At 38.5% G+C, this 71,823-nt stretch overlaps 4 protein-coding genes across 6 annotated transcripts in view; all 4 read left to right on the top strand.

The window, feature by feature from the left end:
- Positions 1-810: 810 nt before the first annotated feature.
- Positions 811-27,983, top strand: LOC143419833 (adhesion G-protein coupled receptor G2-like). The gene is made up of 13 exons (XM_076887424.1): positions 811-1,030; positions 12,531-12,600; positions 12,814-12,955; positions 13,468-13,587; positions 19,754-19,879; positions 20,022-20,067; positions 20,235-20,329; positions 22,315-22,430; positions 22,765-23,033; positions 23,181-23,271; positions 23,546-23,675; positions 26,266-26,422; positions 27,180-27,983. The coding sequence occupies exons 1-13, from the start codon at positions 811-813 to the stop codon at positions 27,260-27,262; spliced, it is 1,665 nt and encodes a 554-aa protein (XP_076743539.1). The 3' UTR covers positions 27,263-27,983.
- Positions 27,984-30,366: 2,383 nt separating this feature from the next.
- Positions 30,367-43,092, top strand: LOC143420385 (uncharacterized). 2 transcript variants are annotated; one of them, XM_076888501.1, is made up of 4 exons: positions 30,367-30,488; positions 40,177-41,796; positions 42,055-42,223; positions 42,335-43,092. In XM_076888501.1, the coding sequence occupies exons 2-4, from the start codon at positions 41,181-41,183 to the stop codon at positions 42,456-42,458; spliced, it is 909 nt and encodes a 302-aa protein (XP_076744616.1). In that variant the 5' UTR covers positions 30,367-30,488; positions 40,177-41,180; the 3' UTR covers positions 42,459-43,092. The 2 variants fall into 2 exon arrangements, with proteins under 2 accessions (XP_076744616.1, XP_076744651.1); XM_076888536.1 differs by lacking the exon at positions 30,367-30,488 and having other exon boundaries at positions 39,874-41,796.
- An 11,777-nt stretch (positions 43,093-54,869) lies between these two features.
- On the top strand, positions 54,870-62,628 carry LOC143419904 (adhesion G-protein coupled receptor G2-like). The gene is made up of 10 exons (XM_076887721.1): positions 54,870-55,101; positions 56,528-56,635; positions 56,780-56,825; positions 56,997-57,091; positions 58,580-58,722; positions 58,992-59,260; positions 59,335-59,431; positions 59,961-60,090; positions 60,973-61,129; positions 62,039-62,628. The coding sequence occupies exons 1-10, from the start codon at positions 54,970-54,972 to the stop codon at positions 62,131-62,133; spliced, it is 1,272 nt and encodes a 423-aa protein (XP_076743836.1). The 5' UTR covers positions 54,870-54,969; the 3' UTR covers positions 62,134-62,628.
- Positions 62,629-66,512: 3,884 nt separating this feature from the next.
- LOC101464927 (adhesion G-protein coupled receptor G1) overlaps positions 66,513-71,823 on the top strand; it is a 19,286-nt gene continuing 13,975 nt past the window's right edge. Inside the window, exons 1-6 of one of the 2 annotated variants that reach the window (XM_004539827.5) lie at positions 66,513-66,587; positions 67,706-67,824; positions 69,702-69,777; positions 69,937-70,078; positions 70,783-70,902; positions 71,591-71,716. In XM_004539827.5, coding sequence (XP_004539884.3) covers positions 66,580-66,587; positions 67,706-67,824; positions 69,702-69,777; positions 69,937-70,078; positions 70,783-70,902; positions 71,591-71,716 — 591 coding nt within the window. In that variant the 5' untranslated portion in view covers positions 66,513-66,579. The remainder of the gene's footprint in view (positions 66,588-67,705; positions 67,825-69,701; positions 69,778-69,936; positions 70,079-70,782; positions 70,903-71,590; positions 71,717-71,823) is intronic. The other variant, XM_076888661.1, reaches the window with a different exon arrangement.

Raw genomic sequence — 71,823 nt, forward strand, 5'->3', positions numbered from 1 at the left:
TAACTTGTGCCCATATTAAATGTTCCATTTTAATCTACATCTGGTCTTTACATCGCTCGTGTTGCTCACTTGAAAATTTTTTAGTCTGTTTTCATTTAAAGTTTCTGCTGCCAAAGATCAGCTGATGATCTGTAAAAAATATTAAACATGGAAAAACTGGAATATTTGACCAGTGCAGTGTTTCCTCAATCACCTGTCTGTCTCCTGCTTATTATGGTCTATTAAACTGGACTTTGCCATGCACTTCCTTTTTTGTTTTTAATTTAAACCACCGTTAATGGAAATGCTGCAAAATAAAATGAAAGTGTATTTTCTCCACAGGTGCCTGTTTCTGGCTCTGACACAAATGGCACTGAGTCCTTCTTCTCTACAGACCAGAAGATTTTAACATACATTTCTCTGATTGGCTGCAGTCGCTCTCTTTTTGCCCTCATCATCACTGTTTTGCTCTTCATCACAAATTGGTAATTATTATTATTTTTTGCTTGATGACATTCTTTAAACTTTAACCCTCCTTTCCTCCACATTTTTAGTAGCATCCTCCTGTCCTGGTCCCATGATTTCTCCAGCATCTGCTTCTGATGTTTTATCAGTTAATTATCCTTTTTTCCTTATCCCATCGTCTCTTTTCATCTTGCAAGAAATTTCAGATTTTCTTCTATATTTATATTATACATTCTTTCTTCTCTGACTGGATTTTGACCAAACAGGATATGACCAAATAATCTATGTGAAAGTTGTGACTTACCATGAATCACATCTCCTGTATTTGCCAGAAAAGTCAGAGAACGTGTCTCTATGAAGGTCCACATGGCTCTTGCTCTTCACTACTCCCTGCTGGCCACTTTCAGCTGGATGGCTTTGGAGGGATTCCACCTCTACCTTTACTTTGTCCAAATCTTTTACATCAATGTCAGCAGATACCTGCTCAAACTCAGCGTGGTGGAATGGGGTGGAGTCGAGTACTCCAAACAGGAAGTTCTCTTTATCAGATTATCGTCTTTATCAGGCAGACCAATGAAAATGCAATGTAAGGAATGAATTTGCCAGCATGTAAAAACTCGTGAAATATTTTACATTCAGTTTTTGGCAGTATCTCCAGCTTCCATGAAACTGCAATCTAAGAAACAAATTTGGATGTAAAATCTTAACTAATTTTTATTTATTAACTTTTTTGTATGTGCATCAGAATTTCTGTTTACTTGCATTGTTAGAAGAAAAAAGAATACAATTTGTTTTGGTTGATACACTGACTCACCTACATATTTGTAACAGAATGCCTTAATTGCTTTTCAATGTGTAACATTTTTATCATCATCTATTTCCTTTCTTTGTAGGTGCTATATTACCCAAGGCATAGTGAAAATGGTGACTACAGTGGGACCGTTCGTCATTGTGTTTCTCTTTAACATGATTAAGTTTGCGGTGACAATCAGATGTGTTTTCACTGTTGGCCAAAGCAGAGAGGTAATTTTTTTCATCTTTTTAAAACGATCTTGAAGATAAGTCCGATATTATCAAGATGGTGTAGGAGTGAAGGCAGCCTTTAACCCATAATTTCCTTAGGGATTAATAACGTTCAATCAATCAATCAATCAATCAATCAATCAAGATTATTCACCTTTTTTAAATTTCTATCCTCTTTTTACTTGATAAAAATACTCTACAATGGGTTGTCTAATTTGGCTTTTTTAAATAAAGTTTTATGTACTTTTAATATTTTACCATCACGACTTAAAATTTCGTTTCCATTACACACACACTGTATGAGTAAACAGCCGTCTGTTAAGAGAACGAAATTTCAAACAAACTGAAAGTTTTCTTTTCAAGGACTCTGCAGGTCATCTATAGCCTGCTGTATTATGTTTCTTTCTATATTTGTTAAATCATTTTTGGACAGACTGAATGCAATAGAGCCATGCACAGCATGTGTCCCCTTCTGGGAGTAGGCATTCTGCTTAACCTTCCCTGGGGCCTGGTCTCCTTCTCATTTGGACAGCTGTCCACTGCTGGCCTGTACCTCTTCTGCATCCTGAACTCACTGCAAGGTCTGTACAGTCTGCCACTATGTGTGTTTCTGTTGAAGGGACTTATGAGGATTAGCCTTTCAACAAAGTTAAGGTAAACTTCTGATCATATGCAACATGGGCAAACCATAATTTGCCCAAAAAGTCACTAGTTAACGTGCGCATGTTACACCCCTGAAAACAGGGGGAAAAGAATTACAAGAGTGATTTTGACATGCTTCTCTCATGCAGTTGTTTATTGCAATCAAAATGAACATAAATATTTCACATTCTGTACTGCTTAATGTCACATGGTGGAAGGAAAAGCTAAATAATAAACCAAAATAATAAAGTGCTTTCTATACATATACCTGAACAGGTTTCCTGACAAAATGGTTGTAGCTCCTGCCGTTAGCTTAATGGCCATTATACTGTATAAAACTGAGGCACAAAACTGCCGTGTCTATGTGCACAAAACAACTGTAATATAATGCTTCTAAAGCTTACAAAACAGTGAAGGGTTACCTATTACCTTCTACATGCATTTCTAAATCCTTTGCTAATTCATAAAAACTGCATAAAACCTAAAAAATTTGCTTTGTTTGTTGTTCAGATGTAATAATATTCCTGTTAACACAACTAGTTTAGAGCAGACTGATGCTAAAGTTAAAACAGTCATTATGTTGCCCCCATAAAGAATGTTTGTTTAAAAGAAATACCTCCCACGGACCACGCAGAATCACCTCTGTATTTTAAACATGGGGGGGCTATCCCAGCTACCATAGAGCGAGAGGTCAGGTACACCCTGGACAGGTCACCATCCTGACACAGGGCTTGAAGTAACAAACAAACAGTCAGTAAATCTATGGTTGGTCTATACATCTACATCTGATTTGACACAGTGGCTTGAATTCAAGTTTATATGATAACAGGCTCATACGAGGCTCATATATCTCACATATCTGTCTGTGTCTTGTTATTATTCATCATTTACAATGTAAAAAATAAAATAAAACAAAATATTTTTTCATACTTATCTTAAGAAAATCACAATACACACAAAACTGGAAATTTCATAGTTTATGTTCAGTTTGGTTTTTTGGCTGTTTTAGGAGGGGTGTGGGTCGCAGCAGTGAAATACAACACTTGGCCTCTTATGACAAATTGGTTCAAATTAAATCAAATTAAAATTATCATCTAAAAAGAAAACTTAGTGTTGAATGTTTCTAAAGAATGTAAATACAGTGTCCAGTACTAAGTGCAATTTGAAGTGCAAGTTTCACTAATTTAATGTAAGCCTGTATTTGCTCGACACTGCTGCATCTGTGGAAGAAGAGATGAATATATTTTTAGTTTTCTGTCAGCTGATGCTTCCTCTTTTTTATTCTAAAAGTAATTTACATGAAATGTCAGCAAGATCCAAACAATCTTTTCAGAGTTACTCATTTGTTTTTTCTCTGCTGGCACATCAGCTCTGCTCCTGATTCTGCTCAGATAAAACGGACTCTGCACCATGCAAAGGTAGGCTATGCTTTGGCTGTCTTTATGTTACAGATCTAATTCAGGTTTTCGTCCTTTTCTTGCAGAAAAAATTGGTAATATGAAGACATATAAATGTAAATACTGTAGCTCAGGAGGTAGAGGAGGCCATCTGCTAAGTTTGGTTGGTGGTTCAATCCCTGGCTGCTACGTCTGCATACTAAGTGTCCTTGGGCAAGATACTAATGCCATGTTGCTTTCTGAGGAATCCATCAGAGTTTGATTGTTCAATAGACAACACGCAGGCATATAAAAAGGGCTTGCATGAATGAGGCATGTTGTGTGTTTTCAGTGCTTTGTGAGAGTAGAAAAGTGTTATATAAGAACCAGTCCATTTATTGTGTTAATGTTTAACATCAGGTATTCCATTAATTAATATTCTAATCTTTAGTAGTGGTAGTGTAAGAGATGTAGCACAAGTGGACACAGTCTATAAAATTTGGCTTTTTTTAGGCCTTACTTTGAAGGTTAGCTTCCTGAGATGTCTTGTTGTAGTTGTATTTCCTGCTGTATCTATTCTTTGGAACTAATATTTCTTCATGTGTTTCCACTAAGACTAGAACTCTCGACCCTATTACTATTTAGAAATGTTTTTTGAATGATTATTAACAGCAATGAGGTCGATATTATAGAGAGGCAGGTCTGCTGATTCCCATAATGCTCTTTCTAGGAACATTATGCAAATAATATGTAAATAACATATAACATCCTGTTGTGTGTCACCCATGGTTGACTCACAGCAGGTTGTTTGTGCATGTGCTTGGATGTGACCATGGAAGAATGTCCCCAGTTAATGTGGGAATTATTATAAATTTACTCCAATAATAAAACAAATAAATTAATTTAGTATAAACAGTGGGCATATAGGATTCTTTGTCTGTTGTCACTGTATGAGGTCAGATTCTAAAAGCTGAAAAGCTGAAATAAAGTCTAGACTTTAATTTTTTTTAATGGAGAGATGCAAAGATCACATAAAATTTGTTAGGTTACCAGTTTTGGTTCAGTCATGATGAATCATGGACGATGAAGCATATGGAGATAATATCAGCAGTGCTCTGATCAGCTGCTTCAGCATTCAACAACATATTAAGGCTTCATATTATTTCTTTCAAATGATGTAAAATGTGCAGACTTGTGTAAGCAATTTTGTGACCCAAAACTCATTCAGAATAATTCAAACTTCTTTTTAACCCAGCTATTTGACACAAACTCTCAGTTAGAAAATATATAAACTAGAGATGGCACGATACCACTTTTTTATGTCCGATACCGATATCATAAATTTGGATATCTGCCGATACCAATATGAATCCGATATAGTGTGTTTTGTAATCAATAAAAATGTTTTTTTATAAATATCTTGCTGCATTTTATATAAGTTCATACTCCAGTTTTAAAAAACAAAACACTAAAGCTACTTTGTTATACCTGTATGCAAAAAATACCCTACACCCAAAATATTTTATAGTTCAGCAACACTGATCAATCTAATAAACTTAAACCTGCACCATCCTCCCTATTCTGGTATTTTAAAGAGTACTTAGCATAAATATTAAGCAACCTAACTAATAGGGTTGCCAACTCCCAGCAGAAATATTAGGGAACCACCCCCCACCCTCACGATGCTTAACGTAATCAACTTTAATTTAATGCACGTGTAAAACTAATGCCCAGAAATCAATTATTTTTCTACAATAATTAAATAGACTCTCTATTCAACAGAATTGCAGACTGTACAGATGGTGCCTTCCCAAAGGAAAAAGTAGTATAGCTTACTGGGTTATATGTTAGACTTCATAGTTACCAGATACAATAATGGATTTCTATACATTTAGTCAGATGACCACTTTAGTTGTAAGATTCAGATAACTATTAAAAGTTAGTCATTTTAAATGAAATAACAAAGTAAAGTATTTTTTGTGCCCCCCCTTTCTCTGCTAATGCCCTGCGTGGCCCCCTGGCCACACTTTGCTAGACCCGCCCCTGCACAGTTACCAGCTGTCAGCTACTTAAAAAAGGATCCTGGTGTTATTTGTCTCTCAGAAACAGTTCACAACTTCCCTTCAACTCATTCATGTCACCTGAAAGTTAAACCTGTTTCTCCATCACCTGTTCAGCTCTGATGATTCAGTAAGGACATCTCCTGGTTTCATCTTCATGTTTCCCTCTCACCACATATCCAAACCGATATCATGACCAGCAGCTTTTACAGCTGTGGCTCCAACAAACATCAACTGCTACTAGAAAGTAATATTAAATCAATTCTAACAACAGCTGATCAAGCTTAAACGTGCTGCTGTTGTTTATCCGCTGGTCTCCTCTTTCTAGTATTGATGTGTCGGTCGCGAACGAAACTGCTCTTAGAGCCGACTCTTTCAAATCAAATCAAATCAAAATTTATTTATATAGCACATATTAAAACAACAGTGTTGACCATAGTGCTTCACAGTCAATAAAAACATGAGACAGTTAAAACAAACAATAAAAGGACAACAAACAATAGGTAACAACGCAACAAGCTAAAACAGCCAACTAGACAGAATCAAAAGCCAAAGTAAAAAAATAAGTTTTAAGACGTAATTTAAAAGACTGGATAGACTCAGCAGTGTGAATATGAACAGGGAGGTTATTCCAGAGTCTGGGTGCCACGGATGCAAAGGCCCGGTCGCCTCTCGACTTCATTCGAGTCCTAGGTTGTGCTAGGAGCCTGTGGTTGGACGATCTAAGTGCTCTGTTGGGATTGTATGAATGGAGTAAATCAGAAAGATAACTGGGCGCTAAATTATTCAAAATATTAAAAGTGAACAAAAGAATTTTAAAATCTATATGATATTTAACAGGGAGCCAATGTAATTTGGCTAAAACTCTCTTTGAAGTGAACAATGCGAGCCGTGGGGGGGGAGGGGCGGTAGTTACACTCGCAGTAGCATAGGAACAGAGCAGGAGGGAGAGAGAGAGAGAGAGAGAAAGAGAGCCAGGGACAACAACGTCACATTAGAAAGGTATAGTAATCATCCACAACTATTTTCAGTTGCGGTGTTGTGTGGCGGCTGTGTGCAGACAGGAATAGGACCCAAGGTGTAGACTCCAGAGACAAACGTAAACTGAAATAGCTTTAATGCTGAACTCAAACGTAACATAACATAACTGGAAGAAATCAAAATAAACTTAAACCAGAGGACTGACAGAACACACACAGCTAAATAAACGGTAGATCACGACACAGACACAGAGAAACACAGGGCTTAAATACACAGAGGGAGCAATCAGGGAATGGGTAACAGGAGGGAAACACAGCTGGGGCAAATCAGGCCTAACGAGACAAGGGGAAGCGAAACATGGACAGACATCAGACATGGACTTTCAAAGTAAAACAGGAAACCCATAACACAGACTGAACAAAAGACACAGACTCACATGCAGGCACTACAACAGAGGGAACAGAGACGTGGGACCAGGGCAGACACAGACACTGACTGGACACGGGGATATAGCAACTAAGGATACACAGAGACGTGAACTAGACAAGGAGATACAGCTGACAGGGGAGACAGAGCAACTAGAGAAGACAGAGACATAAACCATAAGACAGAACCAAGAAACCAAAGACTGGAAATAATAAATAATATAATAATCTCAAAAACCCTGGGTCAACGACCCAGGCATCCTAACATGTGGTTGTTAAAGGATTTAGAAAGTTTATTCATGCAGGCCCATATGACAGAGAATGTGCATTTTTCATATTTCTATTTAATTGTGTTGTGGTTTGCAGTGTTTAGTGTTGTTTCACTTTAAATTTGTTTAAAAGGAAAAAGCAAAAAAATGTAAATAGTTAAAAGTTGAATGTAAATAGTTGGTTTTTGTATTATATGATTTATTTTATGTGGAGTGAATAAATAAAAATATATTTACGGTGGCCCCTAGAGAGAAAGCACGTACAAACTCCAAAACATGTACGAACTCCAAAACACGTACAAACGGTTTGCTTATATTTGTGCCACAAAACCAACCAATCACAGGCTTGGATGCAAAAAATTTTGATTGGCTGTTTTGGTCTCCAGTCAGCTCGAAATGACGAAATTCAATATCCCAGAATGCATTTCGTCCAAAACTCAAACGAGGCAGTGTTGGAGAAACGCAGAGTGGCGGAGTTTGAAATATTACTCTTTTTGGATCACAAAATAAACTTTTAAGATATTTTCAGGCAAGAATGGTGCTGTGTAAACTTCAAATATCGGCTCGATTAATCAAGACATCACATATTTGCAAAAGTGCTCTAACGTTCTTGGAGATGCCTGTTACCCACCAGCTGACCGGGTGGTCAAGGCGCGGCACTCGGCACATCGTTTTCAAATCCCCGTGGTCTTTCACTACTTGGGTTAAACATATAATATATAAGTCACTCAGATCAGCAGTCCCCAACCTTTTTGAGCAACGGAACGGTTTAATGTCAGACAATATTTTCACAGAACGGCGTTAACGTTCTGCGGATTAATACAACAAAATAGAATGATACGGCCGAAACAAAAACTAATTCAATAATTTTTTAATATTTTATGGTTTAGTTTCAGTATCCTGGTACTATAGCTTTTATATACTCCAACAGTGCGCCACATGTGAAATCAGACTTCTGCAATGTGTGTTAGTGGAGGCCCTCAGTTTACACACTGTGTCTTGTAGACTATAGTGACACTCAGCCTGAGTGTCATGGGTTTAAGCCTGTGACACACTCTGAATAAATGTTTGTGTGTTTTTTTAGCTACAAAACAGACTTTTGTGGTTTATTTCAACTACAATAGAGACATGTGTAGTCCTGACTACCAGTGTGAGAGGGAGACAGGTGTAACAGTGAAGATGAGGTAGTGAAGGTAATACCTTCAACCTTTCAAAGCAATGGACAATTCACTAGAGAGGTGAAAAAGAGACTGTACCTGTGGTGGAGTAGGAAGAGCTGAGGGTCGTGGTGATATGTTCCAGAAAGATGGTAGTTTAAGGGAAGATTTACAAGACGATAGTATGGTATGCAGATTGTTGGTATGACAAAGGAAGATGCTACAGATTGGGTGAGCTAGAGGAAGATGATCCACTGTGGTGACCCTCAAAGGGAGCAGCTGACAGAAAAAGAGTTATTTATCGATTATTTTTGTTGGTGTTGCCACATCAGTATTGATGAGGATAAAGAGTTTTTTCCTCAAAGAAAGTCTATTAGTATCTGCATCCTTCATAGACTTAAAAGCTCTAAGAACCCACAGATTTCAGACAAATTTCACTCTTGAATCCAAAAGTCTTATGTTCCACTATATCTTAATAAAAGTTATAAAAATTCAAAGTTGCTTTGATGAAGGGTGAACTTCTTCCATGACATAGCTTATGATTGGTTGTAAAGCACAGATACTTTCAAATGAATTCTCTACTTCACAGGATGAAGTGGTGGCTTCTCTGGTGGCTGGTGTTTTTTCTGTCACAACAAACTTCTACGGATTCTCCTCCAAAAGAACCCTGCAACACACCGCAATATGAAAAACCGGGAGGTCAAGGTTCCTGCAAGGATTGGTGTCATAATAATGAAGGTAGGATGTTTTGATCAATATCAATATCATTTGTATTTCTGCGGCACATTTAAAAGCAACAAAATTGACCAAAGTGCTTCACAATAGTGAAGAACAATAGAAAAACATATACAGAAAAAGACAATATATTTAACATAAGAAAAAACAAACAAATATATAAAATATAAAACAAGTTTGATGGTACTCAAACTTAAATTGAATTAAAAGCCAACATAAAAAAGTGAGTTTTAAGACGGGATTTGAAAGGCTGTATAGACTCTGAATATGAATATTGACTGGAAACTTAATCCAAGTGCTGCACCTACGAAGGCCCGATCTCCTCTATGATTCAGTCGAGACCTCGGCTGTACTAAGAGCATCTGGATAGATGATCTCAGTGCTCTTTTGGGGTTATATATGTTGAGGAGTTTGCTTAAATAACTGGGTGCCATGACATTTAAAAGTTTAAAAGAATCTTAAAATCAATACGAATACAGAGAAGGAGTCAGTGTCAAGTTGCTCACTGGAGCAATGTGTTCATACAATCTAACAACTGTTAAAAGACATCCAGCAGCATTTTGGAATAACTGCAAGCAATGGACAGGTGAGTGTTGAAGACCCAAATAGAGAGAACTGCAGTAATCCAGTCCAGAGGTGATAAAGGCATGAATAGGTTTTTCTAGGCCCTTAGGAGAAAGATAAGGCTTCGCTTGGCAATTTCACGTAACTTGTAAAAACTGTTTTCCACAACTGTGGACACTTGCTTCTCTAATTTAAAAGAGCCATCTAAAAACACTCTGAGATTTCTTACAGTGTGAGAATGATGGACCAAGAGGACCAAGGGTATCAGTTAACTTATCCAAAGGGACATAACTTCCAAAAACAATAACTTCTGTCTTATTGTTTTACTGTGTTTTCGATCACTGAAAATGGAGATTTTTAAAAACTCCTCCCATGGTAGAGATTTTCGAAAACTCAGTTTTTGTGTTTAGGGGGTGCCTCCTGTGGAGGCTGGATTTGAAGGCCGATTATGTCACAGCGATGCAACGAAGCCTGTCCCAATTCAAAGGCTTCTCCAAATGCGACAACAAATGCGTCCTTCATTTCCCCAAATTTGAAGGATGCGTTGGGTGTATCCTTCGTGGCCCAAATTATTCCAGAATTCATAGCGCAGCCCAGCCAATTCCACTTTCTACAATGGCAGCGGCTACTTAGTTGTAATATTACTGGTATTACCCTTTTCAATAATTTATTATTTAAACTATTATTTATAATATTTGGACAATAATATAAAAATACTTTTCAAATGCGGCAATAGCGGAGGAGCGCAACTAAAAAGTTTGAAATATTACTCTTTCTGGGTCACAAAATAAACTTTGAACATCAGGCGAGAATGTAGCTGTGTAAACTTCAAATATCTGCTCTGTTTATCAAGACATCATATATTTGCAAAAGTACTCTGACGTTTTCGGAGACATCTGTTACCCACCAGCTTGATAGCTGATCGGGAGGTCAAGGCTCACTAGAGTAGGTGAGAACCCCAGACTCCCGGCACATTGTTTTCAGACTACTCGCTACTCAGGTTAAACATGATATATAAGTCACTTAGATAACTTAAAAATGTTATTGTTTGGCTTTTTTCAGTGTTTTATTTGTTCCTGAGTAAATTGGTTTGGCTGAGATTAAAGTTATAGTTTTCACACAGTTGAATAAACGTCAAACAAAGATGTATGAGTTTATTAAATTCCGCTGAGACAGCGGTGACGCAAATCTGAAGGGTACACTGTCCAATTTCACAGATTCCGGCCTTGTTGGTCTTTGGAGGACCTGGCCCACGTGAAGACCACAAAGGCCAGGTCCTCTTAAGGATGCAGCCCCTGATTTGTGGTTTATTTCTGGTTTATGACTGCTTTAGTCACACAACATCAAAGGTGTGTGCCTTTTTTGACGTTATGCTGTGCGCCAGGTTATTGTTTACATGAGATTAATTTCTACAATGGCGGATATAGACAAATTGCTGTTGCTGTTAATCTAGTTTTTACATGCTTACATATACAAACACAGTAACTGTCCCTCCATTTAAAAAGACAGAGGCGTTAGAGCAAACTTCTCCATTCAACACAGACGCTCTCACAACCTAAATCTCAACGCAGATGTCGGATTTGAATAAATTACATTTTTTTAATTAAATTTATCTCTGCTGTATGCATTTTTTTAATTCCTAAGTTGTGAGTCTACGCAGCAGCCAAAATACTGTCTTTGATTATTAACACTTGAAATGATCAAGGTACTTGAAAATTAACACAAAATTTGAAAGCTGCCTTTCCAGAAAAACACCAGAAATTTTAGAAGTACTTGAGGTTTGTCTGTGAAGGTTCTCAGTCATCCAGGTCATTGTAGTCTGAGGAGCTTGGAAAGAAAAGCATCTGGAGCTTCTTCAATTCTAAGGTCAAATGGTGGAGAGTCCATGTGCCTCTGGGGGGACACTCCCATAGGGCTTTAATCTGGAACTCTCCACCATTTGACCTTAGAATTGAAGAAGCTTCTCGGATGTCATTTGAAACGTCTTCAAGCAACTTAAAGAAGTCCAGATGCTTTTCTTTCCAAGCTCCTTAGACTACTTGAGGTTTACTCTCTCGTTGTGCGTGTCGACAGTTAAAAGAAGATCATTAAAAATTCTTAAAAGTGCAATTTCAGTACTGTGATGAGAACCAGACTGGAACCCTCCCCAAATGCCATGATCATCTAAAAAGGTCTGAAGTTGCTAAAAAACTACCTTTTCCAAAATTCTGGACATAAAAGAGAGTTTAGAAACTGGCCTGTAGTTAAAAAAGAACATTTGGATTATGATTTTTCTTCTTAATAATGGGTTGCACAACAGCATGTTGAAAGCAGCTGGCACACAACCTAATGACAAGGAATTTAAGAAGAGTAAAACATTAGGCCCAATAATGTGAAGAGCTTCCTCGAAAAGGCGAGAAGGAAGAATATCCTGAGGGGTATTAGAAGGTCTTAAATGATCAATTACTTCCGTTAAGACAGAAAAAGTCACAGGCTCAAACTGATGAAAATGAGCTGAGTGCTTAGAGAGAAGATCTAGGTCAAACACTGCCTGTGAATGTGGAGACCGTAAAGCGGATATTCTTTTAATAAAGTGCAGAGGAAGTCTCCATGGGAACAGTGGCACAGGGGTTAATCACAGAATTAAACATTTTAAAAAGAACTCGGGGCTTGTGACTGACCTGTGACTAAGATGCTTGTTTCTATGCTTTAGGTTTGAAGTGTCTCTCCCACGCATCTTTGTTCTTGGGTAATACAGTAAATAAAAATGTACCAGAGTTTACAGGTGAAAATGTGAGAACTCCTGTAGGACTTTTAGATATTAAATTAATATATTGAATGTAGTAAAAATGTGAAAATTGATGTTATTTTACAGATGATTCCTGCTGCTGTATGAACTATGTAGACAACATTGTGGAAACTGGAAGCATGGATGACACTATCAAGTAAACACTCTCATTCCAAATCACAGCACACTTTTTTATTTCAATTGTTTGGAGTTTTATGTACGTAGGAGTACAACACAGAGTTAAGATTTTAAGGTATATAGTATGTGTATACCTTAAGTATATACCTTAAGTATACCTTATGCATGTAGTATAAGAATTAATGAGAGACAGCAAAATGAGTCACGCTAATATTTTGTCCTTTTCCACAAGCGCAATTGAGGAACTACAAGATTTCATAGCGAAACAAAAAATAAACGGGAGCCATTTAGCAATGACTTCTGACCATGTTGTTGCTCTCCAGTATGAACCCAATGACATGTTCAACGGCTTCGATATTCATGCGAGTGATAAGGTATTTAAAAAAATCTGATTTCATATTAATTTAAAAATGATTGTGACAGTAACTAACTTGCTTTAAAAGGATGTGCATACATACATTCATTTTCTGGTTATGATTTTTTTTTATATGAAAATATTTATTATCACTGTAAAGAAAAAAAGATGGAATGTTTGACATTGGGAAATCAATAGGATACAAACAGTGTACATGTATATTGCTTACATTTTTCATAAGCAACAAAACAGGTTGTATATTATTATTTTTGCTATGTAGCACCTCAACATTTACTTTATAGATTAAAATTTGGTGCTGCTTCAAAGAGTATGAATCTTAATGATGTGTTATGTAGTTCCATATTAGATGCTTAAATATATTTAATTATTTTCCTAATATTCATTGTCAGAACATTATTTTAGTTTTTTTGCAACAAAGAAATCATACCCATCAGTCTTAGTTGAGAGTTTCATTGTGTTATTACAGGCATTCACATGAATGAATGTTTCTCTTCTTGTTTGATAATATAGGAAATATCATATGATCATCTTCCAAGCAGAACAGTGAGCGTTCAGCTGCCGAAAGAACTGAATCCTGGACTGAACAACACGATTGTGTTCCTCAAGCTCAAGTGGCCTGAAAAGAAACAGGTCAGGGAGATGATTTTGTGTTATAAAATTTACATTTTGTGTATGTGCATAGATTTCACAATGCTAACTCAACTTCTTTGTTTGCAGACCATATGAACTAGACATATGCACCAGAAATGCTGACTTTGAGTGCACATTATCCTCAACATTACATTTTTATTTTTTATTTTACAATTTTCATGGGTCATGCTATACAACTATCTTAAATGCTGAACCACTAATAAAATAATTAAAGTAAAATTGCACTGCAGTAACTTATTGTCCACAAGTTTTCCATTACCACACAACATGAATCACAATAACTTACAGTTGAAATGTATCAGCTGAGGAGGCGCAGTGACTTTAATGTGTGGGCTTAGATCAATGACTGGTGTCATGGTCTTGGGTCATGTGACCCAGTGTTTCTGAGTTTCATGTTATTTTGTTATTTCATCTGTATTCGAGTTTCTTTTCAGTTATCTAGTTATTCAGTCATACGTAGTTTGCAGTTTAGTTCATGGTTTATCAGGTTCCCCATGTGTCATGTTTACATCTCCATGTTTCCTGTTCTATTTTGAAAGACTCCAGTGTTCTTTGTTCATTGTATTTAGTTTCACTTCCGCTGTCCTGTCATTGGGTTCATGTGTTTCAGCTGTGCTCCCATGTGTGGCCACTTCCCTTGATCATCCCTTGTGTGTATTTAGTCTTTGTTTTTCTTTCAGTCAGGGTTGAGTCATCTATTTAATGTTATGTCAGGTTTCAGGACTCCGTGCTGGTCATGTTGCTTTCGTGTATATGTTTCATAGTTGTTTCATGTTCCAGCACAGAGTCCTGTTTATAGCTGACTCAGTCATATTCATTATTGTCACCTTGTCTTAGCCTTCCCTGTGTCAGTTTTTAGTTTTTCCATTTCAGCTTTTAGTTTTGTTTTGCCTGCTTTCTGTTGTTTGCCACGTTAATCAGCCAAAATCAAGGCTCACTTTTCATTTCAAGTTCAGTACTGTCTCCTCGTCTGTGTCTGCACCTGGATCCTCACACTCCCACGCCAGGCCCGCCTCCCGCAGACCGTGATAGTACAACTCGACCATGTCAGTTCCAGTAGACATTCCAAAGGAGGTCGGCGAGGAGCTGGGGAGGCTCCGCCACATCGTGGATTCCATCTGCGGGTCCAGGGATGCTATGGCAGTGAGCATTGGATTGGTGGCTGCGGACGCCACCTCTCTAAAAGAGCCGCGCCTCAGCCAGATGACGCAACTTGTGGAAACTTTTGATTCTCTGGCCCCGCTAAAAGAGGGGCTCCGCGCCCACGTGCTAGCTCAAGCTGTCAGGGTCGCTGCCTTGACTCAGCGCTCAGCATCACTGCCTCACGGCCCCAAGGGGATTTGGGTCGACTTGCTGAGGCTACACTCCAACCCGGAGTCCTCTGAATCCACGTCTCCGCCAGGGGCCAGCCACTGGCCCTCACTGTCTCGGTCTGACCACCTGTCGCCTGCCTCGTTTCTGGCAAGGATGTGTTCAGATGCTGAGGACTCAGCCATCACTTCACCATCAGCTGCCGTGTCATCAGCTCCCCTTGAGCCCACTGCTAGGAGAAGGCGGCGTCTGCGCCGCAAACGCTGCCCGCCACGGTTAGAGTCACTGGCAGAGGTGAGTCAGAGTGGTGCTTGTTTTGCTCCCTCTGGGCAGGGAGGATTAAAGACAATCAATTTAGAAGGAACAGACTCATGCACTATGGACTGCAAAGCATTTTTGCCAGGTGCCTCTGAGCGAAGAATTGAAACTGCCGAAGCTGTGAAATCCAGCTCTAAGGAGTTTAAGACTGCTTTCATCTCTGTGCTCCCCGGACGGGAGATTGAGCGCTTGGCTCCCAAACTAACCGGGGACCCACAGGTTTTCTTCTGCTTTCCCTTTGAACGAAGAGACTGTTATTCCTTCTGTGGCCTGTAACTATCTTGATTTAGCTTGTGTTCCTAAAAATGATCAATACAATCCTGGTGAGTGCAAGAGAGGCAGTTTAGATTTACGTTTTTCTACACCTGTGTTAAATGTATTAAAGACCGAGGATAATGACTCTGAACACACCTGTGTGGTTGAAGTCAAAACTCTACATTCAGTGATCAATAATTTGGACTCAGGAGGAAACACCCCTCAGTCACATAACTGCCAGATTAATGTTTCCATGTCGGGAACTCACTTTGAGTGTAAAGGAAGCGAATATGTGTTCGGACCATGTGAATCTAATGACTGTTTTCCTCAGGGATACTTATTCTAAAGTTGTGGTACAAAAGACTGTTTTTCGTTAGCTCTTCCTGAACCTAGGATTTCTTCCTCACAGATTATTTTTCCAGAGGCTGAGTGTTTTAGCTCAATCATTTTTAAGAACTGTGTCACCACTCGTAAGTAAAATTTATTTATAGCACAATTCACAGATAAAAATCGCAAAGTGTTTCACAATAAAACCAAAAATACAAATAAAATAATATAAAACAGTGAAAAAATTAATGTCTGGCTGCCTGTCTGGCCTCGACAGACACTCAACCCCTGGAGGCTTGGGGGCCAGTACAGTTTGTTCACCCTTTAGCGCAGTCCTTAGCACAGTTGCCAGCTCAGCCAGCAGTTTAGATCCTGTCACTAGTTCAGCCACATATTTTCTCACCAGCTCAGGCATCAATTCAGTCTCCAGTTCTGTTATCCTCACAGTTCCCTGTTCAACCACCACCTTTATCGCCTGAGAGCTCTACTGAATTCTCTCAGCCCACCTCAGCTGCTTCCCCTGGGAGCTCTGCTGGGCTGTCTCGTGCGTGCTTTCCCCACAGTCTGCAGCAACTTTCACCGAGGGCTCAGGCAAGCCCATCCAGCCCACAATAGACTATGTGTTGCTGGAGCCTGAAAGGCAACCCGAGCTGGCTGTCCGTTTCACAGAGATCCAGCTGACTTCGCCTCAGCCAGAGGTTTCCACACCGTCTGGCCTTGCATCTGCTCCAGCCAGAGAACCCAGCCAGCATCAGGTCAAGTCAGCTGGGGGGCCTGAGGGGCCTGTCCAGCCTCATGTTTCGCCAGCTGGAGGTTCCAAGGGGCCTGTCCAGCCATCTGCCAATGCTGGAGGGTCTGTGGGGCTCGTTCAGCCCTCAGTGCCACCATCAACACCACCTGATCCGTCGCCATCTGGCCCACGTCCAGCACCGCACGGTTGGCGGCTGCGTACAAGCAACGCATGGTCGGTGGCAACTTTTCAGGCCATCTGTGGTGTCATAGACAGCCTCCTGAGCCTCCGTCGCCGCTGCTTTCTGCGCAGCCAGCCTCAGGAGCAGTTTTGCTTTGGACTCTTGTGTTGTCAGCCGTCGGGTCGACCTTTGGAATGGAAGCTTCATGGACTCTTGTCTTGCTGACCTCTGGGTCAACCTCCAGAACCATCTTGTTTTGAACTTTGTACCTTGGACCTTCAAAGTTATGCTTTCTTGACCTCTTTCTTTTTTTCTTTTTCTTTTTTTTTTGTCTCTAAAATTTTGTAAATCATGCAGATAGAGGACCCTCATGACATAATAAGTTTGTTTTCAACAACATACCTTATGACTCAATGAGCTAATGTTTAAGTAAACTGTGGTGAAAACATGGAATATGTCAATGTTTTCACCACAGGAACATTAATTTAATGTTTAATTTAGTGATATAATAGTGCAGTCATTTATTTATTTAAAAAATGCTGATAATGTGAGTAACAGTGCATTAGTTTGTAAACTTTTCTAATGCTGAGCTTTTAAATTTAAAGACCCCTTTGGGAGCTGCTCCAATTTTAGTGATAAGAAGAAACATACAACAGGGCCAGTGGCTGTAGCTCAGGAGGTAGAGCAGGGCCCTGTGCTTCGTACGTCGCTTACTACATCCAAGATCAAATGAAACATCCAAGACCAAACCATCGCGCTAACCGTGAGCGCGCTAATCCGGTTCCCCGAACACACCTGCTGTTGACGATTAGTACAGCTGGATGAAGTAATGTGCGATCACTGGGTGCCGTAAAAGGGGATACGCATCGATAGCAGAAACAGTGATCGGCAACCCTCTGATTGGTCGGCGAAAATGTCGAAGGAGTGCGCTCGGCTCGGTATTTTTCGGCAGCAGAGCAAGAACTCCTGAGTGAGGGATTTCAGGAGTTTCAGAGTTAAATCAGAACGCAAGGGAACACTGCAAAGGCTGCAAAAGCAAGGAGAGAGGGCTGGCAGAAAGTTGCTGACAAATTAAACTCGTAAGTAATTTAATAATAATAATAATAATGATATATTGGATTTATATAGCGCTTTTCAAGGCACCCAAAGCGCTTTACAATGCCACTATTCAGTCACTCTCACATTCACACACTGGTGGAGGCAGCTACGGTTGTAGCCACAGCTGCCCTGGGGCAGACTGACAGAAGCCAGGCTGCCATATCGCGCCATCGGCCCCTCTGGCCAACACCAGTAGGCGGTAGGGTAGATTTATTATATTACACTATATTATCCAATATTATATTACATTATATTATATTGTTATATTATATCCTCTTTCACATTAGAGCCACAACAGGACCCACTAGAACATGGGAACAAGTAAAAGTGAAATATAAGAATATTCTATAGAATGGTAATATCTATCACTTATATTGCTTTTAGTCTCTTGGAATGAGACCCTGAAATAATCTGTTTGTTTGTTCATAACAGCAACCAAGAAAAGGGCAGAGCAAAAAAAAAGACAGGTGGTGGTCCTGCACCCCCTCGTCAACAAGCTGGTTAAGTGAATAATACCCTCACGGGAATATCGATATCTCTCTATGAGCACACTGTCGCGCTGAGCTAAAGGATCCTGTCTATCCCGCAATATACGCTGAATTCTGAGGACTCTCCTTATCAATCTTGCACCTTCCGCAATGGGTGGCTCGCGTAAACGGACAGGACATGGCTGCGACAGGCTTCCCAAATCCACCTTGGCTTTTATAGCCGTGGTCTCTCATCTTGATTACACGAAGTAATTTACAATTACTACTCTGAAATATGAATTACATCTGTAATAATCACATACATGTAATAGAATGTTAATAGTACATTTCCCTTTTTTAGGAAATGACCTGTATGTATCTGTGTGACATCAATAAAAGGATCAAGTGCTGCATTATCTTTAGTTACATTGATGTTATTTATTTATGGTGAAACAGTGGTGGAATATCGCTGTTGCTTTCGTATAAATGAAGCGGACATACCTGCGTGGCCGCGATCTAATCCTGTTTACATAAAGTAAACCTGCTCCCGAGCAGGTTTACGCTTACGGCTCTGTTGCTATGACAGCAAGTCCCGGATGAGCTTCGGGGAACCGAACGATCCAGGATCACGCGAAATCGTCAACAATCTAATCCAGCTAACTTAGCGAGGTACGAAGAACAGGCCCCAGGTCACCTCCTAACCCATATGGAAAAGAAATAGTAAAAACATATATGATTTACTCATGAAAGTGGCCACTTTCTCATTACTTTCATATATTTTTTAGTAAGTATACAAAACATACAAGTTTCATTATATAATTTTTCAAGGGATCTTATATCTGTTTTCACTCTTGTATGCTTTTCATACAAGTTTCATACAAGACAGATTTAAAAACTTTATAAGATTTATATATATCTTTTCCATGTGGGAAGGTTGGCGGTTTGATCCCTGTCTGCTCCAGTCTGTGAGCCAAATATCGTTGGGCACATAGTAACCACAAGTTGCTCTCTGATGTATCCATCAGAGTATTAATGAGTGTAAATGAAACTGATTATTAATGAAAGTGTGAATATAAAGCACGTTGAGTATTCAGAGTAAAAAATTGCTAAATAAGAATGAATCCATTTACCATTATTTTTTACATTTTGTTTTTAAATATGGAGATATTAAGAGTTCAGCTTTCACACAGGCTGTAATATTTTACAAAACAGGATGTGGCACATTCAACCAACTGTGCAGAAATAGATGCTCTTTAGCTCTTTGCAATAATGCATAAAATGTGATTACAGTAAATACAATTTAATATGCAGGTTTATGTAAGAAGGTTTATGCCTAAGGGAAAAATCAACAACACCTTTAAATATGATGCAAATAATAGTAGATGTATTTCAGAATAGACAAAGCTTAGATTAATCTTTCTTGTGAAAACCAACTGATGAATTTGTGTTTTATTGTAGAGGATTTTAGGATCCCAATATGAAGTGTATGATCGATTACTGGTTGGCCTGAGTGTGGAGGGCAAGAACATATCAGGACTACAGCAGCGTGTCAATATCACCATCAAACTTACCAGGGAAATAAATGTAACTGCTTCTGAATTTTATCATTTACTCTATTTTGGCCTGTTAACATTATATTATTAAATACATTTTATATTCAACAAATTCACATAAATTAGGTACGTGTAATAAAAACATGTTAACATGTAATATTTCTGTGACATAGGAAACCCAAAACGCCTTGTGCCACTTCTTTAACTTGTCAAGAAAAAGTGAGTAACCAAGCTTCACATTATCATTAGTGTCTAACATGAATATTTATTTTATAAACCGGAGTCATTGTTGTTTGTGGTTTTTCTCAAAATCACAAAGATGCGCTGATATGACCTGGATGTAATAGCATCTTATGCATAACTGATCTCTTTGTTTGACTTATCAGATTTCAGTCAGGATGGCTGCATTACCCTATGGACACGTGGTGAAAATCATCTCACCTGTTCCTGTGACCATCTCACATACTTTGCTGTGCTCCTGGTAGGAGTCAACATATTCATTATAAAAAGTCTAATTCAAGAATTATGTGTCTTTAGACTAAATAATACTTCATCAACAAAATATTGACAAACACCTCAGTAATAAAATGGGAAATCTCTCTTCATTTATCTTAACAACCATTTTCTGATCTTCTTCATAGTTGGCAGGTGTGTTACTAATAATCCAACACGTTCATGTTTCTCATGCTTCGGTAAAAAGTTGTTCTGTGTTACTTTTTCCCCAGTAGTGACACTGTGTGTGTGGAGAGGCAAACATAACAACACAGATGTGTTTCTCTGTCTTTGTGAAGACATCAGTGATGGGAATAACGGCATTACAAGTAACGGCGTTACTAACAGCCTAATATATACGCGTGGTTTTTTTCATCAATAGTTTTGTTACATTTACTGTCTAAGGACAGAGCTAGCAAGCACTCTCTGCTTATTACCAAAAAAACAAAAAACCTGCCCTTTCGTGTTGGTGGAAAATGCACCATGTCGACCAATCAAAAATGATATAGGTAGAAAACAGGAGTGATATACCTGCTGCTGTCAGACCTGCAGGTATCAGGCTGTGATGTTCTCCTTTGTAGTGGAAAGAAATATTTGGAGTGGCACAAATAATTTGTGTGACATCTTATTGAATGCAGAACACCTGATTGTTATGTTAATAGTTTGAAATGGTTATAAAAAAAATCAAGGTAAAAGGTAAATGCCTGCAAATAACTTTGTTGTTTGCAAAACTTGTGCATAAGATTTTAAAATTGAAAATACAATTCATTGAAATACAATTCATTAAACATGTTTGTGGTTGTTACAGTAAAATATATAACTTTTTCTATTCTGATTTTGTTTTTTGTCTGATTGTAGATTAGTTGTGTTAATACAGTATGTCAAAATGAAAACACAACTTTAAATTCAGACACGTTAGGTTGTGCTGAAAAGGATGATACCAAATAAGGCAAAGTAAATAGTTTTTCAAGGCAAACTGTAACTCAGTTACTAACTCAGTTTATTTTTTGAAGAAGTAACTAGTAACTATAATTAATTAGTTTTTCAAAGTAACTTGCCCAACACTGGAAGACTTTCACTGAATTTAATCTGTTCCTAAGTCCTTTAATTCAAAGTTTAACCATCATAAGAAATCATGTCCTAAATTAAACTAACTTTGATTATTTTAATGATTTATAGAGCATTTACTGAAAAACTTGGAAATTCAACATTTCAACCCTGGAGTGTTTTTAACGATATTACAGTACTTTTCTTCCTTTACTTCTGTTACCCATCCTAATCTCTTTTTTCCTTTTCATTTGTATGTTGTAGATCAAGGTCACAGAACTATATGGTTTGGGACCCATAGGAAAAAACATAAATTGAAAGTTAGATTAACTTTAGGAACATGAATAGTGTATTTGCTAAAAGCTTGTTTGGAATCAGTTTGTTGGTGCAAATATGTTATTCAATGCCCTTAAACCTGTGCTACTTTTGCCATTTTTCATAGGATGAACTGAAGAAATGGGGAAAAAAAACCTGTGCTTCTGCAACAAACTGCTAGTAACAATGATACAAACTAGTTTAAAATAAAATTATAAGAAGAATCCTTAGAAGCTAAATATAAAGAAATGAGGGGTGACTTTCATGATACTAACATTACTGCATTCTTAAAATGATACTCTGTCAAAATAGAAAGATGCCCTTGATCTGTATCATTCCTGATACTACCACTAGATGCCAAAACAAAAATGTCCACATAGTCATCTTTTTCTGCTACAAATACTCACAACTCATGACTGTAACCTTTATTCCTCTGTTAGTGCCATCTGTACTCATCCAATGTTCATTGTTTAATTGATTTGTCCCCATCTTATCTGTGTAATTTTTCTCTAATCTACATCAGCTCTTTATACTTTGTGTGTCTTTTTGTTTTGAATTTTAGCTCACAATGGAGATGCTGCAAAACAATGTGAAAGTGCATTTTCTCCACAGGTCACTGCTTCCCCATCACCTAAAGACCAGGAGATTCTAACATACATCACTCTGATTGGCTGCAGTCTGTCTCTTTTTACCCTGGTCATCACTGTTTTTCTCTTCATCACAAATAGGTAATTTTCTGTTTTCTGATTGATGACATCCTTCAAAACTTAATCCTCCCCATTTCTAATAGCATCCTCCTCTCCTGCTGCCATCAACTCTTTAGCATTTTCTCTCATCAGGTTCGCCTCACTTATTGTCAATTAATTATCCTTTTTGTCTTTTTTTTTTGCATTATTTTAATCTTTTTTCCTCTAATCCCATCGTTTCTCATCTGTATTGTCTTTATTCCCTTTCCTTCTTTCTTCCTTACTGGATTTTCCATTTTTTTCCAAACAAAATATGACCAAATAATCTGCTTGAAAGTTGTCACTTACCATGAATCACAACTCCTGTATTTGCCAGAAAAGTCAGAGAAGATGTTTCTATGAGGGTCCACATCAACCTCGTGATTGCACTTATCCTCCTCAACCTGCACTTCCTGCTCAATCAAGCAGCGGCAGCAGTGTCCTCCTCTGGGCTCTGTTTATACATGGCTCTTGCCCTTCACTACTCCCTGCTGGCCACTTTCATCTGGATGGCGTTGGAGGGATTCCACCTCTACCTTCTCTTAGTCAAAGTCTTCAACATCTACATCAAGAGATACCTGCTCAAACTCAGTGTGGTGGGATGGGGTGAGTGGAATAATTTAGGCATGAAAGTGTTTATCATCATCATCATCTGAATAATTCAATTCAATTTTATTCATATGGCGCTAAATCACAACAACAGTCACCTCAAGGTGCTTTATATTGTATAACTGTTCAGTTCTTGTGTTTCAGGTGTTGCTGCAGTCATTGTGTCAGTGGTGGTGATCATTGACAGAGGCTTTTATGGCCAAGTCCCTCTGGACAGCTCCAACAAAACTGCAATGTAATTCATATTTATTCATAAAATAAATATGCATCATACTTTCTGTATCTTGGCATGTTCACACTGTAGTCCTTTGTCATAAATGTAACATAAACATTAGGCAGCAAACCCAGTTTCACCAAAATTAAAATACTGAGAAGTTTCTGGTATATTTAACCACATGTATCTAAATCATCTGCAATAACACCTCTATGAAGTACAAAATGTACTTTTTAATTTCACAGAGTAAGAGACTAAAACACGGATCACCTACACTCCCTTTTTTTTTTTTTAGATGCTATATAACCAATAACTATGTAAAGATGGGAACTACAGTGGGACTGTTCAGCTTGGTGTTCCTCTTTAACATGTTTATGTTTGGAGCGACAATCAGACGTGTCTTGATTCTACGCAAAAGCACAGAGGTACAGGCAGTTTTATGTTGCTATTGAAATTGATGTTTTCTATGTCAATATGTTCTGTGAAATCTCAAGACGCAACAAGAAATTAGTCTATTTAACAACAAAAATGAAGACCATCCCTCGTCACCACCATTAATTTTTATTTAATATGCATAGCTTCCTTTTAAAGGTTAGACTGTAGGATGGGCTGTCTGTTAGCGTTTAAGTCAAAGTAAATTCTATGAAAATATTGATCTGATCATTTAAGTAGGAAAGGAAATTATTAAATGTTCTTAATCAGTTTCAACTGCTTTGATACAGACGTCGACAAAATTGTTGGTACCCTTCGGACAATGAAAGAAAAACTCACAATGGTCACAGAAATAACTTTAATTTGCCAAAAGTAATTATCAATAAAAAAAAAAAAAATCTATAAATCTTAACCAATGAAAGCCAAACATTGCTTTTCAACCCTGCTTCAACTGAGTTATTTAACATATAAATGCATGAAACAGGCCTGGATAAAAATGATGGTACTCCTAGGAAAGAATAAAAATGATGTGACCAAAGGGACATGTTAATCCAAGGTGTGTCCACTAATCACCATCGCAGGTGTCTACAATCTTGTAATCAGTCAGTGTGCCTATGACTCCAGGTTGTCACTGTGTTGTTTGGTGACATGGTGTGTACCACACTCAACATGGACCAGAGGAAGTAAAAGAAAGAGTTGTCTCAGGAGATTAGAAAGTAAATCATAGACAAGCATGTTAAAGGTAAAGACTATAAGACCATCTCCAAGCAGCTAGATGTTCCTGTGACTACAGTTGCCCATGTCATTCAGAAATTCAAGATCCATGCGACTGTAGCCAACCTCCCTTGACGTGGCCGCAGGAGGAAATTTTATGACAAGTCCAAGAGACGGATAACCTGAATGGTAAAAGAGCCCAGAAAGACTTCTAAAGAGAACCAAGCTGAACTTCATGCTCAAAGAACATCAGTGTCAGATCGCACTGTCGTTTGAGCCAAAGTGGGCTACATGGGAGACAACCAAGGAGGACACAATTGTTGAAAACAAATCATAAAAAAGTCAGGCTGGAATATGCCAAACTACATGTTGACAAGCCACAAAGGTTGGCTTCTGGAGAGAAATGTGCTGGCCAGTGTCAGAAAGCTTGGTCTCAGTCGCAGGTCATGGGTCTTACAACGGGACAACACACACAGCTAGAAACACCCAAGGATGGCTAAGAGGGAAACTTTGGACTATTTTAAAGTGGCCTTCTATGAGCCCTGACCTCATTCCTATTGATCATCTTTGGAAGGAGCTGAAACATGCAATCTGGAAAAGGTGCCCTTCAAACTGGAAACAACTGGAGCAGTTTGCTCATGAGGAGTGGGACAAAATACCTGTTGAGAGGTGCAGAAGTCTCATTGACAGTTACAGGAATCATTTGATTGCAGTGATTGCCTCAAAAGGTTGTGGAACAAAATATAAAGTTGTGGGTACCATCATTTTTGTCCAGGCCTGTTTCATCCATTTATTTTTGAAATAACTCAGTTGAAGCATGGTTGTAAAGCAATAACTGACATTCATTGGTTAAGATTTATAGATTTTTTAAAAATTGATTATTACTTTTGGCAGATTAGTTATTTCTGTGACTATTGTGAGTTTTTCTTTCATTGACCGAAGGGTACCAACAATTTTGTCGACGTCTGTATTAATGAAATTAACAACAGGAACCCTGACTGCCATTAGGTGTACACACACACTACAGGAATGAGAGATCTCTATCTGTCGCTGAGGGACTGTCTGCTGCTTGTCAAATACATTTTATTATTAAAATGTTGACCCAATGTTGACCCTGTGCTAACTTGCATATGACAAATAAAACTGAAATCCTTGGCCCCATTGTCAACCCTAAACTGGAGCATTGGGCCCTTGGATCCTCCTGGCACATGACAATTTTGGCCTCATGTGATGAGAGTGTGCAAACAGTTACTGTCGGATGAAGGAACTGATAATATTCACTGCCCCCACACACATCTGACCTAAATTCAACAGAACACCTCTGGGACATTGTGTTTTTGGTCCATCCGATGCTGCCAATTTGCAGCTCAACTGTCCAAGTGTTCAATGATTCCCTGGTGATCTGGGAGGATTTCCCCAAAGACATCCATCATCTCATTAGGAGCATGTGCATGTTGCCAGACATACGTATAAGCACATGGGAGCCTACAAACTACTAAGAACCACTTTGAGGGGCTGAAATGAAGTTTCAGCAAAACTAATAAGCCTGTTGCATCATTTTTCCATTTATTGTTTGGGCTTACTGTGAATTTAGACCTGTGTAGGTTGATAATATTATTTTTATTCAAATAGCATGGCATCCTTTCGCGTCTAACACATTAACCAGTCCATTTCAGCATTGATTTTTTTCCCAATGAGATGTTCTTTTGCCATTGTTGCTGTTATGTTGTTCCTCTAATTATTTTGAGCAATGCATTATATTTGTAGTCATTTATTTACAAAGGAAAAGCAACACATACCTTGATAAGTAAAAATGTTTCTTCAAACACATTTATCTATCTGTGTGTAATTGTATATTTGGCCAATCAGTTTGGGCAGAGTAACCGTGACAGAGCAAAGAAAGACATTTGTACCCTGCTGGGAGTCATGACTCTGCTCGGCATTACCTGGGGCCTGGTCTTCTTCTCTTTTGGCTACCTGACCACTGTTGGCCTCTACCTCTTCTGTATCCTGAACTCATTTCAAGGTCCGTATAACTATTTTACGTGTTAGGCTCAGTTCTGGGCTCATATTAGTGCTATTCTACCTGCCAGGATTATGTGATAGGTTTCTCCCTCTTAAAAGGGAGTTTTCCCTTCCCACTGTTGCTAAAGTGCTTGGTCATAGGGGGATCATATGATTGGAGTTTTCTCTGTTTTCTTTCTATTACAGTATGCTAGGGTCTTTGCCTTATAATATAAAGCACTTCGAGGCAACTGTCTTTGTGATTAAAGATTGTTTAATATTAACATATGTGTAAAATATTAAATGACAAGTTAAAATTGTGTCAATAATGAGCAGCAATGTTATTAAAGTGTGTTATTATAATGTGTCATTTATGGTAATCCTGCATTTTGAACCCTACTAGTTTTACTATATAGTTCTGTTCCTGGTTATAGTCCTGGGTGCTTTCCTTCTTTAGTTTTTTTTAGCCTCTTGTTAGTTTCTATCACCCTCTGTGTACCCTTCCTTGTGTGTCGAGCACCTTGTATTTATTTCATTCTTGTTTTTGTGGTGTTTGTTTGTTGTCATGAGTTCTTCTTCCTTTCTTGTCTGTTATGATTCTTTTCTCAGCCATGTTTTGTTCTCCCCAGCTATCTCCATTCCTCTAATCACGTCTCCATCCTGCAGATCCTGACTGAGCATTGATTTACTGCTTTTATTTTCAAATGTGCATACTCATTGTATCTCCTGTACAAAGTCTAAACATTTGCTTATCTCTCTCTCTTTCTTGTTCCATGCAGGTTTCTTCATCTTCCTGTGGTTTATGATGTCACTGAGAAAGGCTAAAACCTCAGTTACTAATACAAGCAGTGAAACAACGTAGCACCAGCACCTAGCTCACACACAACTACCAGTAACCCAAGAAGTGCCTATGTGTTTCCTTTTAAAATGTATAAAGTAATATAAATCTAGAAACATTCTTTCTTCTTAAGTTCATGTATAAAACAATGTATCAGATAAGACAGTGACTGAGACTAAAAAATGTACATGAATGTATTAAGTGGGAAGATTTGAACAGCTCCACTTTATTTTGAAGTTTTCTTGTTATTAGAATAGACAGAGTCTTTGCGGCAAGGGGTTTAACGTTCCACCGGATCATGTAACATATGATGATAACGCATTTGAGCCTTTTTCATTTTTGGAGCACTTCTGAGAGTAAAAATTGAAATAGCGAAGCAGGAAAGAAAGGCCAGAATAAGACAGATGATAGATGAAGTGTCTCTTCTGCACCCACTTTCAGAGATCAGAGGTATAACAATAGAAAATTGCTCTTTTTATTTTTCTGTCTTAAGTCACACATTCACATTTCTATATACCAGCTCAAATCTAGGTTTTAAATGAAACTCACCTGCCATTAGTTTAGTGTTTTAGGAGGCTGTTATGTTAATTGCATGAACAGCATTCTAATGTTCTATTGTAATTGGACTGTTTCGAGGTTTATTTTATATTAAAAACATTGTGAATCACTGAAGGCTGTGGTGTCAATAATAATTGTAATAGCTGCCTTTCAAAGTTTAATCATAAAGATGTTATTGCAAACAATTTTTTTCTTGCTAACCCAGTTTATGACTGAAAAAATAGCTGTCACTCCAGGAAAAAAAGAACCTTTGGGTTGATATTTTTGTAGAATAGTTACTGGCAATCTAAAGCCCAGATCTCAGTTTTGTTCAGTATCATTATTAAATTGTATATCATAGTTCAAATAGCAAAACTGTACATGTTTCGGTTTTTAATTCTATTTAATTTCATGTCTATTACACAGAGTAAAAGATTAAATTACTGGCATCCTGTGTATCTGACAAGTAGAGAAGGGCCAGTTGGCCCTTCACTTTCAGTGGCTGTGCTGCTGCAGGCTGTGTTCCCCTGGCCTATTGCCCGCGGTTCGCCAGTTTACTCACCAGTTGGATCTCGCTGTGTCTGATATGTCAGCCGGCTAGTGAGTTCTCGAGCCTGCAGCAATGGCTCCCTGTCTGGGGTATTACCAGCATGTCGGGTTTCTGCGGCCACTGGGTTGGGCTTTCTGGCTGTTTCCAGTGTCACTGTCGCTACTTCCCTGTCTATGGACAGCACCAGATGTCACCAGAGAGGACTGTGTTGAAAAGCTTCGAGTAATGAACCGTTTTTCAATACAAGCTTCAGTGCTTCAGAAAGCTTCATTTGGCCATCACTACTAAAGGGCAATACTAATGAGCAGCTTTCTTCAGGAGATCTGCAGTGCTTAGCTGCCTAACGCTCTCAGCCACCTTGGATGGGAAAAGACTGCCAAATGCCTCCATGTGATAGTGAAGCGCAGCTGTTTCTTATAAGGCTGCTAATTATCAGCTGGGAAGGCGTTGATGTTAGTGCTGCATTTGCGGACATCACGTAAAATCCTACCCCAAAATCTACTTCACTACACACAGCATGTCTTCTATCCTGTCTTCCTTCTCTCACCCCAACCGGTCCCAGCAGATGGCCCCGCCCCTCCCTGAGCCTGGTTCTGCCGGAGGTTTCTTCCTTTTAAAAGGGAGTTTTTCCTTCCCACTGTCGCCAAAGTGCTTTCTCATTGGGGGTCATATAATTGTTGGCTTTTCCTCTGTATGTATTATTGTAGGATCTACTGTACAATATAAAGCACCTTGAGGCGACTGTTGTTGTGATTTGGCGCTATATAAATAAAATTGAATTGAAATTGAATTTGTTGATTAAATATGAAATACCTACTGTATATAGATTCACAAAGTGGTGTGAGAAGAAAATACTGCAAAAGAGTAACTTACAATAAAATGTACATAAAATAAAAGTTGTATAAAGTTATGATAGCATTTTGTATTTTTATGTTCCCTTTCTCTTGTCCCATGAAAAATAAGTTCCAGTACCCCTACAGCCCCAAGCTGAATAAGAAAATGGATAGATAAAAATTGATTTAGAAATGACCAGAAAATGTTAATAAGTAAAATTGAAGATTTTGTACATTTTAGATAACATAAAGGACATCATTTTAGTCCTACGTGTTGGTCATTAAAAATTTCAGTGAGCTGCAACACTGCTGTTAAGAGGACATTTTGAAGCTGGGATGGATCACACTGTAAAAAAGATCCGTATATTTAACAGTGAAAGACAGTAAAAATACGACAGGAAAAACCTGTTAACTATAAAACAGTTTAAAACTGTTGATTTGATGTGAAATTGCCGTAAATAAAGAAATGTAGAAAAACCGTAATATGTACATTTTTTCTCTGAAAAAAATACATAAACCTACTGTAAATCACTCTTTCATAGTTTTTTTAACAGAAGATTCCAATAAACTTTAGAACAGGCAAACACAATTTTTTTTTACATTTATTTATTGAAAAAAATACAGGTTTTAATTGCTGAATGTAAGCATGGTTGTGCTAGTAATGGATACATGCTGTAATATGACTTTGTGATTTTTGCATTAATTTCACATAATAATAATAATGGATTAGATAGCGGTTTTCAAGAAGCCCAAAGCACTTTACATTAAATCCATTCTTGATTCATTGCACATTTAATACAGCATATTCATATGTCCCAAGATCTTTGTACTAGAAATGTATTAGGGCGATTTTTGGATGTAGTTTTTGTAAAGAATATGGGATGTAGCTGTTAAATCTACATTCTGTTGAACTCAATAAACCATGAGTTTAAAATGTAAAAGCTAACAACAACTTGAGAGACCTACAGCTAATGATAGACATACTATATTATTGAGTGAATTCATATAATCCCAAAAGTGTTAAAACAATAATCTGTTGTCTGTTCTATTTATTCATAGTTAATTATCATATGAAGAAAAAAGATTTTAAAAGCACCTCCTCCCAAAACTAGGCGTTTTCCCCTGATGTTTAGAGCAACGTTTCACATCAAGGTGCCTGATTTCAAACCGGCCAATCAGCGCACTGCATCAGGCTCCACCGCAGATAACGTCTGTACAGCTCCACACAAGTTTTGCTTTGGACTACGGCAGCACGCTATCTTCATTTTCGTGGACTTGTTTCTCATTTTTTAAATTTAACGTCTGCCACAGCTCATCTTCAGTTACTACGGTAAGAAAATAATCCAACTTGGTAGTGATGGCCAAATGAAGCTTTCCGAAGCACTGAAGCTTGTATTGAAAAACGGTTCATTACTCGAAGCTTTTCAACACAGTCCTCTCCGGTGACATCTGGTGGTGAAAATTTTGAAGAGCAGCTTGAATCTGCAAAATAAAACGGACTGCTCAATTATCACTGCTCACTCAAGAGTGGAGTTCTCTCTGATATTGGGCCACCGTTCCGTTGCTTTGAACATGTAATTGGTTTTGTTTTCTCGATTGGGGGGCTGAAAAAAATGTAATGCGTATCTGCGTAATACATTTTGATCAATAAACTTTCCCTATTTAAACATGCACTATGGTGTGGCCTTTCTTTGCTCATAACTCCTTGATGTTGGTAAATACAATAAGTGAGCAATATATATAATATACATATGAGAATGCACAGCACATTATGGAGTATGCCCCTGCTGTGAAGTCCTGCCTCCATCTACTTGTCGTTTAATCACTGGACAGCTGGACAGGTTCATACAAAATATTAGATGAGGCCAATTGTCCTATACATATTTTTGACCTAGGGGTGGGATTGATTGTGAACTGGAAAGGGAAAATGCTTAGGGAGCTGAGTACGGCTGCATCGTCACTGATTTGTAGAATCATTTTTGATTCGATACAGGATCCGATTCAATTTGATTGGAATCTGGAAAGTTTTGCCTCAGTCAGAAATATTACAATTCTGATCATTTAACAGTATATATCCATAATTTCGTATCTATTAAAAGAAAGCTGACACATGTGAGACTTAATTAGAGATGTAAACAGAGAGTTATGAAACCTGCAGCTGCAGAAGCCAGCGGGAAAAAAAAGAGGCAAACACAGCGCGGACCCGACGACGCACCAAAATCTGACTCTGACGCGTCGGGTCCGCGCTCTGTGTTCACGTTTGTATGCAGAATCCGTAAACCTGCTCCCAGTTACTGTTTTAGCTGCATGGTGTTTGACGACATGTTGTGAGGTTTAACCTGAGATGCTGGCGTTTCAGGCATAATAACGTTAATTTACAAATCGACACGGGATTTTAATGAATCAATATCACTTTATTCAATTTAGCATGGATTGTAATCAGAAAGGCGATAATCAAAACCCACCCCTAATCAAGAACTTGCAAAGTAAAAACATGCTCTATGTCAGGTAGCCCTTTTGTTATTTACATTTAAAAAGAGGATTAGTGTTACTGTGCGCTGGCTGAGTCTGTTTCTTTTCTTAGAAATAGTTTCTCCTGCCCTGGAGAAAATCCACTTGCATGGAACAGAAGAGGCTGTGGAGTGCAGGAACCACACTGCAAGCTGGTAGATATGCAGGTATTCCTGGGTCCTGCAGACTATCACCTAAAAACAATAAACAAAATGATTTTCTAAACTGTAGCAATGTAATGTACGTATAGTGTCAAATACATTGTTGTAGTCTTCATTAGCTTTAATTCACATGGAAGTGTTCCTAAAGTCATATGCTGTAATGATATTTACATTATGAAAACATGATTTTGGACATTTCAAGTTTTTCACTTCGGCAGATAAAATGAATTGAGCAAAATCAACTCAAAATATTCCCACACGCCAGAATGTCCTCTCTTCCTCGCTGGCTCCATATCTGTCAGTGGAATGATCACCTCTTCGCTCTCTGTCACCATCAACACACTCCAGGAATCCCGTGGATGATTCACTTCCTTATATCCGTTTGAATCAGGTACCGAAGCAGTTACGTGCGTAATGAAGCTTCGGACGTCACTGGTCACGTGACTTTTGCCAAACGAAGCAAGCCTCGACACAGTGCTTCTGAACCAGTGTGTTGTTTTTTCGACACACGCTCCGGAGCGTCAGCTTCAAGCGGGCCATCACTACAACTTGGTTTATTTATCGACAGCATTGTGTTGCAGGCAGTGAAGGCGCAAATGATAAATTTACGTTAGCTTTAGCTAATTTCTAGCATTAGTGTTAGCTACATCAGGCTGAAAAGAGCCTTGCAAAACCAGCAGTGCGCGTTTTGAGACGTGTTTTGGAGACGGGTGTATTAATGGAAACCGTCTAATTAGTATAGCTATATTTGAATGCTTTGTCTAAATGCGGCCTGGATTTTCCCGCCTTGTTTAACATCCGGCTGAAGCTTTAAGTTAGCTAGCCTCGCAGCTGTGTCATATTGACTATGTATTTTTGCAGCATATGTGGAGAATCGGTTCAGTCCGTGAAAGCTTATGTTTTGCATTGCAGACTGCATCGTAATGAACCCCGGTGTATTTTTAAATGTGTTGAAGTAAGTTGTAAGCAGGTGTTTTCTGGATATGCTGCTTTAAAGTCTCACTTCTACCGCCACCACACTGGTACTGCAACTGTTTCTCAGAATGCTACCTTAATGGGTTTGAATTGCACTGTCTCACTTTGTGAACGCCAATGTGAGGGAACTAAAGCTTTGATTGCTCACTTAAAGGAACACATAGAAGAGGGACGGCATGTAACTTGTCCAGTGAGAGGATGCCAAAGTGTGTTCTCTGTAAAATCTACATTTACCTCCCATATGTCTAGAAAACACAAACGTTTGGAAAATGTGATTTGTGGTTTAAACAAAGATACTCAGTCAGAGAGTCCATCTACAAGTGCCACCATACAGGAAGGTGCCAGTGTATCAGATATAGAAGACCCTGGAATGGATGGGTCTAATTTCAGTGACCTGTATCTCAGAAATGTATGTATGTTTTACATTAAACTACAGGGACAACATCTTCTGCCAGCATCTACCATTCAAACCATTGTTGAAGAAATACAAAATATACATGAATTGGGACAGATGTATACACTGAATAGACTAAGGTCACTTCTAAAAGGTATGTCAGTTTCAGATGAAGACATTATAAAAATCTGTGACACAGTAAAACAATCTGACTTGTTCTCAGCTTGTCACACAGGGCCCATGAGAACTGCTTATTCAAGAGTTCAGTGCTTTAAAGATGTGTTCAAGTATGTTGAACCCAGAAAAGTGTTTTTGGGCAGGGACGAGAACAGGATGGAGAGATTTGCCTATTATGTTCCTCTGCTAAATACTTTGAAGGGTATGCTGGAATCAAGTTTTTGGCAAGGTCTCGTATCAGTGGATCCTAATAATGTTTCAAGACCAGGGCCCTATTTCAGGAAGCCAGTTTAGAAAACTCAGAGTGAAAAACGATACTCAGGGTTGAGTAACCCCGAACTGTCCAACTTGGAATATCCGGTTTCAGAATAGCTGATAACAAGTAGTTCAATCAACGCGGAGTTGCTTTAACCCCAAGTTAAGCGCGCGCACGAGGATACATAAAGCCCTGATTAGTGGAGCACAGATTAAGCGAGTCACCATGGAGACGGAGGGAAAGAAGGCGCGGTCAATGTATGTTACAGCGCTTGAGGCCGAAATTCTGATGGCAGCATATGCCGATAACATGCAAATTTTGCGGGAAAAAAGTAACACAGCCTCAGTTGCAAAAGAAAGGGAGCATGCATGGCAAAACATAGCCGACAGAGTCAATGCGTGAGTGTTAATCTAAACATTGATCTAGGGATTTCCACCCATTTAACACGTTATTTATTATATTTCATTTTTTATTTTATACATTTTATTTTGTGACGTGATGTGAGCGCAGGTGCAACCCAACAGGCCCCAAACGTTCCTGGCAGCAAGTAAAAATGAAATATAAAAATATAGTCCAAACAGGTAAGGTGTAATTGTATTATGAGCCATAGTGCTTGGTCTGTTTGTCCTATGTAAATCAATTGCAGTTAGAGGCTACATTAATTTTCTTTCTGTAAGCACTTATTGAAATTATCTGAGCACATTACAAGTAAATATTTGCTTACTCTGTATGCTCAAATGTGACCCGTTATAGCCAACAGAAAAAAAGCGGAGGCCCGAAAAACAGGTGGGAGTCCTCCACCACCACCACTCACAGAGCCTGGCCACTTGGCTTCCACATTTGTGATAATGTTGGCAGCATCACATATGATCTTCACAGTGCAGAGAACACAAATTAGCATCCATTACTGTAATGAAATAATTTGTTAGTTTGAAATGCTACAGGGAACTATGTACCTGTACATTAATGCTGTGGAAAGACTTCCTGTTCACATAGTCTCCTTCATTTACTGAAGGAGCAATGATTGGAATGTGAGTGCCATCTATACAGCCAATCACGCCTGGGAACCGTGAAAATAAATGTAAAATTTAAGTAGTAGTTCAAGTATCACCACATCATGAATTGAGTTTTGTTCATCCTGATACCTGCAATTTTGTGGAATCCCTCTTTGATAAATCTTGTGGGTCTATGACCGGGGAACACCACAGACGAGTACACGAGACGTTTCAGTGCAACTGTAACATTCCTGACTGCCCGACAGACGGTAGCCTTGGAAACGTGCTCAGCGTCACCAATATTATACAGAAAGCTCCCGTTTGCAAAAAACCGAAGTGCAATACAAATAATATGTACAGAACTGAGAGAATGTCCACGATGTGTCACATGAGCAATATTAGGCCTGAGGATGTTATTCAAATAAATTATAGATTGTGCTGAAAAACGGTAACGTTCACACAGAAAATCATCAGGAAATGATAAAATGTCCAAACGCGCTCTAATCACTCTCTCCCGGCGGAGAGCTCTGCGGAGAATTTGGGCTTCAACATCTACTGGCTCTTCAAGGAAGGGGCACGCCATGTCTGACACTTCCTACAGTCAGGTTTCTGACAAAGAGGTGGAGAACGTCAGGGTTAGTTGAAGTAAACCTGCTAGGGAGCAGGTTAGCTTCACGGAGTGTGTCGTCATAGTGACTCACTCAGGATTAATCTAAACTCGCTTTGTGAAACCGAAAACCCAGAGTTTTCGTTAACTCAGGGTATACTTAGTCAGACTTTGCACTAAACCGGCTTCCTGAAATAGGGCCCAGATGTTCTCAGCGACTGTTGTGATGGTAACGTGTTTGTGTCAAACAAATTTTTTCAGGAAAATCCACATTGCCTCAAGCTGGTTCTATACCAGGATGCATTTGAAGTAGTGAACCCACTTGGTTCTGCCAAAAAGAAGCACAAGGTTTTGGCTGTGTACTTCTCTCTACTCAACATCCACCGTCTTACTGTGTAGGGAGAAGGATTTCAAAGAATTTGGCCATGAAAATGTTTTTTCAGAACTCCTGACTGATTTGAAGGTACTGAAACTCTGATTGTGGGTGACTCTGCCGTAAAGGATGTACAAAGGATGTGCGGTAAGAACACTAAAGTCCTCTGCTTTTCTAAGGATATGGTCAACAACCTGAAGGAGAGAATTCTTCAAATTGCAGATGAATATCCAACTGTGACAAACATTGTTCTGCATACAGGGTCAAACGATGTGTCCAAACAACAGTCGGAGGTTCTGAAGCGGGACTTTACTGGATTATTAAATACTGTAAACTCTCTGAATGCAGCTGTATTCATCAGTGGACCTGTACTGCCGGTCAGAGGAGGAGACGAGAGATTCAGCAGGTTGTTTACACTGAATAAATGGCTTATATCAGCATGTGCCGACCACTCAGTGCATTTTATCGACAACTTTAATATTTTTTGGGAACGCAGGCATCTGTTTAAAGCAAATGGATTTAATTTTAACAAATCAGGGGTGAAACTGTTCACCTCCAACTTGTTTTATTCCATACGTCATCCATCTGTGCTTGGTGCCAAGGCTGAGATAAACGAGGAGTTATCTCATAAAGAGGAACAAACAGTACTCCAAGAACAGACAAAGCCCAGCAGAAACCTTGAGGAGGAGCTCCATTTGCCCCCACCCGGGAAGAGCCTCAGAAAGGAGAGACATCTAAGGCAAGAAGAGGGGTCCCTATTTGCCTCCAACTCTCTCAACAACACCAACGACCAGGACAAGGGACCAGTCCCCAAAACCCCTGACAGGCCATCACCCTCCTCCCCCTCCCTTTCTCCCTCCTCCCCACACCTGAAATTCACTGAGGAGATGATGGAGCGGGTCAATGCTGGGCTCAGATCTACCCCCCGTCCCAATCCCTTTTTGTCCCCCATAAACCCCCCACCAGAGCGGCCAAAGGTTCGCCATCGAGCCCCACCCTCAACAGAGCAATCGAAGTCACATTGCCCAGCCTCGCCCCCCTTAGTTCCTCCTTACCACCTTCATGCTCTGTCTCCGCAGTCTGATGTGTGATGTGTGAAGGGTCCGGGCTGTGAGGATTATGGCAGTGGTGACTTTTCCCAGGAGAAGCTGGGACCCTGTTTACTAGAAGGTTTTAAAATCTCTGTACTTTTAGGTGACAGAAGGAGACATGTGGCCTGGTCAAAACACAGAGAGCTGCGCTCTAAAAGATCTTTAAATATAGTAAACATACCTTGTGTGCCACAGACTGCTCCCAAACACGAGGGGACAAGTAATACCTCTAAAACACTTAAGTTGGCTTTATTAAACGTTAGATCTTTAGCTGGGAAAACATTTTTAATTAATGATTTAATCACTGAGCACAGCCTTGATTTTATGTTTTTAACTGAAACTTGGTTGGACCAAAGTAACAGTGGAGCTGTTCTCATCGAGACGACCCCTCCTAACTACAGTTTTATCAGTGAGGCCAGGGTGAGCAGGAGAGGAGGGGGGGTTGCTGTCTTATTTAATGAATCATTTCAATGTAAGCAGCTATCTCCTGGAAGTTTTCAGTCTTTTGAATATGTGGCTTTGCAGCTGAAGGCCCCATCCAAAGTTGTGTTTCTTAATGTTTACAGGCCTCCCAAATACTGCACAGACTTTTTTAATGACCTCAGTGAACTGTTGTCTGTGATCTGTGTTGATTTTGACTGTGTAATTATTGCTGGGGATTTTAACATCCATGTGGACAACCCTCAGGACAAAGGGACTAAAGACCTAAGTAACACTCTGGGCAACTTTGGGCTGACTCAGCATGTAACAGAGGCCACACATAATAGAGGACACACTCTTGACCTACTGATCTCCAAAGGCCTGAGCATTTCAAAGATTACTGTGTCTGATGTGGGCCTGTCTGATCATTACTGTGTTTTCTTTGAAAGTAAAATCTCAGCCCACACAAATATATCAACAACAGTGATCACAAAACGGTGTATAACTGAACACAGTAGTGCAATTTTTAACCAGGTCTTCCCATTAACACCTGACCTGTCCAGAGGATCAGTCAATGAGCTCGTCAATAGCTTCAATGCTAACATGTTAAAAGTAATGGACACTATTGCTCCCATTAAGGTGAAGGTTATCTCTGGAAGGAAAAAGTCTCCATGGAGAAACTCCACACTGGTGAAAAATGAAAAAAGAGAGTGCAGGAAAGCTGAGCGCAGATGGAGAAAAACAAACCTCCAGGTTCATTATGACATCTATAAAGAGAAACTTCACAATTATAATTTACAACTGAGGAGTGCAAGGAGGTCCTACTTCTCTGACATAATCACTAAAAACAGCCATAATGCTCGGGTCTTATTTTCTACAGTTGACAGGCTAACAAACCCTCCTGTGTCAGTGGCAGCTGAACTTCATTCGGCCATGGCCTGCAATGACTTTGCCAAATTCTTCACAGAAAAAATCCAAAAAATTAGACAAGCAATTGGTACATCAACAGCAGATCCAGGATATATACTGTGTCCACCAAAAAACTGCTTAAATACCATGAAACAGTTTAAACCTATTAACAGCAAAGACCTGGAGGACATCTTAGGTCAACTGAACTCCTCCTCCTGCTGTTTAGATGTCCTGCCAACAAGTTTTTTCAAAAAGGTCTCAAAGACTTTAGAGTCAGACCTGTTACAGATCGTCAACTTTTCTTTATTATCAGGTGTGTTTCCAGAATCACTAAAAACTGCTGTAATAAAACCTATACTGAAAAAGGACAATCTTGACAAGACACAAATGAACAACTACAGGCCGATCTCAAATCTCCCATTTTTAAGTAAGATCATTGAAAAAGCAGTTTCTCAACAGCTCAATTACTTCTTAAAACAGAATAATTGCTACGATGCCTTCCAGTCAGGTTTTAGACAGAACCACAGCACTGAAACCGCTCTGACCAAAGTGTTTAATGACATATGTCTGAATACAGACAGTGGAAAAATGTCAGTCTTAGTTTTACTGGATCTCAGTGCAGCATTTGATACAGTTGACCACAACATATTACTCAAACGACTGGAGAACTGGACAGGTCTTTCAGGAACTGTACTAAACTGGTTCAAAACATACTTAGAAAACAGGAAATACTTTGTATCAATAGGTAACTTCACATCTGAGCAGACAAGTATCACATGTGGAGTTCCCCAAGGTTCCATCTTGGGACCCCTTCTGTTTAACATTTACATGCTCCCACTGGCACAGATTATAAAGAACAACAAAATAAACTATCACAGCTATGCAGATGACACACAAATATATATCACAATGTCACCAGGAGACCAAGGCCCTGTGCAGGCTCTTGGTAAATGCATTGAGGAAATCAATGACTGGTTGTGCCACAATTTTCTCCAGCTAAACAAAAACAAAACTGAGGTAATAGTCTTTGGCGCCAAAGAAAAACGATTACAGGTCACCAGAGAACTTCAATCTATACATCTAAAAACCACAAACCAGGCGAGAAATTTGGGTGTAGTGATGGATGCAGACCTAAACTTAGAAAAACACATTAAGACAATAACAAAGTCAGCTTACTATCACCTCAAGAATATATCAAGGATAAAAGATCTGATGTCTCAACAGGACCTGGAAAAACTAGTCCATGCATTCATCTTTAGTAGGCTTGATTACTGTAACAGCATCTTTACAGGTCTACCGAAAAAATCAGTCAGACAACTACAGCTCATTCAGAACTCTGCTGCTCGAGTCCTCACTAAGACCAAAAAAGTGGACCACATCAGTCCAGCTCTGAGGTCTTTACACTGGCTGCCTGTCCGTCAGAGGATAGACTTTAAAGTTCTGATGCTGGTCTATAAAGCTCTGAATGGTTTAGGACCAAAATACATCAATAACCTCCTGACCCAGTATGAACCTTCCAGATCCCTCAGGTCATCTGGATCCGGTCTTTTATCAGTTCCCAGAGTCAGAACCAGACACGGAGAAGCTGCATTCAGCTTTTATGCTCCTTATATCTGGAACAAACTCCCAGAAAGCCTCAGATCAGCTGAAACACTCAGTTTATTTAAATCCAGGTTGAAGACTCACCTGTTCTCAGCTGCATTTGAATAAAGCACCAAATCCACACTTTTAAGCTTAAATTTCAAAACTTACATTTAACTACTGATTTTATCTACTGTTCTGATTTTATCTGTTTTGATTTTATATACTGTTTTGTTTGTTTGTTTGTTAATTAGTTAGTTAGTTAGTTTATTTGCTTGTTTTAATCAATTTTAAATCATGCTTTTTATTTGTTTTTGTTTCTAATGTCTCTGTAAAGCACTTTGAATCACCTTGTTGTTGAATTGTGCTATACAAATAAACTTGCCTTGCCTTGCCTTGCCTAGAGGAGAATGGGATAACAATGGCAGACAAAACTGTTGTGAAAGGAGCGCTCTACTGCATTGCTGGAGACAACCTGGGCTCTCATTGTATTGGGGGTTTTACAGAAAATTTCAGTTCATCAGTGTACTTATGCAGATATTGTCTGTTAACTCGAACTGAATTTCAGGGTGCTGATCCAGCAGTGTGTGGACCTCAGCGGACCCCAGAAACGTATAGATCTGCCACTGAACAACTGGAAAGAGAAGACGTGTCAGAAGTTCAGGGGATAAAGTTCAGGTCTGTATTTAATTCTTTACGTAGACATTGAGGGCTAGCAGGAGGGACTATGCGCTTACCTGCTGCTCTCTGGCAGGTAGCTCCATGCCCTTCTGGGTTTTAATTGCACCTTAGAACACACATGCATCAACACTACAATGAGCGGGTGGAGGGAGGTTTGGAGTCTTCTCTCACCCCCGTTCTCTGCGGCCTGCTGGAGCGGGGGGGCTAGGAGGAGTTGGCCGTCCGACTGCGGTCTGGGGTGTGGGGCCTCCCTGCTGCTGCGGAGTCGGGGCGGTCTGCCTCTCCCCACTGCAGGGAAAAGTGTAACACCACCTGGGTCCGGGTGCAGTTCCCCCCTCCAGGGGCAAGGGTACCTAGACCCGGTTGGTAGAGTACGCGTGGGGAGTGTGATCGTGTATACAGCGTCTCTTTATGTCTGTCTCCACGTCGGTTGAGTGTGGTGTAAGTGCATATGAGAGCATGAGGGTGGGAATGGATGTTTGTGTCTGTGTGTACCTGTATGTCTGTGTCTATATGTCAGGTTGGGTATCAGACGCCACCTCTCTGGGGACATCTCAGGCCTCCAAACCTTGGAGGGCCTATCTCCACCCACCACCACTTCCCCTGCCGGTGGCGGACTCCCTAAGGTGTCGGTGCGTTGGTGGTTCTTTGTGTCTGGGGGTGGGCGTCCGGGTACACACCGGCTCACTCCTTGGCGGCCGCTTATTGGGGCTCGCTCGGGCCATTTCGGAGGTGGGGTGCCCCCGGCCTCTCGGCCTGGGGCTCGGTCACTCAGGCACAGCTGGCTGCCGGCGGAGCTCACGGGCAGGTCACTGCAGCAACTTCAGGCAAGAGTTGAAAATGTCAAGCGACCTGACACACCAAAGGTAAAAAAACGCAAAGCAATATCAGATGACGACAACGACACAGATGAAATACCAGCTGAACAAAAAGCAAGGGTTCAAGACACATATGGCTGTATTAGCTGGGAGCCAAAGCATTTGCCACTCTCTGAGACTGTGGAGTCAGCTTGAAAAAAAAGAAGAAATGAAGAAGCTGTTTAAAAAGAATAACTACAGTACAGATGTTGTGAAAGAACTAGTCAAGTGCACCTATTACACGCAGCGTAAAGACATCAACAAAGGGGCAAGCATCCAGAAACTATGCCAGGAATGGCCCTTTCTCTTCAATGAAGTTGGTATGACCGCACATTTCCAAGAACTGACTGGTGTGAATCTGATGGAGACCTTCCTTGCCAATGTAGACAAAAAGGGTGCACGTCTGTTAAAGTTCCTCAAATATGTTGATGCACAAAAGCACAAGCAAGTCCTGAATGCTGTTCTCAAACTTCAGACTGAAAGAGGGCAGTCCAGTGGTTGCTTGCAAGAAGTCATTGAGATGATGCTTCTTTTACTGGCTCATTTTGACGAGAAGGGAGAGCTTCTGTTTCACTGCGTTGAGATGACAAGCCTTGCAGAAGATGTTCAGATGGAGAAAGTGCCACCAACACCCGTCATCATTGTTTGCGGTAAGCCGAAAGTGCAAAATTCAACTTTTTTTTTCTGTTGTAACTGCCACGTTCTTGTAGTCTTGACTTGTTTAGTTTCATGTTCTGTTGCTTCCACACTAATACACTGGATAACACAACCATATACTGTAAGTTCAACTAGTAACATAACTCATCCTATGATCCATGTAACAAGTATCTCTGTATTTGTATATATGACTGACATTAAAGCTCTTGTTATTTAAGTTTTTGATTTGTTGTTGTTGTTTTAATTCTCAGGTTCCTCCTGCTTCGCTGCTGAGACATTCATGTTGAGCATTGACAAGAAGATTGTCAACGACCGCATCACAACCTTCACCTCTGCTATCTGCCTAATGTTTGGCAGTTACTACTGCTTTAACATACACTACCCTGTGGAACTACGATCAACACTGGAGTTCCTTCAACGGTAAAATTTCTTTTATTATGGATTTATTTTTGTGCTTATCAAACTTGGCCATTTGATATCCCACCTCAGGTTGTTAATTTCCTCAATCTCTCTTGCCCTTTTTTCATGAAGGTGTTTCTTTTCCATAAATCCTGAGAGAGGCACCAAGGTTGAATCCAAGAAGAAAAAAGTGTTCTCAGTCAATCCCAGAGTCCTCACTCTCATCTCAGACATTGCTGACCATGAGTGGATCTAGTCCTACCCCTCTTGTTTGAGACGAAGTGATAAAGGTATACCATGTTACATACTCTACAGATGTTATGTTTTTGAAACGATTGTTACATTTCTGATTGTGAGTGGGAAGTTTTTAACAATGTGAAGTTTTACTAGACACAATTTGTAAAAGTACATGTTCTACTTTTGATTCACTGTTTTATATCTGAAAAATGTATCTGGTGAAAATGTGGTAAACCCGCGATTTTGTTTCTTGGATTTTAATTTCCCCAGTTTTAAAGATATTTGTATTACAATAGTGTAAAAGTATGCTGCATGTACATTGCTGGCATTTTGTAGTTATCCAAAAATTTGCAGTTGACGTTCTCAAAACAAGTGTAAAGTTTTCGTTTGTTACCTGATGCAGTTTTAAGATGTACATTTTCAGCTTTACTACTCAGTTCTGTGTGCAAAATATGTGGGTGTAAACTTGTTCCTGTAATTTCTTCAATTCAGACTTTCTTTCAATTATAGAAAAAAATTTTAATTCTCTATATTTGTATTTGGATAATTTGAAAAGTCAAGATTTTACGTGTACTGACATTTATGTAGTGAGAACAGCACCAACACACTTAATGGCGTCTGAATTGTCTGCAAAAGGTAATGTGAAGTATAATGTGTGCTCAACTTACAGCACTGGTTTTGCACAGTTTGAACAGAACTTGTAAGAATTCTGTGATTCCTCACTGTTACTGTCATGGAGATAACCAGTAACTATTTGTGATTTGTTGAGTAAAAATATAAATGTTTGATGTTCAAAGCATCAAAGATGTTAAATAAAATACTTTTTTCGAAATTTAAGGTGGACATTTTTGTGTTACATTTAGTAATTTGAATAAAATCATGGTTTGTGTATTAAACTTAAAGAGTAGAAGACTTAAAAGCACTCTAGTCTAAAAACGGTTACAGAATAAAATTGTATTTTTTCTATATTTAGATAGTTAATTTTACAGGGAAAGAATGTTGTGTTTTCTGGCACAAACTTTATTTTATATGTTATTTTCATGTTAATTCTAGGGAAAAACATTTGTTCTTCAAGTTAAAACATTTTCTTCTACGGTAAAATATTGACCCTAGCACTATTTTTAACCGTAAAATAAACAATAACAATACCTTCTTACCGTTAAAGAAGAAAATGTTCCACCCGTAATTTTACGGTAGATTTCTGGCAACCACAGCTGCCAGCGTTTTACCGTAAAATCTACAGTTTGTTTTTTTACAGTGCACCTCTGCCTCCACTTTTTGTTAATTGATTTGAATCTTGTTCAGGTGTGTTGTCAGGCAGGCTGGTTTTACTGCTTTTATGTGAGGACTGATTGATTCTGATATAGTGCTTTCCTACTCTCCCAGAGTACTCAAATTCCTCTATACAACTTGCCAAATTCACCCAGTCACACCCATTCTCAAAAGCACTTTCTCTAAACATAGAGACCACATTGACACACACATTCATACTCTGATGGATGCATTGGAGAGCAACTTGGGGTTAATATCTTGCCCAAGGATACTTGGCATGCAGACTGGAGGAGCCAGGGATCGAACCACCAACCTTCCAATTAGTAGGTAGTGTTACGTAGTGATGGGCAGATGAAGCTTCATGAAGCACTGAAGCTTTTCATCCAATTGGTTCACCCCAGCGCCAAGCTTCTTGAAGCTTCATTTGCTCTAGCAGGACACCTACTGGACGTAAAAATATTAGTTGGCAAGAATTTGAAGTGTGACCTTTTGCACACAGCCTGTAAATGTCAACAACAAAAGGAGTGTGTAAAACATGTATATTGTAGCGATGGCAGTCTACTTTGTATATTTATACTGGCAGTATGGAAAATGATTATTTGGAAATGCTTAAAATGGAAATGATCATTTACTGTGAGGTGAGGTGTGGTTGGGGTGTGGACAGTGGTTGTGCTTTTGTAACGTTGAGGTATGGACAGCTACACACTGCCTGTTCACATTTTATTCTGTAAAAACTAAATTTTCACTGCTTTTATGGCCTTTTTAGTGGGGAGAACATAGCTAGGATTTAATGATTTAACAAATCTTTTAAATCCTTTGTCCTCCACAATGCTAAATGGCTGGGAGTCCTCAATCACCATGGTAACCAGGTCTTCATCTATTTGAGATTGTTCTCCTGAGGAAAGACAATAAAGACAAAGCACAAATATAAATGTCATACACGTAACTTATTACAGTTGTATAATATTGTTATATCATTTAGTAACATTACTGCATGCTATATTATCATGGCATTTGATGGCTCACCTGGTCTTGCTCAACAATCGGTGTTCCCCTTATTCTCATGCAAAGCTCTGTAGTGCCTAAGCATGGATGAGGTGTTGTTGTTATATCCCAGCTCCCTGGCACATAGCAAACACTTCACCTTGTACAAAAGTAAAGACAGCTTAACATGAATTGTATTGCACCATCAGTATTATGAAAATACATCTTCTGTAGAAATTTACATACCTTTTTGGGAGATATAAGATCAAAATGTTCCCACACAGGGGAGGACATCCTCCTCTTCTTAGCTGGCTCCATTCTCTCCTGACTTTCTCTCCTCACTCTCATAAACCTCCAAACTCTCACTAACCGCAACTCTCCATCAAAAACCCACATTTTGAATGAAGTCTGAGGGGTTTATATCGCTGTCATATCTCGCGGCAAAGTTCGAACCACTTCATGAACATCATGATCACATCTTTACGCACCCTGTCACTTTTTTACACCATGACATATATTTGGAAACATATTTGTTCTTTTACATTTATATGTATATTTATAACTACAGTATATCTCTATATTTAACTATTTATTCTAATATTTATGAATGAATGAATATTTCTGTACCATGCACTACTGATAGGGTACACTGTTGCTGCTCCTGCTGCTGATAGTGCTGGAGTGCAGGGCTGTGTTGATCTGAAACTGTGGACATTGAAAAGTCCATGGAAGAGATGGCAGCTTATTAACCCCTTAAAGCCGGTCGGAGTGGGCACGCTCCGTTTTGCGTAACTATTTTTAAATCCCTCTAGAACCGGAACCACGTAAGCTAGCACAATATTTTTTTTGCATATGAAACCGGAGGAGTTGTACTTACATCTTATGCCATCAGCTTGTCCTAGGTCACGGTTTCCTTCCACATATAGCTTTGCGAATATTGCATAAAAAGCGCTTGCAGCAACAAAAACATAATATTCAAGAAACACGCTTTGCTGATCCGATCAGCTGTTCGTAACACTTCCCACATTGAAACACATCAGCGCCAACGATCGCATGTCCGCCATTACCTGCCCGAAACCGGAAGTGATGTCATTTTCGCAGAAATGTAGTTTTTTACTTGTAGGCCTTAAAAGTCCATACTGGTGTTTTTATAAGTGATGTTTGACTTTATGCTTTTCTGAATAGTTGCTGGGATGCTTAGAACTCAAATTGCACTGCTTAAAATAGTTTATTTTCATGCACATGCTGTTTTCTTTGCAAATTTGCATCATGCATCAAACAAAAACGATTTTCAATTCTTTTGTAGTTTATTGCACTTTTTTGCAATTTATGTCGTTACTATGGACTTAATGCATACATATTATTAAAATATGGGCTATAACAGTTGTATTGCTGTGTAGCAACTTGAAATGCTCCCAAAAATGGCACTACAGCATGTAAAGATATAAAGTAAGCTCTGGCGGCCTTGGTTCTATAGTAGGTCTTAAAGGGTTAAAGTGTTATGAGATAACAATAAAATGCAAAGATTGATGTCAGCACTTGGAAACAGATTAGGCAACAGATTAAAAAAACTGTGAGACATAAACTAGGCTCTACCTGTGACTCACTCTTTGCATCTCTTTCTCCTTCTATCTATCATTCTCCACTTGCTATCCATCTAAGAACAAGGCACAATTTGCTATTGCGTCAATCTATTATTTAATTATCCACACTTAACAACTCTTACACCTAATCCAAAATTAAATAATGATGGAAAAATGACACAGAACCAAAACATTGTGATTAATAGTTAAATGAGATAGGCAGGCACAGGCAGGACTCCTTAAAAAAACACACATAAAAAAAATGCCTCAAGAAAAGGGCACTTGGCGCATCCCAGAGAAAAGTGCTCAAGCCCCTTCTATCTGTTGGTCATAGCAGTGACATACCACAATTTAGCCTCTAATGACAAATTTCTTTAAAATTCAGGATAAACTAGTTTATAAAAGGATAACTTAGTGCTTAATGTGTGAACAGAACAGTGTCTAGAACTCAGTGTAATATTTTTCAGTAGTTTAATGTTAGCCTGTATTTGCTGTACACCCAGTGGAAGATGTTAGAGTTTGTATTGTTGATTGTTATTTATGCTTAGAAATGTTTGACCCTTTGATCAGCAACACACACACACACACACACACACACACACACACACACACACACACACACACACAGGCAAGGTACTCTTTGTTTGTATGTAGACGTCGTATGTTAATGAACCTATGCATATTCATGTAACCTCAATAAAAGGACAGTGTATGGGAGGACGGACAAGAGCAACTGGGGTCAAGCGAAGGGACGGCGCTCTGTCCGGTCTCTCCCGTGCACGAGTAACATGAAGAACTTTACCTATTTGTGTCTTGCTTAGCAGTGTAATTATATTGTCTTCAACGTTCCAGCGGATGGGTTCAAGCTACAAACCTATCAGAAGAAGATATATATGTATTTTTAGGTTTATGTCAGCTTATGCTTCCTCTTTTTTATTCAAAAAATAATTTACATGTCAACAACTTCCTATAAACCTCTTCAGGGTTACTCATTTGCCTTTTTGTCACATCAGGTGGGCTCCGAATTCTCATTTCGCATAAAATCATTTTAACAGGGACTGAGCAACATGCAAAGGTAGGCTGTTTGGCTGTATTTATGTTAGAGATTTACTTCGTCTCTCTGAATAAATGCTAATATTACAGCTATAATATTGTAGATTTTTGAAACTCTGAATAAAAAATTATTATTCTAATGTGTAAAGATTTAAATTTTGTGAATGCCTATCTCTGTGGTTTTTGGAGGGGTTTAAGCCATGTGTACTTTTTTAAACAAACTGTTCCTTGTGCGTAAATGTTGTGTTATTTATTTTATTACACATATATTGCTGTAAGATAATTAGAATAATATATTTTGAACATGTAAATATAACTCAAATAAGAAGAGAAAACTGTCTACGAAATGTTTATCCTCAAAAAAGAGTAGGATGAAGTATACACTTTTTCTGTTCCTGCCCCCTTATTTCAAATTCCATTATTTACAAGTCAGTATTCAGAATTTGACATAATATAGTCGATACATCAAAATGAGGACAAGTCTTCAATAGAATACAATGAGACAGCTCAATCCCTGAGAGGAAAATTTCTTATATTCTTGCAATTTATTGTTTTTAAATATTCGTGCAAATTTTTGTATTGATGATCATTAACTTCATCTGTACAGGTGTTCCACACACTAAGTCTGTGATATTTTACATTTGTCCTTACCACTGGCTTGCTGAACATAAAGATTCCTCTTGGGTTATTAGTATTTGGCCTTATTTGGAACAAGTTCTGAATATTGTGAGGCAAAGATTTTTTTTCTGCTTTGTACATTGATTGTGCAGTTCTGAGTTTAGCCAAATTCTTAAATTTAAGAATATTACATTTAATAAAAAGTGGATTTGATAGTTTTTTTTTAAGTGGTTTTATTTAAGTGTTACTTCACATCAGGCATCCCATTGCTAATATTATCATTATTAGTGGTGTAGCAGTTGTAGTATAAGGTGTAGAATTAGTATTAATATAATTGGCCTAACGGCCTTTGCCCTAGATGGGTTCAGTCTTGGACACCCCGCCTTTTCTAATCTTTGAAGCTAATATGGCCTCGTGTGTTTCCAATAAAATTAATTTGAACTCTGTTACAATATAGAAATTTGTTTTTGATTACCAATTAATAACAGTAACTTTGATAACTCGTGTCTGCTGTTAAACATGGTCATATAGCAATATGTATATAAAGCAGCAAATAATGTAAATATAAATACAAATATAAATACAATTTAATATGTAAATATTATAACACATCTCACACCTTTGAATGTGACCCATTTCCTCGCTTTTTGTGGAAACGGGAAGTATAGATCAGTGGCGTCAAACTCATTTGATGGGTCAGACCAGTAACACTCCCTTTTCTGTCAGTGTAAGGAAGTTACATACTTAATAATTTGAAATCTGTCAGCATGACTCTACCAGAAAAAGCTCTCGCAGCTCATTGCCCAGACTGTCCCGTTTTTTTGTTGTTGTTTTCTTCCTTTTTTTCACATTCAGGCCTGAGAGATTCAGTTACAATAGAATAGAATAGCATAGAAAACCTTTATTATCCTACTAATGAGAAATTTGGGTGTTACACAGCTCTTATAGCAAGAGGAATATGAAATATAGAAGGAAGACACAAAGTGGTCCTATATACATAAACAACCATTCATGCCAGCAACAGCTGCTGGTAAGAATGACCTGCAGTAGCACTCCTTCCTACGCTGTAGGCAGTGTAGGGACTAACGCGTTATTAACGAACGCGTTACAGTAACTACATTATTATTGTGGTAACGAGCACGGTAACTAGTTATTATGCCAAAATCAGCAACGCGTTTACGCTACAATATTAAAATAAAAGTCTATTCAGCATGAAGAGTGGGTATATACGATTATTTGTCTGTTGTCACTGGGTGGTGCTGAGGTCATATTCTGGGGTCAGCTTGTGTAAAGGAAGAAATACATGAGAAGTTTAATTCTCAAAGCTGAAATAAAATCTAATCCTTCCCCTCCTGACCGGTGCTTCAGGTTCTGAAGTTCTGCTTTTACATTTTTTCAGTCAACAGTTCTGCTGATGCCTGACATGCAATATACAAAAAGACAAAGCTGTCTAGACTAACAGGTTATCCAGGATAATATTTCACCTTTGATATTCAAATCAAAATTATAAAGAAGGAGACTCCTTAAATCCAAATCATTGTAATAAAAAGTGGCAGGAAACATCTTTGGGGTAGCTGTAGCTCAGGAGGTAGAGCAGGTCAGCTGCTGGTTGGTTGGCGGTTCTATCCCTGGCTACCCCTGTTTGCATGCCAAATATCCTTGGGCAAGATACTAACCCCAACTTGCTCTCTGATGCATCCATTGGAGTATGAATGCGGATGAATGATAGTTAGAAAGCACTCACCATAAAACAGTGCTTGTGTGAATGGGTGTGTATGGGGTGAATGTGGCGTGTTGTATAGAGCACTTTGAGTACTCCGGGAGAGTAAAAAAGCGCTATACAAGAACCAGTCCAAACTAGTTCACACATTTTTTACTTCCAGGCTGGACTACTGTTTTTCATTATTATCAGGATGTCCTAAAAACTTTCTGAAAAGCCTTCAGCTAATCCAAAATGCTGCAGCAAGAGTCCTGACAGGGACTAGAAAGAGAGAGCATATTTCTCCTGTTTTGGCTTCCCTTCATTGGCTTCCTGTTAAATCCAGAATTGAATTCAAAATCCTGCTCCTCACATACAAGGTCTTAAATAATCAGGCCCCATCTTATCTTAATGACCTTGTAGTACCATATCACCCTATTAGAGCACTTCGCTCTCACACTGCAGGCTTACTTGTTGTTCCTTCCTGTTGAGCCTTCAGTTTTCAGGCCCCTCTTCTGTGGAACCAGCTTCCAGTTTGGATTCGGGAGACAGACACTATCTCTACTTTCAAGATTAGGCTTCAAACTTTCCTTTTTGCTAAAGCATATAGTTAGGGCTGGATCAGGTGACCCTGAATCCTCCCTTAGTCATGCTGCAATAGACGTAGGCTGCCGGGGATTCCCATGATGCATTGAGTTTTTCCTTTCCAGTCACCTTTCTCACTCACTATGTATTAACAGACCTCTCTGCATTGAATCATATCTGTTATTAACCTCTGTCTCTCTTTATCCTGTCTTCCTTCTCCGGTCCCAGCAGATGGCCCCGCCCCTCCCTGAGCCTGGTTCTGCCGGAGGTTTCTTCCTGTTAAAAGGGAGTTTTTCCTTCCCACTGTTGCCAAAGTGCTTGCTCATAGGGGGTCATATGATTGTTGGGTTTTTCTCTGTATCTATTATTATAGGACATACTGAACAATATAAAGCGCCTTGAGGCGACTTTTGTTGTGATTTGGCGCTGTATATATATTTTTTTTATTCCTATTTATTCTATTTATCCCCTTCGTATATTTTATTTATATTTGTCTCTGTATTTATATATATGTGTGTGTGTGTGTGTGTGTATATATATATATATATATATATAACATTCTGTAACTGTAACTTCTGTCGGTGCAGTGCTTTTGGAAACCGAATTTCCCAGAGGAACCCACCCGAGGGATTAATAAAGTTCTATCTTATCTTATCTCTTAATCTCTATAAATAGAATTGAATTGAATTTACCATATTTGGGAAAACTTTATCAAGGGTTAATCTAACAAAGGTTAGTTTGTCAATTTTCTACTACTTTACCCATATTTTGATTTGACTAGTGTATATTTTGGTAATAATTTTTCATTTGAATTATTATGGACAGGCGAAATGTAACCCGCTCTTGAGTAAGTACACCTCACTCTAGGTTCAGTAGTCAAGTATGAGTGCATGTGATGATAACACACATGTTTTGAGTTAACTCTAAACAATCTTAATGCAACAACAGATAACAATTGCAAGACAGAAATTACAACTGAGGCCTTCACTAAAAAGAAGAGGAACAAGAGAAAACTGTTCTTAATCTCTTGAAATGATGTTTAAAGGGTATTTGGTTAGTTGCAACTCCACCTTTCACTGGTCCTGCCCACCCACTTAAGATCAATGTAAATTAAGTTTGACACCACTGCTCTCTAGCGTTTATACTCGGGAGTTAAAGTGGGCTGGAAGGAGTTCAGGTGTCCGCAAGTTTTGGTTGTGGTACTTAAGAATCTAGCTGGAGATACAGAAGAAGATTCTGTTACACAGTGTGTTGCTAGCTAAAGGTAAAGCTGCTGTATTTCATGGAGAGAGAAAAGAGTGCGAGTTTAATTCATTCAGAGATCCAGAAAGTTGTAGAAAGACAGGACAGGAGAGGGAAAAGACAGGTCAGATTTAAAGATAAGCACTGCTCAGTGACGCTTGATAAACTGCAGGTTGCTGTCAATTGTAAAGACAGTATAAACAGTATAGTGTCAGTGTATAGGGGATGGACATCAACCATGATAGCTTGTGAAACTGCTGACATCCTGCACAAAGAAAAGCTGCTGGCAGATTCTTTGTCCAGGAAAATGCTGTGTAATTATATGACAGATTTTTGGAAAGAGGTGAAAGCTCTCAATAACTGTAAACCATCTCTACCATCAACTGTTGAAGGTGTTTCGGGGGGCAGATAACATTGCAGCATTATGGAGACAGCATTACAGTGCGTTGTTTAACTGTATAAAAAGTGAACCATACGAGGACAATTTTGACATGAGTAATGACACAATAAGTGTAAGGACACATGAAGTATATGAAGCCATTCATAGGTTATCTGATAACAAAGCTTCTGATTTGGATCACATCACTGCAGAACATTTAAAACATGCTAGTTTAAGGCTAGCTCCTCTTCTAGCACTCTGTTTCACTGGGTTTATGATTCATGGCATATTATCAGACTTAATGCTGTGTATTTTACTGGTACCAGTTATGAAGGACAAAGCTGCAAAAGTGAGCTGTTTGGATAATTATAGGCCGATACTTGCCAGTATTTTATCTAAGGTGTTAGAAAGAATCTTGTTTGACAGAATTAGTGTGTTCATCTCTTCTCTGTTTAATCTGTTTGGCTTCAAACCAAAGCACGACACTGACATGTGCATATATGCACTCAAGGAAATAGTCAGTTTGTATAGGGCTAAAAATTCATCTGTCCTCATGTGTTTCATTGATGCCTCTAAGGCTTTTGATCGAGTGAACCACAGAAAACCTTTTGATAAACTGAAGAGATGGGGAGTTCCTCAATACATCGTGAGGATTCTCTCTTACTTGTACGCTCATCAGAACATGCAGGTTAAATGGGGAAGCAGTATTTCTGCCCCCTTTGGTGTCAGCAATGGTGTTAGACAGGGTGGGATTTTATCCCCAATTTATTTATTCTATATGTTGATGATTTGTCCATACAGCTGAGAGCCTGTAACACTGGGTGTATATTAGGTAAAACATTGATAAATCATCTTATGTATGCAGATGACCTGGTTGTTTTTAGTCCAAGCAGTGCTGGGTTACAGGATCTTCTCAATGTCTGTACTGAATATGGTGTGCAATATGACATAAAGTACAATGCTGTTAAAAGTGCTGTTTTGATATGTAGAACTATGTAGTACAGGAGGACATGCAGACGGTTGGCGTGAGAAAGGAGAATGCAGTGTGCCAAACCCTAAAGCAAGCAGTCAAATAATAATAATAATAATAATAATAATAATAATTGTTGGTGATGTTTCTCCATCAGTGCTGTTAAGTATTTTTCCAAAGAAAATTATCTGTGTCCTCGTAGACTTTAGACAGTTGTTAGAACCCACAGATTTCACAAAAATGTGTCTCTTAAATTCAAAAGTCTTATGTTTTAGTGCTTCTTAATAACACCTTAATCTCATCAGGCAGTATTTGCTTTGACGGAGGGTGAACTTCTTCCATAACCTAAGCCTATTATTGTTTGTAAAGCACAGATACTGTTTTAAATTAATTCTCTGCACTTCGCAGCATGAAGTGGTGGCTTCTCTTTTGGCTGGTGTTTTTCCTGTCACACCAACCTCCTGCATGTCGTAGTTCACCACCAGTCTGTAGAAACAGACCAGGTTCATCAGGTCAGTTTTCCTGCAGGGGCCAGTGCAACGGTAAGATGCTTTACTATTAATATTTAAGGCTCATGTTTCCATGTGAAACATTCTGTAGAACCTTTAATTAACTCAATGTTGTAAAAATGTGTATATGATTAATTAATTAATTAATTTATTATTACAGGCAGATGCTGTAAGGAAGTTTTAGCCAACATTTTTAAAACCGGAAGCTGTGATGACGCTGTCAAGTAAACACTTTCCTTCTAAATAACTTTTTTTGAGTTTTCTATTTTGAAAAACTGTTAGATTAAATATGTATATAGGAGCAAAATCAAAAGGGTTGAGATGGTAATGTGTTTCAGATGGTTTATGGCAGGGGTGTCAAACTCAATCAGACAAGGGGCCAAAACCCAAAGCACACTTTAGTTCGCAGGCAAACAGGATTTACTGAAGAGATTAAAACTGAAAGTTTTTTCTAACATAAATATGAACAAAAACAGGACAGGATACAATATTCTTTCTTAGAAAATGACTGAAATAACTAAAAAATACATCCTGTCAAATGTATAAAAATTTAAAATATGAAGGTGCTCCAAAAATGAAAATAAAAACAGGTCACTATTGTCCCGTTATACTGCCACTGTATCAGCTCCATTTGAACCTGTAAAAATGCAGTTCCGTCGTCAGCAGCAAATGGGTTGTGATGCAGCTTGAAATTTATTTTCTTTTTCTGGTTTACTTTCCAAAGCACAGTGTGCACTCATAAGTGCAGCTTTACTTGAAACTCCTTCACTGCATCAGCACATCAGTGATCATGCAAGTCTGCAATTGGCAGATTTCCTCATTCTGCTCACAAACTCTTTTCTCTGACTTAGTTTCTGCACCTTTGTAAAATACACCATGTTGCCAAACTTTAAATCTATTTTCCGGGATTTGACCTGCTGGCCTTGACTTTGACACCTTTGGTCTGTGGTGTGTAATTAATGTAAGATTTTTAATCAGAATGTGGCATTCTGATTTTTTTTCTTATCCTTTTCAACAAGTGCCATTAAGGAGCTGCAAGAGATTCTAGAGGAAGAAGAAATAAGCGGGGCCAGTTCATCAATTATTTCTGACACTGTTGTTGCCCTACAGTATAAACCCAATCGTACCTTTAGAGGCCTCGACATTTATGCCAGCGATAATCAGGTGTTTAAAAAATTATTTCATAGTGTAATGTGACAATGATATTTTAAGCTGTTCACAGTTTTTAGCAGCAAAACTGGCAATATCTGTTTTGTTTAAAGTTTTGGTCTTGAAAACTGCTGGGAATGGTTGAGATTGTTTATATCCTATTGATGTCCAAATGTGCATGTATTTTTAGTTACTTTTGTCCTTATTTTCCCTAAGCCACAAAACAGCTTGTTTGATATTGCTTTAGCTATGAAATATCTGAACATGTTCTTTATACTGTAGATTAAACTTTCCTGCTGCTTTGCATTTCGGAGTCTGTGAACCTTAATGACTTTCCTCAAGTTCCAGCAATTTGAGATCATTTGGACTAAAATGGCTGAAGAGTAGTTTTGGATTTCCATTAAATTTATAATGCATGTTTAGATATATGCTAAGTTGAGAATAATGTTACTCTTATTCACATCATCTTCCTGTTTTTGGCACGTTGATGCATATGCAGGTACAACCAGGCCAGTCTCCTCCCAGCAGCAGAGTGAGAGTTCAGCTGCCGAGTGAACTGCAAGCTGGACCAAACAACAAGATTGTGTTCTGCATGATTAAGTGGCCAGAAACATACCAGGTCAGAAATTAAACTCTGTTATACAAAATCTTGAATTTTATACAGACATAGATTTTACACTGTAAATTAAACTACAATCGTTTGTTGATTTAGCTTGTTTTAGCCAAGTAACATTACTAAAAAAAATCTTTTTACATAAGCAAACATTTGGTCCATATTTATTTTATCTTCCAGTCATTTAACATTATTTATTATTAAGAAACTTTTGTCTCACTATCTTGATAACAGACCTTCATCTGAGCACTCAAACCTGCCACCATTCAGCTCAAGTCACATTATTTAAAAACAAACAAACAAAAATATAAGCATATATACATAATTGACCCTTGACTTTAGAGAAGTAAAGCAGGAGACAAATAATAGATTTTTTACTTAGTGCAGACCTCTAGGAAACTAGAATAGCTAAAGTAACATCCACATAAAGGCCCCAAGGTCTCATAGTTTTTTGTAGTAAAACACTGCATTGTAATAAAATCAATTCTACACACATTACATGTCAATTGTTTAAAATTAGCTGCTTATACACCAAAAGTGCTTCAGCCTCAGCTTCATTTGGAAATATATGATAATTATCGGATAGAGTTGCTGGCAGAACAGTAAAGTGATTGCTTTTATGTTCATGTCAGGAAGACAGATGTGTAGATTTTATAAAGATTTATTTGGAACCTGCCGTGCCTCTGCACATCAAACTAGTGACAAAAATATAGCAATTTATTTTGAGTTAACTCGCACAGATATCTTCATGTGGAGAAACAGTTTTAAAACTGCAATGATTATTTACCCTGCTGTGTATTCAAAATACCTTTATGCCATATAATAGCATTTCTCCCAAGCTACAAATATTAATTCATATATGCAGTACATGAAAGCTCCAACACATGTAACAATGTACAAATAACTTTGTGTCCAGTACGTTATTGCCTCCATGATTTAATAAATGGATTGGATGTGTCTCATGAAGGAGCAATAAGTTTGGACTTAACATTGTTCTTTATGGTTTAATGTCTTCATATTTTAAACATAAAAGAATGTTTTGCCACAGGAACAATAAGTGAAATATTGTTAGTCATTTATTTATTTACATTAAATTAGTTTAATTTTATACATTAAAAGACAGCTATGGGAACTGCTCTAATCAGTAAGAGTTAATCAATTTGTTCAACTTTCAAACAGGAAGAGGATGAGTTATATATTTAAACGCAAATGTGCTGAAGGTCTTTAGCAATAATGCACAAAATATAAATGTGGTATATATTAAAGACACTTCTATGTATATTTTTATGTAGAAAAGTTGGTACACCAGGGAAAAATCACTACAACCTTTTAATAAAATGTAAATTACATTAAAATTATTTCATAATAGACAACAAATCTTAAATAAATATTTTCTCAAAAAAAAAACTGAGGAATATGTGTTTTATTGTAGACTGACGTTTATGACAGAAGACTGTTTGGCCTGAGTGTGCAGCGCAAGAGGATATCAGGACTACAGCAGCGTGTCAACATCACCATAAACCTAACCAAGGAAATAAATGTACTTAATGTTGTCATTTACTGCAGATGTGCCTTTTACAATATTATATTATTAAATATATTTTATCTTTTGTTTAGCAAAAGTTAATAAAAAAAAAAGTTAGGCATATATAGTATTTAAACATGCAATATTTCTGTGTCACAGGACACCCAAAAACCCTCGTGTCAGTTCATTAACTTCTCACCAAACAGTGAGTAACCAAGCATCACATCTGCCAAGAATAATGTAAAACATTAATATTTTTTAAATAACCTTCAGTCATTGTTGTTTGTGTTTTGTCTTAAGATCACAAAGCTGATCTGATCTGACTTGGATATAAAAACATCTTATGTATCACTGATCTCTATTTTTGATGTATCAGCTTTTAGTGAGGATGGATGCATTACTCTATGGACTCGTGGTCAGAATAATGTCACCTGTTCCTGTGACCATCTCACATACTTTGCTGTGCTTCTGGTAGGACGGACAATTTTTCATTCTAAAAAAGTGGAATTTCAGGACTTACATGTCTTTAGACTTGAGGGAAACTCGATCAACAAAATATAGACAAACACCTCAGTAATAAAATGGGAAATCTCTTTTAGCAGGTGTGTTGCTAACAATCCAACAATTTCACGCTGAGTTGGACACAGTTTAGCTATCTGGTTCTGATGCTTTGGTAAAAAGTTGTTGTGTGTAATGGCCAACTTCAGCCTTAACTCACATAGTCAAACTTTCTATTGTAATTCCTTTAAGCAGTTGTCAAATTTTTGAAGAATAACTTCTTGAAGGACATTCAAAGCTCTTTTTGGATGTTGTCTGCCTCTTGCTCCACTCTCTGTCAGGATGATTGGATAATAACGCTTCAATAATGTTGTGGTTTTTTCTTCTCTTCTACTCTTTAACTGTAGTAATAGTATCTTTGGAATCATTTTAATGCTGAAACTGTCAACACATAGTATTGCATGGACAAACAAAATCTGACAGTACCTTTACTGTGTTCATAATTACATCAACTTTGATAAGATTTTCAACACCACTGTGTAAACATAACAGAGCCCCCGCTGTGTTCTACAGACAGCTGCAGACACTCACTGTTGTATCTCTCTCCTGACCTACTCCATATAAAAAAATGTGAACCAAAAAATGTCATTCCTCCATCAGGCATGTTACCAGTGATTTTCAGTACAGTTCTTATGTAATTTAATGTGCATCAGCCTTTTCTGAAGAATTAGAAGCTAAATATAAAGACATGAGGTGTGACTCAAGACTTTCATAGCACTGACTTTACAGTATGTTTAATATATGTTAAAACAAAAAAGATTCATTTATACTGTACAACGTACAACACTCATCTCTTGCCAAAATGTTTCCTCAACTATAGTGTGTTATTAAGAATGTCGCTGCACTGGGTGTGCCCTGCCGACGTCGTGTGATTCCTGATACTATCACTAGATGCCCCAATGTGAACAAAAGTAATCTTTTTCTGTTACAAATGCTCCCTTTACACCATGACTACAATCTTCATTCTTTTGTTAGTATCATCTGTTCTCACGCACAGTTCATTGGCTCATTGATTTGTCATTGATTATCTTATCTGTGACTTACTTTTCCTCATCTACATCTTTGTTTTACAACACCTAATTTACTGAAAACTTTCTGAAATAAAAACCGTGTTCAGGGTGTTGTGATTTTAATTTGATATAGCCAAAGACTTGAATGATGAAGAAAAGAAATACTAAAACTGGACAAACAAGACTGTATTTCCCCAATCACGTGTCTGTCTCCTGCTTATTTTATTGTATAGAACTGTACTCTTGCATACACCTCCTCTATTCCTGTTGCTTATTTTGTATTGACTTTACTGCTTCACTGTTTGCGTGTCTTATGTTTAATTTCTACTCACTGACTACTTCTCACAATCAAAATGCTGCAAAATAAAGTGAGTGTGTATTTTCTGCACAGCTGCCTGTTTCTGGCTCTGATACAAATGGCACTGGGTCCCTCTCACCTAAAGACCAGGAGATTTTAACATACATCACTCTGATTGGCTGCAGTCTCTCTCTTTTTGCCCTGGTCATCACTGTTTTGCTCTTCATCACAAATAGGTAATTCATTTAATGACATTCTTCATCCTTTCTGTCTCTGCTTTTGTTATTAGACTCCTCCTATCCCATTGACTATTCAGCATGTACTATCGCCTTCCAGTCCTGACTTTTTTAACACCACAGTCAATTAATAACCTTTTTGTCTTTTTTCTTTGTTTTAATCTTTGTTCCTTATCACATCATACATGTAGATTTGGTCTAATTGTATTCCAAACAGAATAATACTAAAAAAGATGTGACTTACCATGAATCACATCTGTATTTGCCAGAAAGGTCAGAGAAGATGTTTCTATGAAGGTCCACATCAACCTCGTGATTGCCCTGATCCTCCTCAACCTGCACTTCCTGCTAAGTTCCAGGGTGGCAGCAGTGTCCTCCACTGGGGTCTGTTTATACATGGCTCTTGCCCTTCACTACTCCCTGCTGACTACTTTCAGCTGGATGGCTTTGGAGGGATTTCATCTCTACCTTCTCTTAGTCAAAGTCTTCAACATCTACATCAAGAGATACCTGCTCAAACTCAGTGTGGTGGGATGGGGTGAGTGGAATAATTTAAGCAAGAAGCTGTTTATCATCATCATCATCATCTGAATAACTATTCTTGTGTTTCAGGTGTTCCTGCAGTCATTGTGTCAGTGGTGGTGATCATAGACAGAGGCTTTTACAGTCTTGTCTTTCTGGACACATCTAAATCCAACCACACTTATATGTAAGGAAAATATCTGCAAGCATCTAAAATTGAATAAAGAAAATTTAAAATAACAATTCATATTTATTTATTAACTGTTGGTGTACGCATCAGAGTGTAGAGGGGAAAGTGTCATACAAGGGATAGGAATCAAACTCAATTTTACCAAACACTTATTTGCCTATACGGAGTAGTCTCTGGTATATTTCACCACATGCATCTAAATTATCCGCTATACCCACCCCCAAAAAAGTTAATTCTGTTCATCTGGATGTAATGTTTTCAGTAGGAGAAACGTTTCATCACTCATTCAAATGACGGGAAAAGCTGGGGAAACCTGCAGTCAGCTGAGACTGAAGAAGTCACTTGGATGAGTGACGAAAAGTTTCTTGCAATGAAAACACCACGTCCATATGAACAGAATCAACCTTTTGGAGCGATTTCCCATCCTGGATGATTGAGCATGCATCAATACGCCTGCAATAAGATTTCTATTATAGAAAGTACTTCTTAACTGAAACATGGGTCATCTGAACTCCCTTTCTTTTAGATGCTATATAACCAATGACGACGTCAAGATGGGGACTACACTTGGACCATTCATCTTGGTGTTCCTCTTTAACATGATCATGTTTGCAGTGACAATCAGACGAGTTTGGACTCTACGCAAAAGCACAGAGGTACTGGGCAGTTTTATGTTGCTATTGTCAACATGTCCTATGAAAGCTTAAAAATAACATTAATGAATTAGTCTTATAAACAACTGGTAGTTTTATATAACAAGAAAAATATAGGCTAACTCTAGTCATCACTATTGTTAATTTTTATTTTACATTAGTCGTTCCTTTTAAAGGATGAACTGTGAGATGGGTTGTCTGTTAGCTTTTAAGACCAAGTAAATTCTCAGAAAAAATAAAGGAACACTTTTTATTCAGAGTGTAGCATTAAGCCAACTTGATGAAGTAAACTTCTGGGATACTGATCTGGTCAGTTAAGTAGCAGAGGGAGTGTTAATCAGCCTCAGCTGATTTGACGTTAATGAAATAAACAGCGAGAGCTATGGATGCCATTAGATATCAGGATATCCTTGATCCATTGTCAGACCCTAAATTGGATCAGTGGTTTCTTGGTTCCTCCTGGTGCATGACAATTCAAAGACTCATTTGGCAGCTCCTGAAGGAAGAAAGACCTGATACCATTAACTGTTCCCACACCTATCTGACCTAAATTCAATAGAACACCTCTGGGACATTATGTTTTGGTCCATCCGATGGTGCCAGGTTACAGCTTAACTGTCCCGAAGCTCAGTGATGCACTGGTCCAGATCTGTGAGGAGATCCTTAAAGACACCCTCCAACATCTCATTTTTTGCAATGAGATCTGTTGTGTTTTTAAAGTGTTCCTTTAAATCTTTTCAGCACTGTATTGTATTTTGTAGTCATTTTTTTAAAAACAAACAAACAAAAAAAACATACTTTAGTATTGACTATTTAAACACATTTGTCTTACTGTGTGAGATTGTATATAATCTCCTGTGTCATTCTATATATTTGGCAAATCAGTTTGGGCAGAGTAACCGTGATAGAGCCAAGAAAGACATTTGTACCCTGCTGGGAGTCATGACTCTGCTCGGCATTACCTGGGGCCTGGTCTTCTTCTCTTTTGGCTACCTGACCACTGTTGGCCTCTACCTCTTCTGCATCCTGAACTCACTGCAAGGTCTGTATAACCATTTGTATGTTAAAGCAAGTTTATTTATATAGCACAATTCAACAACAAGGGTATTCAAAGTGCTTTACAGAGACATTAGAAACAAAAACAAATAAAAAGCATGATTTAAAATAAAAAAAAGGAAGTAACAGTAGATAAAATCAGTAGTTAAAATGTAAGTTTTGAAATTTAAGCTTAAAAGTAAAACGGTGTGGATTTGGTGCTTTATTCAAATGCAGCTGAGAATAGGTGAGTCTTCAACCTGGATTTAAATAAACGGAGTGTTTCAGCTGATCTGAGGCTTTCTGGGAGTTTGTTCCAGATATAAGGAGCATATATCTGTTTGTTGTCATGAGTTTTACTTCCCTTGTGTTGTCTGATCATTCTGTTCAGCCATGTCTTGTTCTCCCCACCTCTCTTCGCTCCTCAAATCAACCTTCAGTATATATATTGTCACTGTCTACATGGATCCTTTTCAAAAAGCACCTGTTTCTGTTACTTGCTTCCCAGTGTTTTTGTTCTTCCTTTCTTTGCTCCTGCATCTCTCCTTGGCTTTATGTTCTAGTTAGTGTGTTTTTAAATCTGTAGACTTCAGTTTCCCTTTGTACTCATGTTAGTCAGCCTGTGGTGTTTTTGCATTGTACATGTACAATGACAATGAAGGTATATTCTATTCTATTCTATTCTATTCTATTCTATTGAACTATTCTACTAAATGAATGACTTACTTTAAGTTTCAATCAATCTGTCTCCAAGCGTCTGCGTTTTGGTCCTTCACAACTTACAATCTGCACATCCTGCAGATTCTGACACACAGATGAATTACTACTTTCATTGTCAAATGTGCGTACTCATTGCATCTCCTGTACACAGTCTAAACATTTACTTCTCTCCCTCTCTCTTGCTTGTTCCATGCAGGTTTCTTCATCTTCCTGTGGTTTATGATGTCACTGAGAAAGGCTAAAACTGCAGTTACTAAGACAAGCGGTGAAACACGAAGCACCAGCACTTAGCTTACACACAACTACCAATACCCCGAGAAGTGCCTTTGTGTGTGCTGTTGGAATGTTTAATGTAATATTAACTTAGAAACATTGTTGTATACATGAGTTCAAGAAGAAATTGTATCAGATAAGATATCAGCTGACACTAAAAAAATGTATGTGAATGTATTAATTGTGAAGATTTTAACAGCTCAAATTTAGTTTGAAGTTTTCTTTTTATTGCAATAGACAGAGTTTTTATGGCAAGCTGTTTATCTTATTGTTAGAGGATAGATCACCTGTCTCTTTTTACACTCGCTTTCAGAGATCAGAGGCAAAACAACATAAAATTGCTATTTTGTCACATTTTCACCAGTCTGCACATTAGATCTTAGTTTCAAATGAATCTCACCTGGCATTAGTTTAGTATTTTAAGACGCTGTTATGTTGATTGATTGCACATACAGCATTTTGCTTTATTTTAATTGAACTGGTCTGAAAATTATTTTATATTAAAGCACATTGTGAATCACTAAAGGCTGTGGTGTTAGTAATAACAGTAATAGCTGTCTTATTACCTTCACCCTATGGACATTTACGAGTTACGGGCATTCTAAAGTGAAAATCTCAGTTTTGTTCAGTATCATTATCATATGGTAACTCATAGTTTAAATATCAAAAGTGTACTAATTTAATGTTTACAACACAGAATGTCAGAAAAAAACCAGCGGGACCCTGCATATAGGTAGAGAACCCTTTAAAAAGTGTATTTTGGGTAAACAGTGGTCATATCACTTCGTGGGACCGGTGGCTGCTCAGAGACACAACATGAAAGGTCTCTTCTTTACCCACACTTTGATAACGTACGGTTACTGTACAACCTTGGTTCTCTTAGTGAAAGACTATCTCTCCACACCATCACATATTCCATATGTACGGGGTACGACTCCCCTTGGTCGTGGCACAAGGATACTTACTTAAGACACTCCGGCACGCCCGGCCACAGCTCATGTATAAAACAGCTGTGCAGACTTGACACCGGTAATAGTTTGATCAGAGGGCGTCTTCGAGCGGCCTGATGGTGGAGAGATAGTTTCTCGCTAAAAGAACCAAAGCTACACAGTAATCGTATGTTCTCTAGCATATCAAGACTATCTCTCCACACCGTTACATATGTACGGGGTAACTCTGTAAGACATCCCGCGATGAGACAGTGCAACCGAACCGCCGAGAATGAAGGGTGCAATAAACTATTGACAAAGTACCCATAAGCAGACCACCCCGGTCAGGGATTTGCCAGACGCGAAGGCCAAGCAGGGGGATTGGAGGCAGCAGTCTGCAGACGCTAGACTGGCCCGAACTGGTTGTGCAGGATGCAGGACCTCAAGTGATCAGCCGCTCGAGGTCAGCCCGGGAACCACGAGGCAGACCACCAGGGAGCGCAGCACACCGGGCTGCCAAGTAGGATCCCGCTGGTCGCATAGGCCTACAACATGCAGGCAATGCCAGACAAAGAGTCGGCGCTACAGGCTGAAGAACTCTTACTCACCACAGCGAGTGTAAGCCAGCAAAGCGGGCAGCAGGCCAGGGCGGCACAGCCTATAGTAGCAGGTCAAGCAAGGGATGAGACCTGTCCATCCACAGAGCCGAAGCCGCCCAGTGCTGTTGACAGACAGGGAGGGGGCCTGCTGAAGTGGAGGGCTGAGCAAGGCAATGACTCAAAGGTCCACCCCCAGCACTGTCACTACGTGCTGTCCGCAGACAGATGAGCCTCAAGAGTGAACTCGAACAAGATACTCAAGCTCAGTCCCTAGAACAGGGCTGGCCCTTCTGATCAGCCTCGAACTCAGGAGGGGGATAATATTGTTTCCAATGCATTTCTGTTTAAGGGAAAGAAATTTCTATTATACATGGTGCTTGAGTTTTTTATGAGAGAGAAAACAAATATGCTCAAATGATAAGTTTTCACAATCTATTATTAACCGGTTAGACCGGTTCAAATTAGTTTGACATGGCACCATTGAGTATGTCAAATGTTCCCCACTGTGTACCCTTCCTTCTATTTCAGGCATCTTGTATTTAGTTCATTCATATGTCTGTGTTTTCTCTAGTTAGTTATCTCACTTTCTGTGTTATTTTAGAGTTTGTGTTCCTTGTTTGTTGTCTTGATTCTTCTTCCCTCGTCAAAGTAGATGCTTCTGTTCCTCCCTTCTCAGTGTTTTTTTTTTTTTTTTGCTCCTCCCTAGTCTTGCGTCTCTCTTCAGCTTCATGCTTTAGCTAGTGTGTGTTTTTAAATTCTAGATTTTTAGACTTCACTTTCCTTTTGTACTCACTCAAAAAATGACTCACTTTAGGTTTAACGCACTCTGTCTCCACATGCTTGTATTTTGGTCCTTCACAACCTACAATCTGCACATCCTGCAGATTCTGACACACGGATGAATTACTACTTTCATTTTCAAATGTGCGTACTCAATGCATCTCCTGTATACAGTCTAAACAGTTTTTTCTCTCGCTCTTTTTTGTGCCATGCAGGTTTCTTCATCTTCCTGTGGTTTATGATGTCACTGAAAAAGGCTAAAACCGCAGTTACCAAGACAAGCAATGAAACACGAAGCACCAGCACCTAGTTTACACACAACTATGTGCTTCTGACATATTTTTTGTCCTTGTCTCAGTTCAATATCTCAATATAGGGTGGAGAGCCACCCTATCCCTAACATCACAACAACCCGCTACAAGTCCTCGTTCACTGCATCCATGAATCTTGTCTGTGGTCTTCCTCTTTTCCTCTTACCTGGCAGCTTCATATTCAGCCTCTTTTTTCCAATACAGTGGGGCAAAAAAGTATTTAGTCAGCCACCGATTGTGCAAGTTCCCCCACCTAAAATGATGACAGAGGTCAGTAATTTGCAACAGAGGTACACTTCAACTGTGAGAGACAGAATGTGGAAAAAAAAATCCATGAATTCACATGGTAGGATTTGTAAAGAATTTATTCGTAAATCAGGGTGGAAAATAAGTATTTGGTCAATAACAAAAATACAACTCAATACTTTGTAACATAACCTTTGTTGGCAATAACAGAGGTCAAACGTTTACTATAGGTCTTTACCAGGTTTGCACACACAGTAGCTGGTATTTTGGCCCATTCCTCCATGCAGATCTTCTCGAGAGCAGTGATGTTTTGGGGCTGTCGCCGAGCAACACGGACTTTCAACTCCCGCCACAGATTTTCTATGGGGTTGAGGTCTGGAGACTGGCTAGGCCACTCCAGGACTTTCAAATGCTTCTTACGGAGCCACTCCTTTGTTGCCCGGGCGGTGTGTTTTGGATCATTGTCATGTTGGAAGACCCAGCCGCGTTTCATCTTCAAAGTTCTCACTGATGGAAGGAGGTTTTGGCTCAAAATCTCACGATACATGGCCCCATTCATTCTGTCCTTAACAAGGATCAGTCGTCCTGTCCCCTTGGCAGAAAAACAGCCCCATAGCATGATGTTTCCACCCCCATGCTTCACAGTAGGTATGGTGTTCTTGGGATGCAACTCAGTATTCTTCTTCCTCCAAACACGACGAGTTGAGTTTATACCAAAAAGTTCTACTTTGGTTTCATCTGACCACATGACATTCTCCCAATCCTCTGCTGTATCATCCATGTGCTCTCTGGCAAACTTCAGACGGGCCTGGACATGCACTGGCTTCAGCAGCGGAACACGTCTGGCACTGCGGGATTTGATTCCCTGCTGTTGTAGTGTGTTACTGATGGTGACCTTTGTTACTTTGGTCCCAGCTTTCTGCAGGTCATTCACCAGGTCCCCCCGTGTGGTTCTGGGATCTTTGCTCACCGTTCTTATGATCATTTCAAACCAGACACATTAACATCAGACATGGACTTTCAAAGTAAAACAGGAAACATAACACAGACTCACAGGCAGGCACTATAACAAAGGGAACAGAGACGTAGGACCAGGGCAGACACAGACACTGACTGGATGTGGGGATACAGCAGACAGGGGAGACAGCAACATGGAACACAGACAGAAAACCAGAACACTAAAACTCTAACCAAACCCCACCCAGAGAACCTAAACTAAGAATAATCCTAAAACCCATAAAGCAAAGCTAGAATATAATGAAATAACAAAATCAAAGAACCAAAAACACAAAACACTGGGTCAACGACCCAGGGACCCTAACAGAAAAGAATGTGTTTTAGTGCTGAAAATGTGAACAGTGTTCAGTATTATATTTTAATAACGTCATCCTGTATTTGCTGCATGCTCAGTAGTGACAAGGAAGCGAAGACGTGTATTTTTAGCTTTCCAACAAGTTGATACTTCCTCTTTCTTACTTAGAATGTCATTTACATTTGTTTCATCAACTTCCTTTACACCTCTTCCTATTCAGCTCTTTTCCCCCCCTGCTGTCACTTCTGCTGTGTTCTCTGTCCTGATGAACTGATTTCCACAGCAACATGCAAAGGTAGGCTACGCTTTGGTTCACTTTAAAGTACATTATACTTTTTGTGTTGATGCTAATAACAAGGATTAAAAAAAATATACATTTTATTTCAATGTATTTATTAGGATTATTGGTAGTATTACTAATAGTAGAAGTAGGAGGAGAAGAAGTTGTATAAGTTTTATTTCTTAATCTTTGTTTTTTTTTAAATAAGTTGGTGCAGTCTCTAAAGCTGGACATCTTTTTATAGAAAACATCTTGTGGAGTAGCACTTTAACTGATGAGTCTTCAGGGTGATGGTGTGAGAGCTTTGGTGGCTGTCTCAATATCTCTACATTGACTAAAGGTCTTACTTTGTCAAATAGACCACAATGATAATTTAACTTTAAATATCTTTGTAGTATTTGAATTTCAAATTGTTTAACAGTATAACATTAAATCGATTAGTGTGCTACAGTACAATGTAAGACGCTATGACATGGAACCAATACCATCTCACATGTGTCCAGTTAGAGGAATTTGAACATCTGAACCTGTTACTCATTTACAATCAGTTTGCTGAATGGTTATAAACAGTGTTGATACTGATAACCTGTAATAAGTTCTGGTCTGTTACATTACCACTGCATTCATTACTCATGCTGCATTCCAATCTGAACAGTAATAGGTGGTTTGCCCCTGTCTGTATGGGATGGCCATACATCAAAGGAACATTGACTTTCAGTTTGAAACAGGAGCGAGGGCAGTTTCCAATGGTTTGATGACCCCTCCATCCACCGAGACCTCCTCTTGTGGCTCAGTTATATGGTTATATGGCTCAGTACCAACTTAAATCCCTTTATCCAATCATACATTCTGTGAGACAGTAAAAAATAACATTTTTCACTCCCCGTACTGTACAATCAAATTACCGTTTTTAATCAATTAGAAACCTTAAATGCGGTGGGAATGATTTTCTGTCTACCTTCATCATAATGGCAACAAAATAAAAAAAGACAAATAACATAATGCTTGAATAGCTTTGTAAAATAATTCTAATCTAAATGAATCAACTAATTTTAATCTGAAAGGAACTTTGACAACATTTGACGGAAAAGCATAGATTTTATTTTTCATTCTAAATGTGAGTCTCTTCACAGGAAGAAGAGCTGGATATTCTGGTGGCTGATGTCTTTTGTATCTTATGAAATGCTTTATGAGAATTGGGTGTCAGGACAGGGTTCCTGTGAGACTATATGCAATATAACATCTAACATAGGTAAGTTGTTAACTGCTGTAATAAAATAATTACTTAAATCTGGGGACAGCAGACAATTTAGATTCTAACCCAAGAAACAAGGGGTGAGAGTTATTTACTTTTTCCTTTTGCCTTTTATGAGTTTATATAAACTCGGCTTGTTTTCTGTCAGTCTTTTAGCTACATGTGTCTATTTCTCTCCTACTCCTCCTCCTCCTCTTCTATTCTACCACAGCCCTAAAATGTCAGACATAAAATGTTATGTCCCTTTAAATCACTTTACTACACTTTAGAAGAAAGGATTCAATCCTCATTTAAATGTTCTTTAAATTTCTTTAAGTTTAAATTTCTTTAAGTGTTTTAGTTTAATAAATAAACTAAAACACTTTCAAATCACATGAGCCAATATTTTATTCAGAACAGAACAGAAATAATACAACAGAAGTTTAAAATGAGACATTTTTCAATTTTAAGCACAAAATTAGCTCATTTTAAATTTGATGCTTGCTACAGGACATGTTTACAATAGTGTAGCATCTGCTCTTCTTTTCAAAACATTTTGAAGACGTCTGGGCATCAAGGTTTTGAGTTTCTAGGGTTTTGGTGTGGGAATTTGTTTGATGTAGTTTTCATTTAATGATGCACCAAATGTTCTCTATAGGTGAAAGATTTGGAAAGCAAGCATAGCAATTCAGCACCCAGACTCTTCTCCGATGAAGCAATGCTGTTGTAATAGTGGCAGTATGTGGTTTTGCAATTTCCTGCTGAAATACAAAAGGCCTTCCCTGAAACAGATGTACTCTGGAAGGGATCATAAGTTGCTCTAAAACCTTTATGTATTTTATTTTATGAATCTTTTTATGAGGATTTTGTTTATATACAGAAAAAAGAACATATTGCAGATGACAGTTCCTTTCAACATTCAATGTTTCTTCCAAAACACGCAAGTTGCCCATATTGAATGCATTTCTTCCAACACATATCATCAAAGATGCTGACTTTTGAATTGAAAGCTGATAACACGCTGGAATGTCTCCCACTCTTTAGCCTGGAGGATGAGACGTCTGTGATTACCAACTAGGATGTCACATCTGGACTCGTCTGGCCATAGAAAATGTTTCCATTTTGAAACAGTACATTTCACAGATATGACGCCGCCTCTCGATCATGTTCAAACATGGCTTCCTTTTTGCATGACAGAGCTTTAGTTAGTATCTGCAGATATCATATCAGATTGTGCTCATCGACAGTGGTTTCCTGGGCCCCTTAGTAATGTCAGTGACACAATCATGCCGATGAATGATGCAGTGTTGTCTGAGGGCCCGAAGACCATGGGCATTTAATAAAAATTTTCAGCCTTGTCCTTTATGCAGAGAGACTGTAGCACCTTCAGTGTAAATGGTTACAGACGCATCTCCAGTTTCTCTGAATCTTTTGATGATGTCATGCATTGCAGATGATGATGTTGAGGAACATTTGAAGTATTCCACAATCTTTTAAGGTACTGTTTCACAGATTGAAGAGCCGCTGCCCATCTTTTCTTCTGAGAGACTCTGGCTCTGTAAGACATCCCTTTTATAGCTTATCGTGTTACTTGCTGTTCTCCCAGCTGAAACGTTTTGATCTTTCTTGCTATTTCAGCAATTGTTTGTGACCTGTATCAAGCATCAAGTTTGAAATGTAAAATTTCTCAGTTCAGACATTTATTATTTATGTTTTGTTGTAAATAAAATACTAGCTTGCGTGATTTGAAAGTCTTTTGGTTCTCATCTTTGTCAAAATTTAACGAACATCCCTACTTTTCTGGAATTCATGTTTTATATACTATAACTTGTTTTGAACAGCCATTTTTTTAATTGTACAAGGGTAAAATGTGTGTTCTTACATTCTCTCTACAGGTCGTAATCATACAGAGTGTTGTATGGATTATACAGACAAGGTTTTGAGAACTGGAAAAGTCACTGACGCTATGACGTAAACATTTTAATTATTACACAAAATTTTCAGTATTTAAAACAAGATTTCAAATTTGTGTGGTTTTTTGTGTTTATTAATTATTTTGAAAAAAAATTACATTAATTTAAGGATGTAAATCATTAATATTGTTAATATTTTCCTATCCTCCTTCCCAAGAGCCATTAGGACTCTAGAAAGTGTTCTAGAGAGAACAGAGGTGAATGTGAGCATGCAAGTGTGTGTCAAAACTTTTGTGGCGCTTCTGCACAAACCCAATGATACCTTTGGAGGCCTTAAAATTTATGCTGATGACACACAGGTAAAAAAAAAGAACATCACATGATCCTATTGAACAATGGTTTGTAGTCAGACTCAAAGTGTAGCCAGAAATACCTACCAACTACTGAGCTGATATTTGGATCCAATTTTGAGGTTGGGTCAGATATTGGTTAGGACCTGCTTTTTTAAGGTCTGATACATTGTAATAAGTCTAATGTTCTGTTCAAGGTAATTATGGGGAACTTAATTACATCGAACAGGTAATTAACTCTTTGTAAAAAAGGAAATAATGGAAATAAACGTCAAACTAGGAAAGCTTTTATTAAATTTATGACAACGTCTTGGCATTTCCTTGAGTGTTTTACTCCATTTCTATTTGTCAGCTCAAATCTGTGTGCAAGGAAGTGAAGAAAAATTCAGCCCACTTTTCTTTACACATTGTTTATTTCACTGAAGTCTGTGAGCATTAGTTTATGTGCAGATTAAGGTCTGGATAGTTATCAACATTATATTTTTATATTATAATTATTATATTTCTTATAAAATATTATATTTTACATTTTATTATACTTTTTGTGAAAAAGTTGGGAAAGTGAACTTTTAAATTCAGTTCACTTTCCAAACAGCAACACCATGACATCAATGTATTTTATTTACAATGTCAGTAGCAAGGGTTGCATTATGTTACTGCTATTCACATGCAGTTTTTTTCTTTCTGTTCTTGGCATGTTGATGCTGATACAGGTAACACCAGATGTGCCTCTTCTCAACAGTAAAGTCCTTGTCCAGCTGCCAAGAGAACTGGATGCTGGACCGAATAACAAGATTGTGTTCTGCATGTTTAAATGGCCTAAAATGAACGAGGTCATAAACTACATTTTCTTATATAACAATATGTAGGAAAAGGATTTGGTGAGCTATAGAACAATAGGATTTTTGCCAATTTTGTATTTACACATTAAATTTAAACTACCGCGAGGTTTTGCTTGTTTTAGTCTAATGAAATAACATTTGGATTTCAGGTTATATTTTTTTCTTATTTTTACCACTTGTTAGGAAATATGTATTTCTAGCTAATTTAGTAATTCTTTAGTGTTTTTGGTGATTTTAGTCTTTAGGTTTTGTTACTGTGCCTCCTTTGTCTCCCTTGTGTGTGTCTAGTCATCCTTGTTTCTATTTTTGTGTATTTCCTGGTTTATTTTGACAGTCCTGTGTCCCGGGTTGGAGTATTCTGTTTTGCTTCCTCCCCGTCTTGTTTGTCAGATTAGGTTCAACTGTTTCTCCCTTCTGTTATGTATTCCCTTTTTAGCCTCTGTATTTATTGTGTGTTGACCTTTTATTGATTAATAAAATGTAAATTAGTACACATATTTTTGAAGGAAGCTGGGTACACAAGGAAAGAAAAATCTCATTTTTAACTAAATGTAAATTATTTGAATATCAAACAGTGCATCTAGATCATTGAGTAGTGTGTTTTTTCCCCCCGAAACTAATATTAAAACTGTCTTTGCAAAATTGTTAAACCAGCTGACAAATTTGCATTTTATTGTAGAGCATTTTTGAAAGCCCACATGAAGTATATGATCAAAGACTGGTTGGTCTGAGTGTGCAGAACAAGGAGATATCAGGACTGCAGGAGCGCATCAACATCACGATGGAGTTTACCAAGAAAATCGACGTAACTATGCTTTTTTTGATCATTTATTTCATTTCTACCTCTTGTTACTTTATTGCATAATTAATTGATACATATAATATGCTGTACATTTTGTACAAACATGAAAT

Source organism: Maylandia zebra, linkage group LG1, assembly GCF_041146795.1.
Source record: "Maylandia zebra isolate NMK-2024a linkage group LG1, Mzebra_GT3a, whole genome shotgun sequence".
In the NCBI taxonomy this organism is placed as follows: domain Eukaryota; kingdom Metazoa; phylum Chordata; class Actinopteri; order Cichliformes; family Cichlidae; genus Maylandia; species Maylandia zebra.

What these genes read in the sequence shown, in the direction of transcription:
- LOC143419833 (XM_076887424.1), top strand. Translation starts at nt 811, where the DNA reads ATGGCTCTTGCTCTTCACTACTCCCTGCTGGCCACTTTCAGCTGGATG. An exon ending in CAGACCAATGAAAATGCAAT is followed by an intron (nt 1,031 to 12,530) that starts GTAAGGAATGAA and finishes GTTATTTTACAG; the next exon opens with ATGATTCCTGCTGCTGTATG. An exon ending in CTTTAACTTGTCAAGAAAAA is followed by an intron (nt 20,068 to 20,234) that starts GTGAGTAACCAA and finishes TTGACTTATCAG; the next exon opens with ATTTCAGTCAGGATGGCTGC.
- LOC143419904 (XM_076887721.1), top strand. Translation starts at nt 54,970, where the DNA reads ATGCATATGCAGGTACAACCAGGCCAGTCTCCTCCCAGCAGCAGAGTG. An exon ending in ACCTAACCAAGGAAATAAAT is followed by an intron (nt 56,636 to 56,779) that starts GTACTTAATGTT and finishes TCTGTGTCACAG; the next exon opens with GACACCCAAAAACCCTCGTG. An exon ending in CATACTTTGCTGTGCTTCTG is followed by an intron (nt 57,092 to 58,579) that starts GTAGGACGGACA and finishes TTTTCTGCACAG; the next exon opens with CTGCCTGTTTCTGGCTCTGA.
- LOC143420385 (XM_076888501.1), top strand. Translation starts at nt 41,181, where the DNA reads ATGACGACAACGACACAGATGAAATACCAGCTGAACAAAAAGCAAGGG. An exon ending in ACCCGTCATCATTGTTTGCG is followed by an intron (nt 41,797 to 42,054) that starts GTAAGCCGAAAG and finishes TTTAATTCTCAG; the next exon opens with GTTCCTCCTGCTTCGCTGCT. An exon ending in ACACTGGAGTTCCTTCAACG is followed by an intron (nt 42,224 to 42,334) that starts GTAAAATTTCTT and finishes TTTTTCATGAAG; the next exon opens with GTGTTTCTTTTCCATAAATC.